This window comes from Thunnus albacares, chromosome 10 (assembly GCF_914725855.1).
Source record: "Thunnus albacares chromosome 10, fThuAlb1.1, whole genome shotgun sequence".
In the NCBI taxonomy this organism is placed as follows: domain Eukaryota; kingdom Metazoa; phylum Chordata; class Actinopteri; order Scombriformes; family Scombridae; genus Thunnus; species Thunnus albacares.
In genome coordinates this window covers 30,555,723-30,627,811 of record NC_058115.1, presented here as the reverse complement: position 1 = coordinate 30,627,811, position 72,089 = coordinate 30,555,723, and the positions used below count along the sequence as shown (strand labels likewise).

Sequence of the window (72,089 nt, the reverse complement as noted above, 5' to 3'; positions counted from 1 at the left end):
ATGCTGCTGGACGGATTTGTTGATGTATTTTGATTGTAATGCTGTGCTGGTTATACTTTATGTATGTTGGATAAAAGGATAGTCATCATTATTATTGGTCTTATTGATGTTCCAATGATTATGCTTGTTCATTAATGTGTTACTCTTACTAATGTGATGTAATGTAATGTGTTTGTTTTATGTGGGACAAATAAAGTTGAACTTTAACTTTAATTTGATCATCCTGTTCTTTCTCTTCTGTAGTTTGCTTTGTCGATCAATTCATATTAATGATTAAACATATTATGGTCACTCTGCTTTGCTTCCTATTTCATGTTTGATATGTAACTGCTAAGTTTTACTTTTTTATTTCACAGAAGTTGCTACAAGAATTTATGCCAACCAATCAGACTTGAGTTGAAGATCCACCCACTTCAAATGAATTTATGATCCCAGGGTGAATAGTGGCACACAATCAGTTACAGCTTCATTGAACTGCCAAAGCATCAAAACAACTACGACACAACACAGCTCAACAGGTACATCTTTGTGTTAAAACTTGCAGATAAATTGTGAGGTAAGATAAAAACGGTTCTGTTATGTGCTTGCTTACTTTGAAGAATGATATTTGGAAAATATCTGTCGGCTTGTTGATGTTATCAAGCAATTACTTCTTACCTTTCAGTGAATCTTAGACAGGTGAAAATCTTTAACAGGAAAATAATATAATGAGCATTTGATGACAAAAACAGGCCAGTTTAAATTCATATTAATTTACTTTGGCTACACTGAAAAGAAATAAATGAATATTAGCTTATTATCTACTTGCCGATCTTGCCAACACACACTACTACTTATTGTATATCTGTATCTGTGTATGATGATGTCAAATATCTACAAACTTTTCTTGTGTAATATCTGTTAATGTTTTGTTCCTTCAAGTACTGAGTCTCTTGGAAAGTGAAACAAGGCCAAGATGCTAAGAACATGCGCAATGGTAAGTAAATCCCATGACTACTTGAATCACAGTAAACAGTCAGAGTACACAAACCTCTCCTAAGTCTGAACATTGAAACATTCAAGGTGCTCTGTGGAGTTTTCTTGTAAAGAAACAAGTGTTTACATTCACTGTTACTCACCAAAACTCATTGTGTGTATCCTTGTGATCAGTGGTGGACTTTACCATTGAACAAGACAGGCAACTGCCTGGTGCCCCCAACAAAAGGCCTAAAAGATTTATTATGATGTTTAGATATCAAACATATAAAATGATATTACTATTCTAACTCATTTAACCTTATATCCTTATGTACTGCTGAGTAGTTTAATCTATATTGATGCAGTTATGGATATAATCAACCTTCTTGATACCATATGGTGAAAAGTAACTATATACTTGAGTACATTTACTCAAATATTATGCTTACAGTTATGACGTACATGTACTTTACTTTAATATTTCCATTTTATGCAACTGTATAGGCTACCACTACTCCAGCAGAAGTAGGGAAAGACTGTACTTGTCTTTTTACTACATTTATCTGACAGCTTGTTACTGGTTACTTTACAGATTAAGATTTTACACACAAAATATATGATGAACAAATAAAATATGAAGTGTTATCATAGATTAAACTATCCAGCAGAATATAAAACAGATAAAATGAGCTCCACCTTGAACAGAAGATAAGTAAATATAAGTAGATTGTACTAATAATACACCTACACTTTTACCAAAGCACATCTTTAAATGCAGGACTTTTGCTTTTAACAGAGTATTGTTAGTGCGGTAATAGAATCAGAATCAGAAATACTTTATTGATCCCCGAGGCATAATTGGGTCATGTTACAGCGTAGAGAAATTTTAAGAAAAATAAGAAATATGTAAAAATATGTGCATCATACTACAATATACAACAGTGTAAATAATAATACTGAGAAATGTGATCTATAAATGTGTTAAATTGCAAAATTAGTATAAATAAATATTAGTTGAAATATACAGCATAAATGCAGTATAAATATACATAACAGTATTGCACAGTTGAAAAAAATATACATTATCAATAAATTATGGGGTTATGAAGCTGCTGACAGGTGAAATAAGTCTAAAGGGCCAGTTGATTCTGACTGTCTGACACTCTGAGGGAGGAGCTGAAAAGTTTGATGACCACAGGCAGGAATGACTTCCTGTGTCGCTCTATGGTGCATCTCAGTGGAGTGAGTCTTGCAGTGAATGTTTTCCTGTACTCAACCAGCACGTCATGGAGTGGGTGGGAGACACAGTCCAAGATGACACGTAACTTGGACGGCAAGTTACGTGTCATTTTGGATTAATGTGTAGTGCTTTCTGTACCTTTCTCTATAGGTATCGCCCAGAAATCACAAAACAACTATGTCCCTACAAATGAACTCAAAATTTATGAACTAAAGAGGAAAATTATAATATCAAGAAAAATAAAAGGTTCACACTAAAATAAATACAGTAACAGTGACCTTTCACAAAAATCAAAAAATTTGTATTAACACAAATTAATCTTATCTGTGTCCGTTTAACCTTCTTGTGTTACAATATTTTATATTTTAGTGTATTTTTTTGCTTACTCCTAAATACCATAAAGCAATGCCAAAGAATAAAAACATAATTCTTATAAAATTCAAAATAAATCTGTTTTTAACATCCTGCATTGTGTACACCCATCTTTACTGGCCTGCAGTCTTCTTCTTCACTGCGTTTGTCAGAATCAGAATCAGAATCAGTTTTATTAGCCAAGTGTGCAGCATACAAAGAATGAGTCTTAGTGTTTGCTCCCACAAACGCAACGTAGAAGAATAAAAATAGAACAAAAGTAAGGTAATAATAATAACAAATTAAAGCTGCAAGCAGCGTTGGTCAGGACCTCACACTCTGGCCTGTCGTGATCAGATAATTTTGCTTGCTAAAAATAAGGGATATTTCTTACAAGTGTGGTGTGCTTTTATTTTGAAAGTTTGATTGACAGGATGAGAATTTTCTGCAAGGTGAGACATGTTTGTCTTGCCCACATCTGTGTCATCAAAATGATGCAAGTTTTGGGTCCATTCACTTGAATTTCAATTAGTAAATTGAAAGCTCTTGGTGAGTTTGTGTGTAAAACAAATTAATTACCTAATTTTCATTAAGTCTATTTTTAGGAAAGTAAAAACTTTTAACCCACATGATCTGGTCAAAGTTTGTTTGACATGTGTACTGTCAGGTGTGTAGAGACAATAAGTAACTGCAGCTGGACACTGAAAAATACTCATATATTTGAATGGAGAGTGTGAGTGAACCCACACCTTTTTGAACATGCTTCCACATAGTTTTAGATACAAACTTCATTTGAACTTTAAATGAGTCATGAGACTTTGACCTACAAATCTTGAATTTACATGTTTTTTCTATCTTTTATTGTTTTTGAGAAATTAGAGTGTGAGTTTTAAAGTCTTTTCTTGCTCCTCCTGTGATTTTATAATGAGTGTGTATTGCGGAATGTTTCACAGCACTGAGGGAGTGACATCACCAGGAGCAGTTGGAGAGGAGGATTTCAGAGAACACTTCTTGTGAAATATCCTCATAAATCCCATGACTTTGGCCAAATCTTACATTAAAAATCATATTTTTTAGTAGGAAATTTCGTTGTGAATCCATTGATACAGGTTTGAAAGTGGTCAGACTCACAGTTTAGACATCAGAAGCCTCTGTTTGACACAAAGGTCATGCCTCCCTATTGCTTTACATTGTAAGGGTGATGTGGCACTGCAACTTTCAGGGCTTATAAAATCCAAACCATTCGAGTTATTACAAAGTTTTTAACAATTTTTTTTCAGCAAAGTGTCATAAGTCATGTATTAAAGTTTGAAGCCGATATCATTAACGCCCTCGGAAGAGATAGGGTTTGTTTGGGAGCCAAAATTGAGAAAAAGTCTTATTTTGAAAGGCTAATTGTGGACTTTCTGTTGGATGTAGGTCAGGGGTTTCAGCATATGGTGCTCAGGCCCTAATTATGACAATGGATGTTGCTTGTAATGTACAATGTTAAATCCAGCTTGATGAAATGTATGAAAGTTACAAGTGTAGGGATTAAAAGAGGGATGTGAAATGTAAAGTCCAGTTTACAGTTCAGCTATTTAGTAGGGCAACAGCTTCTGGAAAGATGTTTTCATGGATCTGGTTTGTACATTTCTGTGTTGTACAGAGGATTACAGCCACCTGTAGATCCGGGGAATACTGTGAAACGATTTGTAGGACTGTGTATGGCATCAACCAAAAAACAGGGACCCACTCATAAAAAAAAACTGATCCATAGCTCTACTAGAGTTCAAAAACTCCACAAGGGAAGCTTTAAGAATGCAGGACAAAATAACTGATCAATTGCCCAAATGGAGCTGAATATGTAAATTAGACGCTCAGTGCAAACAAGCTTGAAAGCTACAGAGTAAATGTCTTCTTCATGTTTGGATGTCTGAAAACAGGTACGGTATCTCTCTCTCTACTAGAGTCTAGCAATGTCAAATCTGATCTAATTTGTATCTAAATGTACTAATTCCTTGATCTTCAAATCCAAGGGTCTCAAGGGGCCAGAACCAAAACATGGTGACTTGATAGAAATCCTCTGTGATGGCTATCAGCACTGGGCTGTGTACGTTGGTGATTGGTACATTGTTCACTTGGTTGCCGGTGAGTCATTTCTTTACACTGCAGTGCCAGTACTGCTACTCCCAAACACTGATCAGTCCCAATAAAGACCATCATATAGCAGCCAAGATGCATTGTTCTGCAGACCTGAGGGCAGGCTTTGATTATTCACTTGGTTAAACTAACCAACATTTTCTTCAACTTTCATAAACTTAAATAATAAATTGAACAGTATACATACAAAACTCATCATAAAACTTGTTACAATCTTCAGCACATTTACCTTGTATAACTTGTGTGCCTTTTGTCATGCTCACAGACTCGGGAATAGGCAGCTCAGAGTCTTCATCAACTGTGTCAGGAGGCCGAGTAATGAAAGAAAAACTCCAGGATGTGGTCAAAAACAACAAATGGAAAATAAATAACATACACGACGACAAGTGTAAATCCAGGCCAACCCAGGAAATTGTGAAAAAAGCCCTTTTGAAGGTGGGTGAGGATGTGAAGTACAGTGTCTCCAATTGGAACTGTGAGCACTTCGCCACCTGGTGCCGTTACGGCAAAGCCCTGTCTGTTCAGGTATGTAGGTGGATCCACAATTTGGAATTTGCCTCTTATACTATTATAAAGAAACCAGGAAATTAAGTAAATTAAAATAGACTTTGTTCATTTTTTCCCCATTAATATATACATATACTGTGTCATAATCAAATTAGATTTTAAAAGGATAATTATATTTATTTAATAACTGAATGTATTGTTTTTGATTGTGATGTGACTTAGTCACGCCATGAAATCTCAACAAATGCTAAAAATAGTTTCACATATTTTCACTTCATGACTGAATCTGAAGACTGAAGCCCTGTCGTCTTATTGCTGCTTGCAGCTCTAATTCTACGTTCATTTATTTGAGTTTTCAACAGTTGTGGAGGGAGTTCTGGATGAGAAAAGTGTAGTATTTTCTAGTCTGAAAAAAGCCAGAATATAATTGCAAGCAGTAAATAGAGACTTGAGAAACAACAGCATTAGTCTTTGGGTCATAAGCTTAAAACAACCTACATTTACATTTACTGACAAATGACCTCTTGCGGTTATGGAAATAATATTTTCTGTCAGTGGTTAAGGTGGAAGTAGCAGGATGTTTTACCACTAGAAAACCTCAGAAGTTACAGTCACATTATAAGTGATGAATACTGCAAAATATTTCTATTGTCTTTAAAATCGTAAAAATAGATTCTTCATACAAGAACAATTGCCAGCAAGGGAAAGAATTGAAGGATTATATTATGATTTATATTAAAATTACTATCTGCCAGTCAATACAGTATTTCATGTGTTCATATGTGAGGAAGGATTTTAAATCAGATTTACAATAAAAGTGAGTTCCAGAGTTATGGATTATTTTAATAGAGATTTTAATATTAGTATACTAACTTTCTTGCAATGAAATTCATGTTTTCTGTATCTGTGTGTTATCTTTAGGTAAATAAGATGAAGGTTGCAGGGGTTTTGGCTACAATACTTACAGTGGGAATTGGTCTTACTGCAGGAGCTCCCGTCGCCACTGCTGCATGGAGATTTCAATATCAGTATACTAACTTTCTTGCAACTAAATTCATATTTTTTTTGTCTGTGTGTTATCTTCAGGTAAGGACGATGATGACTAAAGCCGCTTCAATTATAATGGGAGTTGGTTTCACTGCAGGAGCTCCCGACGCCGTCACCGCTGCTGCATGCCTGTCCTTCGCATATTTTTTAGAGGGAAAATCTTCAACTTCATTCTCTCACTCTAACTGAACTTATTCCTCTGTCAGTACTGAGCAGTATTAATTAATTCATTTAAAACATGTTTGGATCCCAAATGTACCTCTAAGTATACTTTCATATGTATTCTGATTTAATGCACTTAAAGTGTGTTATTTGGACTTACTAACATTGAATATATGTAAACAATACATAAGTGTAGAATATATATAACTGCGTGTGATTACTGTCAGCCAGTGCGGGGCTGCAAAAAGATTTACAGCAAGATGTTTCATTTTTACAAAATGCAAATGGTTGCAGCACCTCCCAGTGGCCAAACACTTTATAGTATTTCAAGATCCACAGTTCAAAATTTACAGGACTGTTGTATGTACAAACCACTAATATGCAATTCAACCATGTGATCAACAGTTACACCAGTGCTTTATAACTGGCCACATGATGGTGCTATTTGCTCCATCTTTGAATATGTTAAGCACATCCCCAGGGGGAATCTGGGTTTGAGGATTTTTGTTAAATAAGGTGCATCTGAAGTCCCTTGAATTGCATTTCCCTTACTTGCTTCTTTTCCTTGCGTCTTAGTCCCTCCCACTGAGGATGCAGGAGAGACGCAAGGATACCAAGCAAAGAGAGAGGAAACGAGGAGATATGATTTTAGATACATGAGACGTCCTTTCCTCCAATGACAGCAGCAGCTGATCAATCGCATTTAACAACTGTAGGGACTTTTGATGAAGTTTGTGTCTGTACACATGTGCACTGTGATAATACTAATAAAGGCTCACAGTTACCACTGCCAGAGCAGCTGTTTTCTCTCTGTAGCCTTTTACTTGTTTAACAAACACCAGCACATGAATAAAAACCTGCATTCTGTATTTAGGTTCTGTATTGATATTCTGATTGTGAATTAATTATTTAATAACCCAGAATGTGATCAGGGTGTCTTTTGAACACCGGAAATTATTTATTAGATCAAATGTTTTGGGGGAAATTGAAATTATATATCATATCATATCAAACCCGACACTCAGGGATTTTCAGCCTCACATGTGACTGAATGGAAATGACGATAAATTATGTAAAATATAAATGTGTTTAAAATGTATTTCTTGCTGACAGACAGACCTACCTGGCTTACAGATGGGGGAAAAACAGATCATGAAAAGAAAAATCTTTCTACTAAATGTAGAAAGTTGTTTGTAGTTCTTTTGTTGATCAGATCTACAATTAACAGATTTTTAACTAGATGGTGAATCAGAAAACACAAAATATAAACTTGGGAGTGATACAATTGAGTTTAATTAGTGGTGGAAAGTAACTAAGTACATTTACTCAAGTACTGTATTTCAGTACATTTTTTTCAAATATTGTACTTTCTACTCTACTACATTCATTTGACAGCTTTAGTTACTTTTCAGTTGAAGATTTGACACAATGGATAATATAACAAGCTTTTAAAATACAACACATTGTTAAAGATGAAACCAGTGGTTTCCAACCTTTTTGGCTATTGACGTCTTACAAAAAGCAGTGTGTAGTCGGTGTCACATTTCACATGTCTGAGTTGTTAACAACTCCACCAAATAGTGATTTTTCCCTCTAAACTTCTCACATGCTTTCATTTCAATAAATGTTCAAATCCAATATTTCAGCAAAAATCAAAGATTAGAGAAAAAGTCCAAAAACTGAAAACAGATTTGTGTATCAGAACTTTGTTTTTTCTTCTTTCCTCTCTCATTAATCATCTCCTGACCCCTCAGATTTATCTGGTGACCCTTTGGAGGGACCCGACCCCTAGTTTGGGAACCACAGGACTAAACTAAACATACATCTTACACACTGCTGCTTCAGTATTAATAATCTAATGTTGTCATAACTGACATTTCACCAACTTTACAGGAGGACCGAAACAAACAAACAAAAAAAGACCACAGTTTGATCTGACTTTGTGTACTGATTTCTTACTGTAATAATACAATTTTAAACACACATGGATGACAGTATACTTTATGAACAATAATTTATAATTTATTCAAAAGAATATTTTTTTCTACATTTTTAAATTTGAAAAAAGTCACATGCACCTTTTTGGCACCAATGCTTGATTAAATTTTGAATATAAAACAAGGATACATCTGATGACAATATGAATAAAGCATTACATTAATGAGTTTAAAAGAAACAACAATCCATTGTGATAAAATAAAATATCACATAATGTATGTATCACACAAATATCACATGGCCTCTTCCCTGTTTACAGTCAGCTCTGTGCGTTGTAAACAAACCAACTAGTTAACAGTTTGCAAGGCTGTTTTAGAGATGCATGTCAAAAAGAAAAGCTCACATTTATTGTCACGTCCTGCCTGAACTTTGTCTGTTATTTTCTGACTTTTTGTGTATTTTGTTCTCTTGAGTTTTCAGTGTTGCATTTATGTTGCCTGATTTTCTTTTTTTCTGTTTCCCTTGTGTATTCCTTTATTCCTCCTGTGTTTATGTGCACCTCTTCTCACCTGCCCTGCATCACCCTTGTTAGCCCAGCCCTGCTCCTAGTGTCTTCCCCAGTTTATCAGCTCCCAGTCTGCCCGTGTGTTGTGTCACCTGTATGATTAATTTAGTTCTTGTTTTATATTGAAATGTTTTCTCCTTGTGTCTTGTCACCTTTACTTCCTCATGTGTTTCACCTGTGTCTCGTTTCCCTCACCTGTGTTTAGTTTGCAATCATACCCTGTGTATTCATAGTCCAGTTTTCAGTTCGGTCTTTGTCGAGTCGTCTGTGTTTATGTCCTGCATTTATGTCCTGCATTTGTGCCTGTGGTCATGGTCATGGTCATGGTCATGGTCGATGTTCCTGTGTCTCGGTGTCGCCTGTGACTCTTTGAATCATCAAATATTCTGCATCGTTTGGGTTTGGGTCCACCTGCTCCACTCACCTACCTAACAATTTATGGCCGGAAAGAGAAATACACCTACTATGAAATAGTTTGAAAGACTTGGATATCAACAGGTTTTTGGATATGTGCAAATAATAATGATAATAATAATAATTTTATTTGTATAACACTTTTCAAGCCAGAAGCACAAAGTGCTTTTCATAAAGAAACAATCACAAATATATAGAAAAAAACACAAGAACCAAGAACAGCAAAATACAAGCACATAATTAAAAGACCATATAAAATATTTTCATAAATAAATCATCCAAAAGGTAAGACACCTGAAACTATTAAAATAAACTTAAAATCAGGTGGCTGCAATACAAAAATATAGCAACACCGACCTTTTCAAGAAGGTGGTTAATCTATATATTAGTGGAATATTCATTTTCATTAGCCATGTACATACACATGCAGAAAATGCAGAAAATGCTTCACATCCCCCCGCCCCTTCCCTCCCGACAAAAAAATAAAAGTCAGCTCCAGCGCCATGGCATAGTTCTGACCTTGACTGTGCTATCGAGGCAAAAAAAAAAAAAAAAAGTAATAAAAAAACTTTAATTTACATAAAGCCTCATGAATGGGTTTTACTCTTAATATGTGTGAAATGTTGAAAAAAAAACAACAACAATTTAGTCATGGCCCCACGTTGCTGTCAACCCTATTACTTTAAATTTCTGAATGTTCCAGAAGTTGCATCACTGGAAGGGGAAGGGGAAGGATCATTCGCCAAGAAGTTGAATCGACAAGTGAGTGCTCTCTTCTTTTATGAATTTTATTTGAGTAATATATATATATATATATATATATACACATATATATATATATATATATATAATGTCAATGCCTCTTAGAATAGATATTTCTGCTAGAAATGCCAGCGTGTGAGGACAGTATGTAAATGTTCGGACGAATCTTCCTCTTGTTAGAAGACAACATGGCACGTAGAAATATGGAAAAATGTCTTGTCAAAACTTGTTGGGTAGGCAGAAAGGAATGTTACATTAAGTGTTTGTTAGGGTTTACACTCCAGACATAGGAGCAAAATAGAAATATCGAGTTACAAAGTTCTTAAAATCCCATATTCACTTGCGATTTTTTTCCGGGTTGTCGAACGCTGTGATATGGGTTGCATTCCAAGCTAAACTTTGTCAGATTGTTGAATCATCGTTCCGCTACTGTTCATTGCCAAGATTGGTAACCAGGATGGGGTGTATATGTGTTTTATGGGGGTGAGGGCATGTATTCTATTGCTGTTTGTCACTGCCTTTCAGTACCGTTCATTTCCGAGATTGCTGACGAGGAGGTTGTTCCAATGTCAGCAATGACAGCAGATACGATATGAGGCTTTTGTTTATTCTGTTAAAGCTAAACATGTTCAATAGATAAGCAGTATAACCAATATGGTTACCGTTGTCAACAATTTTACTGAGAAATCAACCCTGTTAATTGTATAATGTTCTGATATAATTAAAAAAAATGAAAAGACAAATGTACAATCAACTCACATTATGTTCAGTAAAAGAGACTAGTAAGAGGAGATGCTGTGAAAGTGTCAATTGTAAATGAGCATATTTATCCATGGAAAAAGTAACTCAGTATTCTCACTACACCTACTTACAGAACTAGTTAGAAACTACTTCTCAAATTCACTGTTTGTACGTGGTACTTTGAACATTACCCAATCACTTGAACGAATTGAATAGCGAGAACAACCAATTTAATAAAAAAGTAATATATCGTGGCAAGTTGTCATTTAGGGCTTCATAAATAAAAAGAAAGCAATGTCTGTTAGAAATGCCCATCCAAGCTTTTTATTAAAGAAACAACGATTATTAGAAATAACTGTCACCAGTAATAAATCTTAGGGCTGAGTGATAAACTGAATCTAGGGGTTTAAAAACAGAAGCAGAGGGGTCCAGCCAGATACCAAGATATTTATACTCCGAGGCCTTCTCAATAATTGTGTCCAATCGCACATTACTGTCTATGAGAAAGGTAGTCCTGGAACTATTTATAGGAATTATAATCAAAACCAAAATCACAAAGCCTCTGTAGGAGCATGGCATGATCAACAGTGTCAAATACTTTTGTTAGATCGACAAAGAGGGCAGCACAATATTTTCCTTTGTGAGTAGCAGAAACAATATCATTCATAGCCAAGGTAAAAGCAGTGACAGCACTATGTTTAGCTCTGAAACCAGACTGGTGTGGATTTAACACAGAATTTTTTGAGAAGAATGATTTGAGCTGATACTTTAATTATGCCAGGACTTAAGCAAGGCAGGGTAGTCTGGATATAGCTAATAGTCATTTTGGTAATTTTTATCATCACTCATGTTGTGAAAATATTGAGTGATGGTCAGCACCTCAGTGGAGAAAGTGCACACGAGCCTTTGATGTCTTAATGCTGAGGATGTTTATTGAAACACTCGGCCAAGTGTAGAACTGAAACAGTAAACATCAAGGTGTTCTGCACAAGATGCTGTCTCTTCCCGCTCTGCCCTCTGAAGGTCTAACTCTTAGTCTTTAACTCCAACAGATCAGCCTACAATATGAATTAGTCTAATTGGTTCACTAGTTTCTAAACAAGGAACTGCACTTACCTGTGTTAATTCAGGTCATGGTACATGGAACTTCAGGTAACCGTCAGCACATTCTAGTTCGAATGTCTGATTATGCCATGGAATCTACGCATTCATCTGTGGTGTCTAGGGAATCTCCAGCCATCTCCCTGAACTTGGTTACCGGGACAACGATGGTTCATTCTTTATCAGAACATCACAGATAGCTGCATATCCAAGGAGAGGCAGTGTCTCTCTCTGTAAGACTTGCCCATGCTTGATCCAGTGTAACCCAATATGTAACCCCTAAGGATGGAAAATTCCACAACAACTCTTGCAGTGGGACTACATGTGCAGATTTCCAGACCTGAGGGACAACTCCAGTAGAGATAGAAATATTAAAAAGATATGTAATTGTTCAGCAATAAATGGTGAATGTAATAGTCAAATTAAATGTAGATGGATGTAAAAATTCGGGGTGTGATTAGTTTAAGGGTCTATTTACACTCAGGTGCAATTAACTTATAATTCAGTTCAGTCACTTTATTATCCCAGATGGGAAACTTGACTTGTTGTCAGGGGCACAAGATAAAAGCAACACAAGTACAAAAATGTTTCCTGTACATACAATATACAGAACACAATAATACGACAAAACAATCTCTAAAGTGCTCAGTCACATGTGCAGATTAAGCAGGGTTCTTGCACAACAACAAAGGAGGAAACTCAAAGTGAAGGGGGTGGTCTGTGGAGTCCAGTACAGATCTGGCCTTGCGGAGAACCTGCTGGTCAAAGATAGCCATCAGGGGGGTCTGTGGGACACCTATCACCTTACCAGCCACCTTCACAATATAGCACTGGTGGTTTTTGTCCCTGGTGTTCAGATTACAATACAAGCGATCATAGAAAAAATAAGAAGAGGTACATATAGTACAATATTACACAACACCTGGGTGTAAATAGCTACAGTGCTTAAGATAAGATGTACCTTTATTGATCCTCCGTAGGGGAAATTCAATTTGATGCAGTAGCACAAGGGAATGTAGTTATAAAATGTAAAATAGGAATAATATATACAATAAAATAGATCTGTGTGTATATACATGTGCAATATCTGTGTGTATATACTCTATGCATAAGCTCAACAAGCTGTGGCTCTAGACTCTTACAGGTTATGTTAACAAGTTTTTAAGTCCCAGTTCTGTAGCACAGCACACTGCAGCTCTGGATCGGAGTTAATATGAGTCCATTTGGTGGTCCCTCATACCTGCTACTGTGTGGCAGAGACTGTTAGAGAAACAGGATAGACTAACTGTAGACTAATTGTTTTTATTTCTGGTTGATTGATTCATTTAAATCCTTGCATTCCTTCCACTGCATATATTGTGTTGTTTTTGCTGTTTCTTTTTGTTTTTGTTTTCTAATTTTTATTTTTCTCTTTTTCCTCCCTTTTAAATCTTTAAGTTGTGGTGAGGTTTTAACATAAGTCCTAGAACAGTTTCTTACTTCACCTGCACATTCACTTTATAAAAAAAACAACAACAACAAAAAAAAAACTGTATTCACTGTATTTGTAATGTTTTATGTGTGCAATAAATCAAATCAAATCAAAATGAAATTAGACTGGAAACACCCCCTCACATTTGTCCTGTATGTGGTGCAGCACGTGCTGTTTCTAAAATATACATAGACGCACGATCTGATATTGCTGTGTTGGTGATGATCCTATTACATCATAATTAATGTTGCTCCAGGACCATCATTGCAACTGAGCAATCACATAGCTTTGCAACTCATATATCTTTATTTGACAGATATTTACCGTGTTGCTGCTCTCACACACCTTAAAACCAGTGACACAATCAAACATCAGTGACATACATAGATCAAAAATCCTTATTTCTCAACTCTAATCAAGAAGATGAGACTAAATTGTTACATTTGGCATAAAATCAAAGTACTATTGACACTTAGTGAAAGAACTTAGCAAACGATCATAAACAACAGTTCAAAACACATTTTAACTCCATTAGAAAACCAAATTGTCCAACAAAGAACAATGTCGAAACTGCAATTGTCTGCTACTATTTCAAGTCATGCTATATTAGTAGGTTATGACTAAGAGGAGTAAACTTGGAACTGTCCCCATTACATTCTCTCTCTTTTGCTCTGTGTGTGTGTGTGTGTGTAAATGTGAAGAAGAGGTGGTACGGAAGGACAGGGACATTGTTTCACCAAAAGCCAAGGTATGGCAGTGTGACACGACATCATAGAAATACTCAGTGATGATGGGATTTGAAATGAACTTACCTAAAACTTTATTCAAAAGCCAAGTCCTTTTTAAGGTATAAGGTATATCCATGTGTTTTGATAAATAAAGGCCAGTCTCAATTAGCAGCCAGGGTCTAAATTAACTATTTTTGCACGTACCACGGATGCTGTTTTGTTTTTATTTTTATCATCATTTGCAATCATAACTCAGATATGTGCAAAACTCTGAAATGCAGCAGTGAGACATGTCTCCATTATCTCTCTCTCTCTAAATCCAATTCAATTCAAAGGGCTTTATCAGCATGAAAGTTCAGAGAACAATGTTGTTGTCCTACAACGTAGGCTACACGACAGCTGCTCCCTACTGCTTCCAGTCTTTGTGCTATGCATGCACCGGGACCTCATTCTGGAGCTGTACACACAGAGATGAAACTCATAACACTTGTCTGATGGCAAATATTCCAAACATTCCAAACATCCCTGTTAAATTTTGATTCGCCCCTGCTCCCACATGTCCATTATTTTTTAGTTTCTTTTATACGGAAACATGTTCGTGATCATACTGTTTGTAGAAGAACTTAGTGTTTGATTGGGTTTTTCAAAGAACTCAGAAGGATTTCTGTTGGCTACCCTATGGAGGAGGGAATTACACTTTTTTATTTTCTTTTTTTTAAATCACAATTTTGATACAAATAGTTGTTAATCAATCATATCCAATACCCCCCCTAAAATCTCAAACCAAAAACATGGCTGATATCATAGTTAATCTGATTTTGATATTGTATCAGATGTCTCAGCATGATCATTTTTTTCCAATCCCTGGCAAGAATAGATAAACACTTCCATTGCTACATTTTTATCCAGAACGATAACAAGCAGCACAACCAGAATGAAAAATAATCTATATATATCATTTTAGAGACACTAATATCACTTGTCCTACCTAGCCTTTGTTGCTAAACCTGCTGAGGCAATTTAGCCAAGTTCTAAATTGTTGTAATACTTGTTGTATAGCTATATCTAGATGAGATTATATAAATTATACTTGGCTTCATGCTATGTATAATTATTAAGTAGGCATATTATTTAACATCTGCTTATGGTTGTACTATCTGCTGCCAGTAAGCAAACCTCTAAAATATAAACATTTATTCATTTATTTAGTTTATTACCTGGAGTGAATAAAGGAAAGATGAGTCAGCAGTGTTGTAACTATATTTACTGCAGTTTGTCTTGGATTTTAGTTGGATTTTGCAGTTACTGCAAGTTTTACACCCTATTTTCTCTAGAACAGAACAAGATTGAACCAGAAACATTTTGTCACAAATAAAACAAGTATCCAAAAGTTCATCTTCAGTGATAACTCAGTTTTGACCAAAATTGGTCGGTTAGCCTTTGTAGGACAGTATGAAGCTATAAAGGAAGAATTTAGGGTTTAATCTAGATATACAATTTAGAGAAAATATATCTGTCTCCATGACGTTTTCTTATGAGTACTGGTCTAGATTTCCATTGCAGTGAGAATAAAAGTGTTTATGTTAAAACTTTTGTGTGGTACAAGCTGTTATCTTAGGCTAATCATAAAGGCTTCCCTTACACTTGTGTTTTTCCTGTCATGACAAGTCAAAATGTCTGCTGTGAATAAGGTCTATATCACAAACATTCATATGCTAAGGCCACACGTTAATGTTTTTTTAGCCACACTTAGAATTCACATTGTTCCTTTTCCCCAGGTAATGTATTGCCCACATTGTGGAAACAAATTGGTTGGATGTATTGGACGTTCATGTGGCTCCTGTGGTGGGGACATTCAGCTTTTGGCACCTGCTCTAGTAGATGGTAAGCTCCTCCTTAAAAGAAGTGCTTGAGTTTAAATGTCTTATTTGTGCACAAATGAATGATGTGCACTATTGTCAGTCATGCCAACTTTAACATATATCGTAGAACTACTGATTTAAAAAAATGCCAACAAGTAAAAATTGGGTGAAATGCTCTTGAAGAGTCAATTTGACGGGTTTGCTTATTGTTGACATCAACTGCTAGAGTGCTTGGTCTGGTGAGTTACCTTTTCCTAACTTTTTGAATTGCAAACCATCTGCTAGAAATTTCGGTGTTGATATCAAAACCAGAATTTTGTCCATCAAGACATCAAGAAACTGGTTCAGTCTTCTTGCTTTTTACAACCCACAAATATTGCCAAAATCTGCTCAGCACTGCCTAAGAACATCGTAGAACAAATCATCCATGTTTTTATTTCTTCCCACCTGGATTACTCCATATTTTCTTATTTAAGTGTGTCTGTAATTGTTCAACTTCACCTGGTTCAGAATGCGCCAGGCTTTTGACATACACTAAATGAAGAGAACATATTACCCCCCATTCTGGCCAATTTACTTTACATTGGCTTCCTGTACGCTTTAGAATTCAGTTGAAGATGCTCCTGATCACATTCACAGGTCTCCATGGCATGGCAGCCTCTTATATTTCTGAATTTATAACCCAATACTCTGTACCAAGATTACTCAGACATTCTGACCAGCCTGACATAGACCTCTTTTGCTGCCTGAGTGTTAAAGTGGGAATCTTAAATGCCAGTCCAAGATTTACTTACTGTTTTTCTTCGTCACTAATGATACATTTTTATGTTTGTTTGTTTTGTTTTTTTTAATTCCATGTCTCTGTGGATTCTTGCATTCCTAATGACCTTGTTCTCTTTTCCCTTCAGGTGCAGGACCATTATCAGATGAAATGAGAGAGGCAGCCCTCTTCCATAAATATCGCTCAGAGGGCCAAACATTGGAGGTGATTCTTGATTTTCTTGGAAAAAGCACATTCTTGTTGTCATTGTAGTCTGTAATATGTTGTGTTGTCTGTAATGTGTTGTGTTAAGAACTGGCCACCTGATCCAAACAAATAAAGGGCAGCATAAAGAAGATGTTTTTATGGATCTGGTTTGTATGTTGCTGTGTAGATCTGTGGAATAGTGTGAAACGATTGGTAGGACTATGTACCCATGTGCATGACACCAAAAAACTGATCTATAGCTCTACTAGAGGTCAAAAGCTCCACAGGGAACCTTTAAGAATGCAGGACAAAATTGATCAATTGCCCAAATGGAGCTGAATATGTAAATTAGATGCTCAGTCTAATGCAGTCTCCAAACATGCTTGAAAACTACAGATTAAATGTATATTCATTCATTTAATGTTTGGATGTGTGAACACAAGTACAGTAACTGTGCTCTGCTGGAGTCCAGCAATGTCAAATCTGATCTGATTTGTGTCCAAATGTACTAATTTCTTGATCTTCAAATTCAAGGGTGCCAAGGAGGAAGAACGAAAACCAAAAAGTGGAGACTTGATAGAAATCTCCCGTGGTGGCTATCAGCACTGGGCTGTGTACATTGGTGATGACGACGTTGTTCACAAGACAACCCCCGGTGAGTCTTTTCTTTACACTGCAGTGCCAGTACTGCTACGCACAAACACTGATCAGTCCCAGTAAAGACCATCATATAGCAGCCAAGATGCATTGTTCTGCAGACCTGAGTGCAGGCTTTGATTATTTACTTGGTTAAACTAACCAACATTTTATTCACCTTTCATGAACTTAAATGATAAAATCAACAGTATACATTCAAAACTCATAAAACATGTTACAACCTTCAGCACATTTACCTTGTATAACTTGTGTGCCTCTTTGTCATGCCCTCATCCTCAGAGAGTTCTGTGTCATCAGCTATACCAGGTTGGCATGGGATGTGCCAAGTAAAAAAAGAAAAACTCAAGGATGTGATCAAGAAAGACGAATGGAGGATAAATAACGGCCAGGACAATATGTACAGACCCAGGCCACACCAGGAAATTGTGAAAGATGCCCTTTGGTGGGTGGGCAAGGAAGTGTGGTACAATCTCTTCACTTGTAACTGTGAGCACTTCGCCACCCTGTGCCGTTATGGCAAACCCAAATCTCATCAGGTACGTGGACCAACAATTTGCATCCTGCCTCTGGATGGTTTATATTGATGATTTAAAATGCCTAATTATAAAGAAATTATATAATTATAAAGTGAAATACAATACACATTGTTATATTTATTTGCCTTTGATATATGCATATACTATATCATAATCAAACGAAATGCTAAAATGATTATTAATCTTTTGTACTGTATGTAACAACTTAATGTATTGTTTTTGATTATTTTGTTATGTGACTTCCTCATTCCATCAAATCTGTACAAATGCTAAAAGTTGTGTTTCATATTTTTTCACTTCATGAACAAATTGCAAGATTGTAACACTGTCTCCTCATTGCTGCTTGTTGAGTTTTCAGCAGTTCAGTTCACAACATTTCTCGTTACTAAATTCATGTTTTTTTGTGTGTGTCTGTGTTATGCTATCTCCCAGCACAGGTGGACAAGGTTGTGGGGATTACAGCTGTTGCTACTGCTCTAATAGTTGTAGCAGCTGTAGGAGAGAGATGCATTGGAGGTGTTTATGCAGCTAGCGGTGCTAAAGAAGAACTTGTTGACTCTTGGTCAACAAGAGTGGGAGAATAACTTCCCTTTGTGCCTGACTAATCACACGTCATACAAACTGATGGAGCCCTGTCTCTAAAATACTGGAAAAAATATTCTATTCAAGATTAGACGACTTCATCACAAAACATAATATACTGTGTGATCAACAATATGGATTTAGAAACAATAGGACTACTTCATTCAAAATATCAAAGTCAACTGCATTATTATATTAAGTCAAAGATCTCCTAAATCAACTATCACTATACACCTTGTGCTGTTCCTTCATACTCCCATACACTACCTACTGTGTGGAAGTGTGGGGGAACACAGATCCAATCTTCATCCTCCAAAAAACAGTCATAAGAATCGTAAATAAAACCACTTACAGAGAACCAAGAAACCCACCCTTCATCAAACTAAATGCATTAGAAATTAAGGACCCGGTTGACTTCAAAACTATTCAAATCATGTGCAGAGTAAAAAATTACCAAATAGTATCCAAAGGTTTTTTCAAATGGGGGAAAGTAAATATGATTTCAGAAGAGTATATATGTACAAAAAACTAATGCAAAACTTCATTGCATCACAGTAAAGGGAGTTAATCTATGGAACAACTGTGGTGATGAAATGAAAACATGTAGAACATTAAGTTAGTTCAAACAAATCTTTAAAAATAATATACTGAACAGAGGGATTATAGAACGGATGAACAAAGAGGTGGACAGGAATAATATGATTTGGTACAGTGTGTCTTTTTGACTTTTGTTGTTTCTGTTTGTTGTCTGTTTGTTGTTATTGTTTCTATTTTATTTTATCTATCTTTATTCTTTTGTGTTGTTTTGAATGTTTTTGGCTTTGATTTGATTGATAAAGTATAACTAACTGAAAGTTTGCTGTTATTTTGTATGATGTGTTCTGTGTGTTTTTTGCTTTGTACTGTTTGTTGTTGTGCTGTTGTATGTTTTGATTGTGGGGGACTGCGAATGTCAATTGGCTTTGAGCTATCTCCGGTGCAGTAATCTACCACTGCACATTCTGGAGGCAAGCTCTATTGATACTCTCAAATCCAAAACACATCTTTTTTCCATTTTCTATGACCATTCCTAATTTCACTGGTTGGGAACCCACATCACTAATTGTTTTTCTCTTTAACATAAAACTACTCCAACCCTATTAAAGCTATATGATCTCTTTTTTAAAATCAATAACCTAAACCTTGTGTCGTAATATTAACATTACTACCGGTATATATGTGTGTGTCAGTGCATGTGTATGTGTGTGTACTTTTACTTGTATTATCATGTGCCTCTTTTTTCTTCTTTCTGTTATCATTCTTATTGACTTGTAAAGTGTACAGAGACTCTGTGGCTGATGTGCACTCTAAATAAACTGAAGTTGAAGTTGAAATGAAATATTGACTGTACAAAGGAAATATTAAACTGTGCTATAGACAAAACTGAAGTGTATGAAATATATGAAGATGACAAGAGCAAAAATTGAATGTGCAATAAAGAAATTATGTAACAGTGGATGTTGAATGTAATGTACAATGTTAAGTCCAGTTTGATGAAATACATGAAAGTGACAAGTGCAGGGATTAAAAGAGGGATATGAAATGTAAAGTCAAGTTTACAGTTCAGCTATTTAGTAGGGCAACAGCTTCTGGAAAGATGTTTTCATGGATCTGCTTTGTACAGAGGATTACAGCCACCTGTAGATCCAGGAAATACTGTGAAATGATTTGTAGGACTGTGAATGGCATCAACCAAAAAACAGGGACCCACTCATAAAAAACGGATCCATAGCTCTACTAATGGTCAAAAACAGGCAGGACAAAACAACTGATCAATTGCCCAAATGGAGCTGAATATGTAAATTAGACGCTCAGTGCAAACAAGCTTGAAAGCTACAGATTAATAATAATAATATCAATAACAATAAACTGTATTTATAAAGCACCTGTTATACAACAAGTGCTGTATAAGAGGTTTAAAATAACAGCATGATTGTTTTTTAAACTGGTGCAAAATCTGATTCCTCCAACTCGATATATCAAAGACAAAAGATGTGCATAGACTTCAGACGCCATCCTCTTCCCACTCAGAGCACCATCACTGAGGGTCAAGAGGTGGAATCTAAATACTTCAGTTCAGTCATTGATAACAAACTCACTTTTGAATTGTTGGGACTACATGTGAACCACAGTTTACCACATGTTTCAAGACTCTAAGAAACCTGAGCCCTGGGGGTTCGCACCCAAAGTGTGAAGCTCCACCCATGGATCCAGGTTATCAAAACTAGAGATTCCCCTCTTATCTCTCTCTTTTCTCCCTGAGCTGCAGCAGGAGCAGCTTCTTGCTCTCTTTCTCCTTCAGCTGCAGGAGCAGCTGCTTGGTCTTTCACACCTCCAGCAGCTGCTGGAGCAGCTCTCTGATCTCTTGTGTGGCCTGCTCACAGCAGACACACACAGTCTTCTTTACAGCAGAAGATGTGAGAGCCTGCCTAAGACTCAGAAACTAAGTTTCCTTGTGCCAGCAGCTAACACACAAGTCTGCTGGTCAGTACAGGAGCCGCGAAATGGAGTTAGATTGCCGCTAACTCTACACAAAGGAGTGACCTGGGCCCTCTGCACGACTGGAGTGCTCTCTCCCCAGCAACACCTGCATCTTTCAGCTGCACAAAGCAGAACGCCACAAAGCATCTCTTCCTTCATGGACTGGTAACAACTGAGCATAGCCGAGCAACACAGTGAATCATAGTACGGCTAAGCAAGAATGTTTAACTCAAAGAATGTACTGTACGTGTATTGATTTGGTTAAGGTTATACATTGAACTGTTGTTGTGATGTCCTTGTTGCTTACAGTCAGGTTACTGCATAGCCACACCGCTAGGTTAATGTTTCCAGGCTTAACACATGTTACATCCAGTAACTAGGCCTTGCATGCAACTAACCTCATTTTAACCTTAGACCTTTAGCATACACCAATTAGCCTTGAATAGAGAACCACACAGTTAGGAGGTTAAAACCTAGTTTGGCAAACTTTGGTTCAGGCAGACCATGTGGTTCAAGACACCACATGGTCTGGTCTTTTATCTCTGTAGTTCCCTTTAACAGCCAAATTGTCGGCATGCCATGTGCTCAGTCACCAGGTGACTGCAGCCATCTTGCTATTGTCTTCCCTACACACACACACACACACACACACACACACACACACACACACACACACACACACTTGTATATAGGTGCACTTAGCTAGATTAGTATTGTGTGTTGCTTTTACCTTTTGTTAAATAAATGCTTTTGGATATACCTGTTGTCTGTTTTAATGTTGCACAAAAATGAGTCTTGCCAACCTCTGCTCTGTAAAGAACTCCAAATCCTTCAACCTTAACTAGCTATTGATATGGTGATTTTGTTTATAGCTATTAAATGAATTATTAATCAAAGTCCAAAATTCATAGATTAGTACACTTTGAGACTGAATTGGCTATCTTTTTCCCTGAGCCCAGGGTGGTGCCCTGTTATTATTCATTCTTAATAATTTTATTGATTTTAATAATTAACGATTATCTTTGATAATCGTTAATCATTATTGCTGATAGCCAAACTTGTAGCCACGGCCCAACAGAATGTAATACTGAAATGGTCTGTAGGAGAGGTCAACTGGTCTGCCTTCTGAAACTTTCCGAGTTTCATGTTGACAGGTCTCTGTTGACTCCTTTACACATCCTACATAGAATCAATTTTATCATTTTCCCTCATCTGTTGGTATGATAATATAAATATCAAATCCAAGAATGCATTAGTTAAACTAAGCAAAATTACAGGTGTCCAGCAGAGTAGCCTGTCTGTTCTGTATAACAGTCAGGTGGTGAAGACGGCACCCATCCTCTTCATCAGGAGTTTCACTCTCTACCCTCTGGCACTACCTTCAGATTCCCCTCAGTCAAGACAGACAGATACAAACACTCATTCATCCCCTCAGCCATCACCCTCCTCAACTCAGGGAAAAGGAGGTAGCTTGCCCATCATAAGTATGAACTTGTAGGATGATGTTTATGTTAATTTATGATTATGTTGATGCTGCTGGACGGATTTGTTGATGTATTTTGATTGTAATGCTGTGCTGGTCATACTTTATGTATGTAGGATAACAGAATAGTCATCATTATTATTGGTCTTATTGATGTTCCAATGATTATGCTTGTTCATTGATGTGTTACTCTTACTAATGTGATGTAATGTAATGTGTTTGTTTTATGTGGGACAAATAAAGTTGAACTTTAACTTTTATTATATCATCCTTTTTCCCCCTTCTGTAATTTGCTTTGTTGATTGATTCATATTAATGATTAAACATATTGCGGTCACTCTGCTTTGCTTCCTATTTCATGGTTGAGATGTTACTGTTAAACTTTTACTTTTTATTTCATAGGATGTACTACAAGAATATGTACCAGCCAATCAGATCTGAGTTGAAGATCCACCCACTTCAAATGAATTTAAATATCCAGGATGCATAGTTACATACATTCAGTTAAAGCTTCATTGAGCTGCTCCCCAATGAGAATTTGATGACAAAAACACAGGCCAGTTTAAACTTATATGAATTTACTTTTGGTTACTGAAAAGAAAAAAAAAAAAGATTACCTTATTAGCTACTCACCAATCTTACCAACAGACACTACTACTTATTATTCTCTCTGTATATGATGATGTCTGCAAACTTTTCTTGGGTAATATCTATTAACGTTTTGTTCCTACAGGTGCTGAGTCTCTTGGAAAGTCAAACCAGGCCAAAACTCTAAGAACTCACACAATGGTGAGTAAATCCCATGACTAGTTGATTCATAGTAAATAGTCAGAGTACACATACCTCTCCCAAGTCTGAAGTAGTAAACTAAAAGTATTTTAAATCCTGCGTTGTTCATACTCATCTTTACTGACCTACAGTTTTCTTCTTCACTGCGTTTGTCAGAATCAGAATAAGAATTTGTTTTATTAGTTTATTAAGTATTCAGCATACAAAGAATGAGTCTTACTGTTTGCTCCCACAAATGCAACATAGAAGAATAAAAATAGAACAAAAGTATATACCATATAACAATAATGATGATAATAATAATAGAATAAAAAAGTACTATTACAATTAAATTCAATTTGAATCTATTTACAGAATGGAATAATAATAGTTTTGAAATAGGACATACAACTTGAAATGAAATACTGACTGTACAATGGAAATATTAAACTGTGATATGGACAAAGAAATGAAGTGTATGAAATATATGAAGGGGACAAGTGCAAAAATTAAATATATGTACAATGAATGATTAAATTATGTAACAGGGGATGTTGAATGTAATGTATAATATAAATACAATTAGATGAAATTTATGAAAATGACAAAAGCAAGGATTAAAAGAGGGATGTGAAATGTAAAAAACAATTTGATAACAGTACAGTTCAGCTATTTAGTAGGGTAACAGTTTCTGTATCTGCTGGTGGAAGTTTTTATGGATCTCATGTGTACGTTGCTGTGTTAGGCAGCAGATTACAGCCACCTATAGATCCGTGGAAGAGTGTGAAACGATTTGTAGGACTGTGTATCGTGTCACCTGTGTGCACAACGCCAAAAACCCGCTCATAAAAAACTGATCTATAGCTCTACTAGAGTTCAAAAACTCCACAAGGGAAGCTTTAAGAATGCAGGACAAAACAACTGATCAATTGCCCAAATGGAGCTGAATATGTAAATTAGATGTTCAGCACAAACAAGCTTGAAAGCTACAGATTAATAATAATAATAACAATAACAATAAACTGTATTTATACAGCACCTGTTATACAACAAGTGCTGTATAAGAGGTTTAAAATAACTAAATAAATAATTAAAATAACTATCTGCCAGTCAATACAGTATTTCATGTATTCATATGTGAAGGGGGATTTGAATTCAGATTTACAATCAAAGTGAGTTCCAGAGTTATGAATTAATTTCATTGGGATTTTAATGTTAGTAAACTAACTTTCTTACAACTAAATTCATGTTTTCTGTGTCTCTTTATCTTCAACCACAGGAGCTGAAGCCTTTAGTTTTGGCTCTATTAGTTACAGCGGCAGCTGGTTGGATTGCAGGAATTCCCACTGGTGCTGTTGTAGGAGGCATGTTCCTCATACTTCATATAATTAAAACAATATTTACTGCAGTGTGAACATAAACATCATTCTCAGTGTCTCTCTCCTCCTGAACTTACTCCTCTGTCAGTGGAATACATGAATTAATTTGAAACATGTTTTGATCCCAAATGTTCCCACCCTACCCTTGTGAAAATAAAAGTAAACAAGTATACTTACATATCTACTGTGATTTAATGCATTTAATTTGTGTTCTTTGGACTTACTAACATTGAATATATAAACAATATATAACTAACTGCATGTGATTACTGCCAGCTACTGCTGGGGCTACAGAAAGATTTACAGCAAGATGTTCCATTTTTACAAAATTCAAATGGTTGCAGCAACCCCCAGTGGCCAAAAAGAGTATTTCAAGATCAACAGCTGCACATACTGACAAAAAATTCTGTGGTGATAGAGAATTGCTTACCTAGTCATTTAAAGTTTTATCTGTACTGTAACGCCACCTACAGGTGAAATGCCACCAAATTTGTGGGACTGTTGTGTGAACATACCACTAGTATGATATTCAACAGTGGCCCTGTGGTTGATTGTTTTTTAACCTGGTGCAAAAACTGATTCCTCCAACTCAATGTATCAAAGACAAAAGATATGCATAGACGCCATCCTCTTCCCACTCAGAGCACCATCACTGAGGGTCAAGAGGTGGAATCTAAATACTTCAGTTCAATCACTGATAACAATCTCACTTTTGAATGTAATACTGAAATGGTTTGTAGGAGAGATCAACTGGTCTGCCCTCTGAAACTCCAGGACCATGGAGGCAGACAGAGACCTGTAGCTCCAAGAATGCATGAAAACAAAACAAAACAAAAAACTCAATGTGGGAATATAACTATCAAAAGCCTCTTTTCACAGTTTGTCAAAAGTAACATTGAACTGTAGATGACAAGGATGGAAAGCGTGGCATTCCATGCAAAATTACAGGTGTCCAGCAGAGTAGCCTGTCTGTTCTGTATAACAGTCAGGTGGTGAAGACGGCACCCATCCTCTTCATCAGGAGTTTCACTCTCTACCCTCTGGCACTACCTTCAGATTCCCCTCAGTCAAGACAGACAGATACAAACACTCATTCATCCCCTCAGCCATCACCCTCCTCAACTCAGGGAAAAGGAGGTAGCTTGCCCATCATGAGTATGAACTTGTAGGATGATGTTTATGTTAATTTATGATTATGTTGATGCTGCTGGACGGATTTGTTGATGTATTTTGATTGTAATGCTGTGCTGGTCATACTTTATGTATGTAGGATAACAGGATAGTCATCATTATTATTGGTCTTATTGATGTTCCAACAATTATGCTTGTTCATTGATGTGTTAGTCGTACTAATGTGATATAATGTTTTTTTATGTTGGACAAATAAAGTGGAACTTTAACTTTTATTATTTATTATTATTTTTTATTATATCATCCTTTTTTCCCCCCTTCTGTAATTTGCTTTGTCGATCGAATCATATTAATGATTAAACATATTGCGGACATTCTGCTTTGCTTCCTATTTCATGTTTGATATGTAACTGCTGAGTTTTACTTTTTATTTCAAAGGACTTGCTACAAGAATTTATGCCAACCAATCAGACCTGAGTTGAAGATCCACAAACTTCAAATGAATTTATGATCCCAGGGTGTATAGTGACACACATTCAGTTACAGCTTCATTGAGCTGCCAAAGCATCAAGACAACTACAACACAACACAGCACAACAGATACATCTTTGTGTTAAAACTTGCAGATACATTTTAAGGTAAGATAAAAGCAGTTCTGTTATGTGCTTGCTTACTTTGAGGAATGATAGTCAGTCAATCTTAGGCAGGCAAGTAAAAAATCTCCCCAATGAACATTTGATGACAAAAACACAGGCCAGTTTAAATTCATATTAATTTATTTTTGGCTACACAGAAAAGAAAAAAAAAAGAATATTAACTCATTAGCTACTTGCTAATCTTGCCAACACTCACCACTATTTCTAATTCTCTCTGTGTACGATGATGTCTGCAAATTTTTCATGTGTAAAATCTGTTAATGTTTTGTTCCTTCAGGTGCTGAGTTTCTTGGAAGGTCAAACCAGCCAAAATGCTAAGAACACACACAATGGTGAGTAAATCTCATGACTACTTGAGTCAGTGATAGATAATCATGAGATACATGTGCCTGTACAATAGTTCATGAGGAAAACTGTAAAGAGATATCATCACACTGTGACTTCATGACTTCATATTATTAATCTAACTACGTCCTTTCAATAAAATGACAGTTGTATCATACACAATTCAATGTTTTTAGAGAACAAACAATCATTACTAATGCACTATAATAAATTCAGTCAAATGACGACAAAAAATAGTGATAAAATAAAAGTTTTCTAAACTAGAAAACAACATTAGCTACCACCCATTGTGTGATGTTGTTGAACCAGGGAATTCGTGTGTCCACCATGACAAAGGATCTTAATTGACTTTACATTGGCATTGTTTGCGTGGTACCGGCACGTAATTTTAACCCATTACGTGCCGCCACCACGGAATGTGGTGTTAAGAGGTCGTGGTCATTTCACGTATTTTTGTGAGATCAGGTTGGATCACATCTGATGGCAAATCCCTCTCCCCAAAAAGAATAAAAGCATTTCAAAACCAATTACAAAGAAACAAGTTGTGTCTTTTTTAGGAATGTGTCCTTACTGCAGATCGTTCATTCCGAACTATGCTGTCCTTGAGGCACCCCTGAGTGCAATCGCACATGGGCATGGCCTGCAGGCACACAGTGAGGTGACATGGACTGCTGAAGCAGAAAAAGCATTTGCTGACTTGAAACTTGCTCTCCAAATGACTTTGACTTTTGGATTACCCAATCCAAGTCGACCTTTCACTCAGATTGTTGACAAAAAGGGAGGATGCATGACTTCAGTGCTGCTCCAGGACCATGGAGGCAGACAGAGACCTGTAGCTTACTTTTTAACTAAACTTGACCCTGAAGCTGCAGGATGTCCTACATGTCTGAGAGCTGTTGCAGCTGCAGAAAAAGCTGTGATGGCTTCCATAGACATAGGGAGGTATTCTGACCTAACTTTGCTCATTCCACATGCTGTTTCACTGACTTTGCTCGAACAGAAAACATCTCATCTTTCTGCAGCAAGATGGCTAAGTTACAACGCTGTGTTGCTTGTGTTGGACCTTGGCTACAAGTTTGGCTATCAGCAGTAATGAATGATTATCAAAGATAATTATTAATTATTAAAATCAATAAAATTATTAATAAGAATGAATAATAACGGGGCACCACCCTGGAGTCAGGGAGAAAGATAGCCAATTCAGTCTCAAAGTGTACAAATCTATCAATTTGGAACTTTGATTAATAATTAACTTAATAACTATAAACAAAATCACCATATCAATAGCTAGTTATGGTTGAAGGATTTGGAGTTCTTTACAGAGCAGAGGTTGGCAAAACTCATTCTTGTGCAACATTAAAACAGACAACAGGTATATCCAAAAGCATTTATTTAACAAAAGGTAAAAGAGTAAAACACACAATATTAATTTAGCTAAGTGTACTTATATACAAGTGTATGTGTTGTGTGTGTGTGTGTATGTGTGTGTGTGGGGGGGGAGAAAGCAGAGAGACTGCATATTGCTCTGCAATTTTGCTTTACTGATCTATTCATATTGCAGTTAATGATTAAACATATTGCAGTCTCTCTGTTTTCTCTCTACTTCATGGCTGAGATGTTAGTTAAACTTTTACTTTTTATTTCGTAGGATGTACTACAAGAATATGTACCAGCTAATCAGATCTGAGTTGAAAATCCACCCACTTCAAATAAATTTATGATAAATTTTGAACAAGTAAAAAATCTCCCCAATGAGAATTTGATGACAAAAACACAGGCCAGTTTAAACTTATATGAATTTACTTTTGGCTACTGAAAAGAAAAGAAAAAGATTACCTTATTAGCTACTCGCTAATTTTTCCAACACTCACTACTACTTATTCTCTCTGTATATGATGATGTCTGCAAACTTTTCTTGAGTAATATCTGTTAATGATTTGTTCCTTCAGGTGCTGAGTCTCATGGAAAGTCAAACCAGGCTAAAACTCTAAGAACACACACAATGGTGAGTAAATCTCATGACTACTTGAGTCAGTGAGAAACAATCATGAGATACATGTGCCTGTACAGTAGTTCATGAGAAAAACTGTAAAGAAAACTTTATAGTGGTCAAGAATATGTACCAGCTAATCAGATCTGAGTTGAAAATCCACTCACTTCAAATAAATTTATGATAAATTTTGAAAAAGTAAAAAATCTCCCCAATGAGAATTTGATGACAAAAACACAGGCCAGTTTAAACTTATATGAATTTACTTTTGGCTACTGAAATGAAAAAAAAAAAGATTACCTTATTAGCTACTCGCTAATTTTGTCCACCCCTCGAAATTGGATTTTCAATGAGCTCTGAGAAACTTTCCAATTTCAGCAGATGAATGTGAAAACAGTCTTCTGGTGTCAAACTCCAAACACACATAATTGAAACTCAAACATCCAACTGTAGGAATAAGAAGAAAAACACAATTTTGAGACGAGGGAGACTTTAATATTTACACACTCAAGTTTTCCACTGACACCAAAACACTCACACTGATGAGTCCTACTGGTCCCCACAGCACCAGATAGCAGCAAGCATTGACTGAACAGAGCTTTAAATTAACATCCCAGCTATGTTTGGATATACATCCATGTAAACAGTAGTTTTCTGGAAATAAGTCCAGTTCTATGAGTATGTGCTGAGCCCTCTAATGGACTTTGCTACTGGTTTATCCCTGTCATTTAATATTACCTTGCCATGTGAAACCCATTAGACTAGAATAAGGCTTATACATTGAGCAACAAATGAAACAATGAAAGGTTAAGTTAGCAGTGATGCACTTACCCGCTGTCATATTACTGTATCATTGATGCAGGTTGATCATGAAACTATATAAAATTAGTTACTTTTTAAAGTTTGCACAAGCCAATGGATTGATTTGTCATCTGACAACTTTAGCAGTGCTAACATTGACGTTAATGTTAACTGCAGACTTCACATTAGGTAGCCTAATATCACAGGGTTTCCAGTGCAGGTCGGACAGGTCGGTAATATAAACTTCAATCCAGTTGCTGTATCCTTTTATTAAAATCCTTTTGGGGATCTTGGCAAATTCATCCACCCATTTATCAATTTGGTCAAATAAAAGTGATGGTAAACAAGTCAAGTTTTTCAACCATCTCACCATTCTCACATGGGCTTTACTTGACAGTGTTCAAGCTTCCCACCTTGAGCATGGCGTAAGAGGAAAATGGCCACCGTGCGAATATGGTGCATAGAACTCTGTCATAAATTCGGCGTTAAGGGAACATTGTTTGTGCACTTGAGTGGGTCTAAATTTTTGTTCTTGTGAGAAAGTGAAAGATAAGCTTTGCTTTCAACAATAATACCTGAAACTAAAGCAGTGTGTTTGTGCAGTATGGGTGCCTTTATATTTGCCTTGTAATCATGTGATGTGAGTTTTCCACTCTGTGTATGTGGAGCCTCTCCTCTTTCCAGGTCTCCATGGTGAGAGGTCATGTGGCTCAGGTTCTGTCTGTCACCAGGAAGTTGTTCTCCTGATCACATTCTTCATATATGTTATCAATTTATCTGTCATTTTTTCATCCTGTTTGTCCATACTGTAATTGTGCTTTACTGATCTATTCATATTGCAGTTAATGATTAAACATAGTGCAGTCTCTCTTTTTTTGTTCTTTTGTATTTCATGGTTGAGATGTAACTGCAAAGTTTTACTTTCTATTTCATAAGACATGCTATCTGTGCACCTGTAATTAAATATGCCAACCAATCAGACCTGAGTTGAAGATCCTCCCACTTCAAATAAATTTAAACTCCCAGGGTGCATAGTTACACACATTCAGTTACAGCTTTATTGAGCTGCCAAAGCATCAAAACAACTACAACACAACACAGGTCAACAGATACATCTTTGTGTTAAAACTTGCAGATACATTTTAAGATAAAATAAAAACAGTTTTGTAATGTGCTTGCTTACATTGAGGAATGATATTTCGAAGATACGCCGTATGGATATCTTTATCTCCCATATAGATGTCTTTCATGTAGTTATATAGTGGATGTGCACTGTATTTCTGTATTTATGTGAGGCTCTGTACAGACTGTGGCAACAAATTTCCTTAAAAGACAATAAAGAATCTATCTATGAACTGGTTTTCTATCCATATATGGGCCACCATGCCTCCTTCCACTTCAATCACTCTGTTCTCCTTTTCCTCAGGAACACTGGTACTGATCGCTCTCCTCCTTTTCCTGACTCTTTCCCACAGACAGCAGCAGTTAAAATGGTAAGTAGCTTTCACAGAGAAATCAATTGTATTGAGTTGTACTTTCAATTGACTTTTGTTTCAGATATCATTGTAATTCAGAGGCTTCAGTGTTGTGTCTTTTATTTGGAGTGTAATTTGGACACTACAGTTTTTTAAAAAATTAACATTTTGGGAAATACACTTATTTGTCATGTTCCCAGAGTCAGATGAGAAGATTGATATAAATTTAATCTCTGTGCATCAGTTTTAGAGTTGTTGGAAGTTGTATTTCTTTACTTTTGATGGGGCTAGGATAGCTGCTCCCTACTCCTTCCAGTCCTCATGCTAAGCTACGCCAGCATGTAACGGGACCGCTCTGGGGCTGATCAAACATATATGAAACTGATAACATTCTTCTTGTCTGACTGTGGGGAAGATGGCAAATAGGTGTATTTCTCAAAATGCTGAAGTGTTCCTTAAGTCCTATAGACTCCTAGATCTACGTTCCTGTCAAATTAGAAGAACTTAGTGTTTGATTGGGTTTCTTGTTCAAGTTGTGGCTTCCTGTTCTTCTTCTTCTTCTTGCTTTTGCAAACTGGTTTTCTACAATGGCTGGAATGTGACAGAGGCAAGGCCCTACACACTCACAAGGAAGCTGCATCAATGAAATGTCACTGTCAAAAAACAAAAAAGGATTTCTGTGGGCTACCCCATGTGGCCTGATGGAGGCCGCATAGGCCACACACTTTTTTTTTAAATCACAATTTTGATACAAATAGTTGTTAATCAATCATATCCAATACCCCCAATAAAATCTCAAACCAAAAACATGGCTGATATCATAGTTAATCTGATTTTGATATTGTATCAGATGTCTCAGCATCATCACTTTTTTCCAGTCCCCGGCAAGAATAGATAAACACTTCCATTGCTACATTTTTATCCAGAACGATAACAAGCAGCACAACCTGAACGAAAAATAATCAATATACATCATTTTAGAGACACTAATATCACTTGTCCTACCTAGCCTTTGTTGCTAAACCTGCTGAGGCAATTTAGCCAAGTTCTAAATTGTTGTAATACTTGTTGTATAGCTATATCGAGATGAGATTATATAAATTATACTTGGCTTCATGCTGTGCCATGTAGGATTATTAAGTAGGTGTATAATTTAACATCTGCCTATGCTTATACTATCTGCTTTCAGTAAGCAAACCTCTAAAATATAGACATTTATTAATTTATTTAGTTTATTTCCTGGAGTGAATTAAGGAAAGATGAGTCAGCCAGAGGTAGAGAGAGAGAGGTAGATAGAGAGAGAGAGAGCCCTACTACTGTGACTGCAACTACACTCACTGTGGTTTGTCTTGTCCAGATACAATTCCGCAGCTTTACTATAACTATAACTTAGACTATAACTATATTTACTGCAGTTTGTCTTGGATTTTGGTTACATTTGTAGTTAATGCAATTTTTACACCCTATTTTCTCTAGAACAGAGCAAGATTGGACCAGAAACATTTTGTCACAAATAAAACAGACATCCAAAAGTTCAATTTCAGTCATAACTCAGTTTTGACCAAAATTGTAGTTAGTCGGTTAGCTTTTGTAGGACAGTATGGAGTTATAAAGGAAGAATTTGGGATTTAATCTAGACACACAATTAAGAGAAAATTTATCTGTCCCCATGACTTTTTCTTATGAGTGCTGGACTAGATTTCCATTGCAGTGAGAATAAAAGTGTTTAGGTTAAAACGTTTGTGTACAAGCTGTTATCTTACGTTAATCATAAAGCTTCCCTTACACTTCTTTTTCTGCCACGACAAGTCAAAATGTCTGCTGTGAACAAGGTCTATATCATAAGCATTCATATGCTAAGGCCACATGTTAATATAGCCTCACTCAGCATTCACATTGTTCCTTTTCCCCAGGTAATGTATTGTCCATATTGTGGAAACGAATTGACTGAACCTATTGGACGTTCTTGTGGCTCCTGTGACAAAGACATTCGATTTTTGGCACCTGCTCTAGATGGTAAGCTCTTGCCTAGAAGTCAAGTATTTCATTAGTGCTTGAGCTTAAATGTCTTATTTGTGCATGATGTGGTACAGTGTTAATGAATGTTGTACACTTACTATTGTCAGTCATGCCAATTTAACATATATTGTAGAACTACTGATTTAAAAAAATGCCAACAAGTAAAATCAGGGGAAATGCTCTAGAAGAGTTGGCCAATTGTGTGCTCCCTCACCTGCTGAGGGATTTGCTTATTGTTGATATTAACTGCTAGAGTGCTTGGTTCAGTGAGTTACCTTCTCCTAACTTTTTGAATCGCATCTGCTAGAAATGTTGGTGTTTGATCAAAATCAGAATTTTGTCTTGTTTTTTTTACATGGCATGGCAGCCTCTTATATTTCTGAATTTATAACCCAATACTCTGTACCAAGATTACTAAGATATTCTGACCAGCCTGGTTGTGAGGGAATCATCAGGTCATTTCCTCCCTTTTGCCTTTTTTTTTAGAGTCACATCAACACAGACCTCTTGATGCTGCCTGAGTGTTAAAGTTGGAATCTTAAATAACAGTCCAAGATTTTCTTTTTGTTTTTCCTGCCTGGAGTTGTGTACACATTGAAATAGTTACACTTTTATGCAGTTGATCAACATAATTTTTTTCCTTTATAACTACTGATATATTTTGTTTGTCCTCTGTGGATTTCTACATTCCTAATGACCTTGCTCTCTTTTCCCTTCAGGCGCAGAACAATTATCAGATGAAATGACAGAGGCAGCCGCCTTCCATAAATATCACTCGGAGGACCAAACATCTGAGGTGATCCTTGATTCCTTGGAAAAAAGCACAACATTCTTGTTGTCATTGTTGTCTGTAATGTGTTGTGTTATTTATGTTGTCTGTAATATGTTGTGTTAAGAATTGGCCACCTGATCCAAACAAAAAGGGGGTAGCATATCCCCGCCCACACGTAAACACTGTAAACAGTGTTTACAGTGAATCTGTGCGCTGGTGTCAAGATATGAAAATGTCACAGAGACATTAGAGACAGCTGTAAATTACAAAAGAGTTGCACAGATCAGAAAGCAGTTGCATCACAGAGGTAAGTCACAACAAAACTCTAAGTAACAATTAAATAGTTACACACATGCCCCGAGGGTAGGTTTAAATCATAAAATGTCACAGAACTCACTAATGGTAAAGCAAGCGCCACACAGCATTTTTTCATTAATTGCTGCCATTTTACAACACAGTAATCCAGTAGAAACCTAATTTATTGATATGATATTTCATTATCGATCCAGCTTACTAAAATGTGCTGCAATGCCAAATGGCTCATGTCAGCTTACACTTTGCTTCTGCAACCCAGTGCAGTTCATTGGATCATGCAGCCGAAATGATCAGCTGATGTCTCAGCTGGCGAGTGTCTGTAGCAGCAGCCGGTCACTCTGACAACATCGATGCGACTTTCCAAATAGGCATTATTTGGATAAACTGACCACAATTTGGGAATCTACATGGTTACTTTCTGAAAAATATTTAAACTTAATGAAGTGACATATTGACAGTCGTACAGCGAAAAGTACAGCAGCTTTCAACCTGGCTCATCTCTGCCATTGCTGCTCTGGCTACTTCTTCTTCCTCTCATGTTGGACTGAGGACAGACTGGATGCTACAGTGACTCACTATCGCCCCTCAGATACAAAGTGGTATTACGAGACAGTATGGGCCAGAGCTAGCTGGTTAGCATGCTAACTTCAATAGATATCTCTGCAACACAATACATAGACGTCTTTGACATAACGTCAAAACTGTTATTTCTTAAATTTTGATTTCTGGCCAAATCTTACACATTGTACCTTTTTAAAAGAGGTATGTGAAATGTAAAGTCCAGGTTTATAACAGTACAGTTCAGTTATTTAGTAGGGCAACAGCTCCTGTGTCTGCTGGTGGAGGTTTAAATGGATCTGGTTTGTATATTGTTGTTGCACAGCAGATTACAGCCACCTGTAGATCCGTGGAATAGTGCAAAACGATTTGTAGGACTATGTATCACGTCACCCGTGTGCACCACCCCAAAAAAACTAAAAACCAATCTCTAGCTCTACTAGAGGTCAAAAGCGCCACAAGGAACCATCAGGAATGCAGCACAAAACAACTGAACAATTGCCCAAAGGTAGTGAATATGTAAATTAGGTGCTGAGTGCAATCATGCTTGAAAACTACAGACTTAATGTCGTCTTCTTCATGTTTGGATGTTTGAACTCAGGTACAGTAACTCTCTCTGCTAGAGTCTAGTAATGTCAAATCTGATCTAATTTGTATCTAAATGTATTTATTTCTTGATCTTCAAATCCAAGGATGTCAAGGACCTAGAACCTGGTGACTTGATAGAAATCTTCCGTGGTGTCTTTCAGCACTGGGCTGTGTACATTGGTGGTGGCCACGTTGTTCACATGGTTACCCCCGGTGAGTCATTGCTTTACACTGCAGTGCCAGTACTGCTACTCCCAAACACTGATCAGTCCCAGTAAAGACCATCATATAGCAGCCAATATGCATTGTTCTGCAGACCCGAGTGCAGGCTTTGATTATTTATTTGGTTAAACTAACCAACATTTAATTCAACTTTCATGAACTTAAATGATAAACTCAACAGTATACATACAAAACTCATCATAAAATATGTTACAGTCTTCAGTGCATTTACCTTGTATAACTTGTGTGCCTCTTTGTCATGCTCTCATACTTAGGCAGAGGCAGTTCAGGGGCTTCAGCAGCTGCGTTGGGTCTTGTGGGGGGCCAAATCAGGAAAGACAAACTCAGAGATGTGGTCAAAACAGACAAGTGGAAAAAAAATAACATACAACACACAACATATGAGTTGAAACCCAGGCCAAAGATGGACATTGTGAAAGAAGCTCTTTCGATGGTGGGTAAGGATATGGAGTACAATATCGCTCGTTGGAACTGTGAGCACTTCGCCACCATGTGCCGTTATGGCAAAGCCCTGTCTCTTCAGGTATGTAGGTGGATCCACAATTTGGAATTTGCCTCTGGATGAGTTATATGAATGATTTAAAATGTCTGAAAGAAGCCAGTAAACTGAGTCAGAAAAGACTTGAGAAACAACAGCATTAGTCTGTTGTTCATAAGCTTAAAACAACCTACATTTACATTTTCCTGACAAATGACCTCTTGTTTGTGGTCATGGAAATAATATTTTCTGTCAGTGGTTAAGGTGGAAGTAGCAGGATGTTTTACCACCGTAAAACCCCAGAAGTTACAGTCACATTACAAGTGATGAATACAGCAAAATATTTCTATTGTCTTTAAAGTCATAAAAACATATTCTTCATACAAGAACAATTGCTAGTGTGGTATTATATTATGATTTACATTTAAATTACTATCTGCCAGTCAATACAGTATTTCATGTATTCATAATCAGGGGGGATTTCAATATCAGTATACTCCATTTCTTGCAAATAAACTCATATTTTGTGTTTCTGTGTGTTATCTTCTCAGGTGCGGCAGGCTACAGTTGACATGGGATGTAAAATTTTTGCTTCATCATCGCATTCCTCCAAAAAGTAATCCTCTGTCAGTACTTAATGGATACATGAATGAATTTGAAACATTTGTGTTTTAAAAAACTTCTCAGTTGTATTTGTTCAGTCAAAGTGGATGTTGTCATAATCCTGTTCTATGCCCTTTCCTCCTGCTGCATTCCCATGTCCCCAGGTCCCTTAGTTACCATTCTCCACCAGTCCACTAGATACCCTCTGACTTTTCTCTCTGTATGTGAAGACTGGGCTGAGTGGGATTAGTCAGATAGGAGCCAATCAGCTTCTTTCCCTTTCTCCTGCTTCATCACTTCCCTCCCTTCACTCCACCAATCTCCCCACCTGCACTGCATCTCCTCGTTAGTTCAGTTAGTATTTTACTCCTGTGTTTCAGTTCTGTGTTGTTGGATCATTTGTTCTGTTTGATTTTGCCTGCTTGCACTTGTATATCCTGCTCCTGAGTCTGGAATAAAGATATATTCTCAAGTTCCTGTTGGCTTCTGTGTCCTGCATTTGGGTCCAGCTGCTCCCATCATACACTGCAAAAAGATTTACAGCAAGGTGTTTAATTTTTTTAAATAATTCAAATGGTCACAGCACCTCCCAGTGGCCACCCAGAGGAAAAATTTGCTGCTCACAAAGAAAACTTTGTCTTATCAGATATAAATTATCATCTTATTTGGAGTTTACTGAATTCAAATGAGGTTAGGAGTTTGTGTCTGAAAAGCTTATTATTTCAGACAAATAAAGATCAGTGCAGTGAGAGAAAAAAATAAATTTTAAAATCTTAAATGAGGAGACAAGAGGAAGACTATGGGTGCATCCCAAGTCTCTTAAATTGCATCCATATTTCCCTAACTGGCGTCTTTTCCTTGCATCTTAGTCTCTCCTGCTGAGGATGCAGGAGAGACACAAGGAAACATGCGAGGAGAGAGGAGACGAGGAGATATGTTTTTAGAGACATGAGACCTCTGATGACGGCGGCAGCTGATCAGTCACCTTTAACAGTTGTGGAGTTTGTGTCTGAACACATGTGTACTGTGATAATACTCAGTTATCACTGCCAGAGCAGTTATTTTCTCTCTGTAGCCTCTTATCTGTTTAACAAACACATGCACATGAATAAGAACCTGCATTCTGTATTCATACTATGTTCTGTGTCCTGCTCAGAGGCCTGCTTTTAAAACAGAGCTTCTAACAAACAGAGAGATCGTTAATGACACTAAACACATAATGATGATTTTGGCTGCATTTCAATTGTTCAAAGTTGATTTTATCCCTGAGGTAAAGCTCACAGTGTGGATGATTTTACACTCTGATTCCATCAATGCAACTCAGAATAACATGAGACAACTGTGTGATGATAACTGGAAATAAAAATGAAAGATTATCTTTTATTAGAAAAATAATCCACATACTGTTAATTGGCTCCCATGATTATGAATCCAACATTTGGGTCAGACAGACCTCATCAGTCATCAACTACTTTTCCAGTCTTTGCTTCAGTAACACAAACAGTCTGGCATTACTTAAGTTTTTTTATGTTACATGTTCAGAATGGTTTCTTCATCATCCAACCAAATAGCAAAAAATACTCACTCCATAGTTGAGTCATATATAATAATTCCTACATGTATTTTAAGTCTTAGCCAATTTTTACTATGTGGAAATTATTGCTAGTGTTTCTACATCTTCTTATTCTGTTGTATGATTACTGGCTCGTTTACATTTCACTTAGTTGAATATGACTTTTTTCTAAAACAGAAGTTTTCTGAAAGTATTTGGTGTCACCGTTTCATCTCATATCATATGAAGTACTTCATTCATGGTTGTGTCGATGTCGCTCATGATTAACAATTCTGCCTCTTTCACATGAATGTGCTCAGAGATGACTGAGCAGGTTGATAGCCAGCTTGGTAGTACTGGTTATGTGGACGGCCAACACTAGGCTCAGTGAAGCCCGTTAACCAAAAAATGAAGAGAACACACATGGATGGGGGACTGCCAGAGTATTAGTCAGTATACAGGATAAGGCAGAGTTTGCACAGAATGAAGATACAACATAGCATCAGAGCTGCAACCAAATATTGCCAAATTACAGTCTGGTTGAATGTTAATTTCATATTGTTTGGAAAAACCAATTAAATATGTCACACCAGGAATGAGTTACTTAGTACTGAACACAGCCAGAATAAGTGTTAGTAGTGATCCTCCAGTAGTATCACATCTATTACACATGGGAGAAACTGATTCAAATGTCTTACTAAGTTTAGTTTTGGAGTAATGCAGTCTGTGTCTGACTTTAAACTGAAGTAATCTATATCTAGAATTGATAGAGCAGCTCTGTATACTGCACAGGCCTTCCTCCCACACTTCCTCTGACACTGGAAGTACTTCATTCATGGTTCTGATGATGTCGCTTTCACATGAACACGCTCGTAGCTGGACAGGAAAACCAAGAGTTGTCTGAGCAGGTTGATAACCAGCTTCGTAGTAGGGGAAGAAGAGAAGACTTTAAGGGTTCATTTTAGAATCTGGTGGAGAACAACACTGGGGCAACCACGGACACACAGCAACTGGTATGTTGACAAATAATTTAATACAAACTGCAATGAATGCAATGCGGTTTTAAAACTGTTGGACTACTAAACATTAAAATGATAAAATATACTACTTGAACCAATAAGTATTTAAATAAAAGTACACCACTAAATTATAAAATATTAAACTGTAGAATACAAAAACTATAAAATGTTGAAATTAAAAATATTAAAACTAATAAACGTTGACCCCAATAGTGTTTTTGCTGCACAATGACGCAGGGAGACGCAGGGTCTTCTTCGTCAGGGGGTTCATTCAGTAGTCTGCTCGCTTTGTCTTTTTCTTTTTTAATTAACTCTCACACCACCAGCTGCCTGCTTGTGCCCAAGAATAGCCTACTTCATTCTCTTTTACTCACGCAATGAGCACAGTACACACATGCACTGTGATAATACTAATCAAGGCTCACAGTTATCACTGCTAGAGCAGCTGTTTTCTCTCTTATACTGTGTACTGTGTCCTGCTCAGAGGCACATCAACCATTTCTACTGGCAGAGTGTGCTTATATTATTTATTAATTATTTGAGTCTCTATGTATTGATATTCTGTTTGTGAAATTGTTATTTAAAAACCCAGAATATGATAAGGGTGTCTTTTGAACACTGGAAATTATGTATTTGGCTAAATGTTACAGGGAAGATATTTCTGCTCCTCGGAGCAGAAATAAGAGCATAGACTGTAAAAAAAAATATGTTACGTAGTCTCCGTGACATCATCCATTGGTTTCTGAACTGCCATTTTGAAGCCTTCAGTTTAGCATTTTGACGATCACCATCTTTGATTTGACTGTCGCCATTTTTGATTTTTGGAGCCAAAAGTGACCATATTTGGACAAGAGGATGGAGCTTACTATAGCGCTAGCTGCTAGCTTGGTTAGCACAGTGCATTCATAATCTATGGTTAACAGTGACAGTGATAATGCTAAGGCTAATGCTAATTTCCACTAGCGAAAAACAGGCCTAAAACCATTAAAACAAAACATACTCACTGAAAAAACTGAACATCCGACTCCTTACACGGTCTTTTATCACAATCAAATGCTGAACAAGACTTTTTCTGGTGACAAAAATGTTATAATTAACTTTCATGAACTGAAATACACTGTGAAATAGCAACACCTACGCTTATACTCTGTGAATCTGGAGTTACGCCACAGTTATGTTACATTACCAACGTTGTCGCTGTGGTGGCGACTTGTCAATCACAAAGTAGCCACATCCTAAAGCATACCTTGCTTTATCGTCTATTTTACTCTAAATGGGGCTATAATTTAGAAAATAAATATCATGATGTATTGAAGAAGACTAGCGAATGAGACCATTAGGAAAGTGTTTACTGAGGTAATGAAGTGAGAAGTAGGGTCATTTTCTCATAGACTTCTATACAATTGGACTTCTTTTTGCAGCCAGTGGAGTTGCCCCCTGCTGGCCATGAGAAAGATGTAGGTTTAAGGCACTTCCACATTGGCTTCACTTTTCAGACTGGAAGCTACCATGGATGTATTATAAGAGCTGGATGCTGGACCCCCATATGGACGGGTGACAAATTAAAGGAAAAACCAGTACAGGTCTGAATGCTTGACCCCTACAGTGAGGGGATCTGGTGGTGTCATGTTGTGGGGGGCATTTTGCTGGCATGGTTTGGGTCCACTTGGGTCACTGCAAATCAATACAAAGTTGTTCTGAGTCATCACCTTTATCCTGTGATGAAACATTTCTATCCCGATGAGAGTGGTCTCTTCCAGGATGACAATGCCCCAATTCACAGGGTACGAGGGGTCACTGACTGGTTTGATGAGTATGAAAATGATGTGAATCATATGCTATAGCATTCACAGTCACCAGATCTCAACCCAATTGAACACCTACCACTTCCACCTCCCCTTGGCTCCAGCCACCAGGGCCACCATGGCTTCCTCCAACTTCACTCTCTGTTCTCCTTGTCCTCAGGAACACTGGTACTGATCACTCTCCTCCTTTTCCTGCCTGTTTCCCACACACAGCAGCTGTCAAAATGGTAAGTAGCTTTCACAGAGAAATCAATTGTATTAAGTTAAACTTTCAATTGACTTTTGTTTTGGATATTGTCTGTAATTTGTTGGCGTCAGTTTTGTGTCTTTTATTTTGAGTGTAATTTTGGACACTGCAGTTTATTTTAACATTTTGGAAAATACATTTATTTGCCATGTTTCCCAGAGACAAGAAGACTGATACCAACTTAATTTCTGTGTGTCAGTTCTGAAGTTGTTGGAACTGTATTTCTTCATGTTTGATGGAGCTAGGATAGCTCATACATCTACATTCCTGTCAAACTGTGATCTGTCCCTGCGCCCACATGTCCATTAATTTATGCCTTTTTCAGTTTCCTTTTTATAACAACGTTTTGGTGATCATACTGATTGAGTATTTCTGTTGGCTACCCTATGTGGCCTAATGGAGGAGAGAATTACACTTTTTTTATTTTCTTTTTTTCAAATCACAATTCTGTTTTTAGCCACACTTAGAATTCACATTGTTCCTTTTCCCCAGGTAATGTATTGCCCACATTGTGGAAACAAATTGGCCGGACTTATTGGACGTTCATGTGGCTCCTGTGGTGGGGACATTCAGCTTTTGGCACCTGCTCTAGTAGATGGTAAGCTCCTCCATAAAGTGGTGCTTGAGTTGAAATGTCTTATTTGTCCACAATGTGGTACAGTGTTAATGAATGATGTGGACTATTGTCAGTCATGCCAGTTTTAACATATATTGTAGAACTACTGTTTCAAAAAAATGCCAACAAGTAAAAATTGGGTGAAATGCTCTTGAAGAGTTGGCCAATTGTGTGCTCCCTCACGTGCTGACGGGTTTGCCTATTGTTGACATCAACTGCTAGAGTGCTTGGTGCTTTTCCTAACTTTTTGAATTGCAAACCATCTGCTAGAAATCTTGGTGTTGATATCAAAACCAGAATTTTGTCCAGGACATCAAGAAACTGGTTCAGTCTTGCTTTTTACAACCCACAAATATTGCCAAAATCAGCTCAGCACTGCCTAAGAACATCGTAGAACAAATCATCCATGTTTTTATTTCTTCCCACCTGGATTACTCCATATTTTCTTATTTAAGTGTGTCTGTAATTGTTCAACTTCAGCTGGTTCCGAATGCGCCAGGCTTTTGACAAACACTAAATGAAGAGAACATATTACCCCCCATTCTGGCCAATTTACTTTACATTGGCTCCCTGTACACTTTAGAATTCAGTTGAAGATGCTCCTGATCACATTCACAGGTCTCCATGGCATGGCAGCCTCTTATATTTCTGAATTTATAACCCAATACTCTGTACCAAGATTACTCAGATATTCTGACTAGCCTGGTTGTGAGGGAATCATCATGTCATTTCCTCCCTTTTGCCTTTTCACATCAACATAGACCTCTTGATGCTGCCTGAGTGTTAAAGTGGGAATCTTAAATGCCAGTCCAAGATTTTCTCACTGTTTTTCTATGTCACAACTGATACATTTTTAGGTTTTTTTTTAAATCCATGTCTTTGTGGATTCCTGCATTCCTAATGACCTTGTTCTCTTTTCCCTTCAGGCGCAGAACAATTATCAGATGAAATGACAGAGGCAGCCCTCTTCCATAAATATCGCTCAGAGGACCAAACATTTGAGGTGATTCTTGATTTTCTTGGAAAAAGCACAACATTCTTGTTGTAATTGTTGTCTGTAATATGTTGTGTTGTCTGTAACGTGTTGTGTTAAGAATTGTCCACCTGATCCAAACAAATAAAGGGCAGTATAGAGAAGATGTTTTTATGAATATGGTTTGTATATTGCTGTGTAGTTCGGTGGAATAGTGTGAAACGATTGGTAGGACTATGTACTCGTGTGCATGACGCCAAAAAAACAAAAAACTGATCTATAGCTTTACAAGAGGTCAAAAGCTCCACAGGGAACCTTTAAGAACAACTGACCAAATGAAGCTTTATATGTAAATGAGATGCTCAGTGCAAACATGCTTGAAAACTACATATTAAATGTCTTCTTGCTGATCTAATTTGTACTTCCTGATCTTCAAATGCAAGGGTGCCAAGGACCTAGAACCTGGAGACTTGATAGAAATCTTCCGTGGTATCTATCAGCACTGGGCTGTGTACAGTGGTGATTTGTACATTGTTCACTTTGTTGCCGGTGAGTCATTTCTTTACACTGCAGTGCCAGTACTGCTACTCCCAAACACTGACCAGTCCCAGTAAAGACCATCATATAGCAGCCAAGATGCATTGTTCTGCAGACCTGAGTGCAGGCTTTGATTATTTACTTGGTTAAACTAACCAACATTTTATTTAACTTCCATAAACTTAAATGATAAACTCAACAGTATACATACAAAACTCATCATAAAACATGTTACAACCTTCAGCACATTTACCTTGTATAACTTGTGTGCCTCTTTTTCTATGCCCTCATACTTAGGAATAAACAGTCCAGGAGCTTTACCAGTTGTGTTGGGAGGTTTTGTGGATGGCGAAGTCAGGAAAGACAAACTCCAGGATGTGATCAACAAAGACAAGTGGAAAAAAAATAACACATCACATACAACATACGACAAGAAGTTGAAATCCAGGTCAAAGGCGGAAATTGTGAAAGATGCCCTTTCGATGGTGGGTAAGGTTGTGAAGTACAGTGTCTCTGATTCAAACTGTGAGCACTTCGCCACCATGTGCCGTTATGGCAAAGCCCTGTCTCTTCAGGTATGTAGGTGTATCCATAATTTGGAATTTGTCTTTAAAATGCCTTACCATAAAGAGATCAGAAAATTAAGTGAAATAAAATTTCCATTTAACATATGCATATACTATTTTATTTAATTTTTGTGTATAATTTTATTTGATAGGGAAGATGCAGTTTAACATAGTTCCAATACAGAGCATGAAACCGATGTGCTGCACAGAGAGTTTATAGCTATTGCTAAATTTCAACACTTGTCCATAGTTGGGCTTTCCATATACAGTGTAATGTGTCATAACAAAATGAAATTTTAAAAGGATAATTTTATTTCTTTAATAACTGAGTGTATTGTTTTTGATTGTGATGTGTCTTAGTCATGCCATGAAATCTCAACAAATGCTAAAAATAGTTTTTCACATTTTTGAATGAATCTGAAGACTGAAGCACTGTCACCTTATTGCTGCTTGCAGCTCTAATTCTACATTAATTTATTTGAGTTTTCAACAGTTGTGGAGGAGGGAGTTCTGGATGAGAAAAGTGTAGTATGTTCTGGTCTGAAAGAAGCCAGAATACAGTCTGAGGCAGTCAGAAGAGACTTGAGAAACAACAGCATTAGTCTTCTGTTCATAGGCTTAAAACAACCTACATCTACATTTTCCTGAAAAGCGAATTCTTGTGGTCATGGAAATAATATTTTCTGTCAGTGGTTAAGGTGGAAGTAGCAGGATGTTTTATCACCGGAAAACCTAAGAAGTTACAGTCACATTACAAGTGATGAATACTGCAAAATATTTCTATTGTTTTTAAAATCGTAAAAAATGTATTTTTCATACAAGTGTAGGATTATATTATGATTTAAATTAAAATAACTATCTGCCAGTCAATACAGTATTTCATGTATACGTATGTGAGGGGGGATTCCAATATCAGTGTATTACATTTCTTGCAACTAAACTCATGTTTTGTGTGTCTGCGTGTTATCTTCACAGGTGCGGCAGGCTACAGCTGCAACTGTAGTGGGATCTGCTGCTTTAGGTTCCTTTAGCGCAATGTCTTTCTCCTCCTGAACTTATTCCTCTGTCAGTACTTAATGGAACACATGAATGAATTTGAAACACTTGTGTTTTAAAAGACTTCTTGGTTGTAGTTTTTCAGTCAGAGTGCATGTTGTCATAATCTAGTTCTATGCTCCTTCCTCCTGCTGCATTCCCACATCCCCAGTGTCCTTCAGGTCACATTTACACTGCATGTCTTGATGCCAGTTCTGATTTTCTGCCTATACCCGATTTTTCTGACTGCCTGTTTACATCTACAAGTTAATGATATCCGATACCTGTGTTTACACTTGCTTAACACTTGAAACATGCGTAATCAAGGGTTTGGTTACTGAAACGGAAGTAAACTATTTCTTTTTTCTTTTTTCAGTTAAAAAGTTATTTGTTTGAGAATTTAAATGTACTACTAGCTGCTACACTGAGTGCATAGGTAGAAGGTCCTGAAGAAGGTCTATCTGCCCAAATTTCAAGAATGCAGCAGATTTCATTACACAATCCAGGTCGGATTTCAACTCACTCTCCAGTTAGCTGCTAGCTACTGATGATTTTACTTGGATTAAATGGTGGTCGGATCACATTCGCAAAACAAATGAACCGCCCCAGAATTCGTTTGGGACCAGATAAAGACTCTCCAGGTCTCCATGGTGAGAGGTCATGTGGTTCAGGTCCTGTCTGTCACCCGGAAGTCACCCTCCTGATCACATTCTTCATATGTTATTAGTTTATCTGCAATTTTTTCATCCTGTTTTTCCATGCTGTAATTTTGCTTTATTGATCTATTCATATTGCGATTAATGACTTAATAACATTGACCTGTACTTCATATTAGGTGGGGTGGATCAGGTGAACCCAAATGCAGACACAGGTGAGGAGACAGGGATATGGTAGGAACAAGGTATTTATTTTAAGGCGAGGAAAAGGAAATTCAGGCTCTGGGGAAGCTTGGACTGGTAGCTGGGAACCAGGAACTGAGGCAAGCTGGGGCAAGGGGAGCAGGTCTGGAGCAGAATCTGTGGGGGGCTTCTTCATCATCCAACTACATAGCAAAAATACTCCCTCTATACTTAAGCCATATATAATATTTGCTACATGTATTTTAAGCCTTAGCCAACTTTTAATATGTAGAAATTATTTCTAGTGTTTCTACATCTTATTCTGTTGTATGATTACAGGCTCGTTTACATTTCACTTCGTTGAATATGACTTTTTTCTGTTCCTTAAACAGAAGTTTTCCGCAAGTATTTGGTTTCACTGTTTCATCTCATATCATGTGAAGTACTTCATTCATGGTTCTGATGATGTCACTCATAATTAACAACCTCACTTCTTTCACATGAACGCGCAGGTAGCTGGATTGGGTTGAAGAAGGGAGGACTTAAGGGTTCTTTACAGAATCTGGTGGAGAACAACACTGGGGCAACCGAGAAACACACAGAAACTGCTGTGTCTACAAATTAGTACAAACTGCAATAAATACAATTGGCTTTAAAGCTGTTGGACAACTAAACATTAAAATTATAAAACTAATAAGTGTACTACTAAACTGATAAGTAAAAGTACACCACTAAACTATGAAATATTAAAATGTAGAATATTAAAACTATAAAATGTTGAAATTAAAAATCTTAAAAGTAATAAACTTTGACCCTAATAGCTTCCTTTGCTGCACAGTGTACAGTCTTTTCCTTTTAGGGAGAGAGGAGAAACTTTCCCCTTGCTCAACGTGTCGCGGGGGAATCTGGCCTGACGTTACCGCGCAGTGACGCAGGGAGACGCAGGGTCTTCTTCGTCGCGAGACTCGTTCGGTCTGCTCGCTCGTCCTTTCGGGAGCCGCTATACTCTGTGGGCCGCCAATCTCCGCTGCTTACTGGTAAAAAGAGGGAAAAAACGGCAGTAACTAGTCTTCACCGCTTGTGTCCAAGAGCACTTTGCTCTCTTTAACTCAAATAATCGTTGTATGTGTTGCGCTGTAGTACTCTGGGAGACTTCTTATATTCGCGCTGGGGAGCCTGTGGTTACTTTTCTCTCAATCTCCAGACAAAATGAAATATACTGGCAACGAAACAAACAAAACAAAACAAACAAACAAACAACAACAACAACAACAACAACAACAACAAAACCCAGCAAACTTTCAGTAAGCCACACAAATAATATTCTTCCAATGTTCGAAAAAGGCGTAGGATGAAGTAGAGAACTTTTCTAGTCCTACCCCTTTTTTTTAAAAAAATTTTTTTTAGTTTACTTTATTGATCCAATGTCTGTGAAGTACAATAGATCAATCAGGTGCAGGCATGAATGTATTATTATAAATATGTTTATACGTCCATGGGCGCAGGTATTCAGTAATTATCACGCAAAAATCATGCAATATAAAATAACCACAGCAAACCATAAGAAATACATGTGACATATGCAACGATTTCAGATCTCTGCAGACTTTTCGTGGGTAATATCTGTTTAAATTCATATTAATTTACTACACTGAAAAGAAATAAATTAATATTAGCTTATTATCTACTTGCCAACACACACTACTACTTATTATCGTCTGTATGCGATGTTTTGTTCCTTCAGGTGCTGAGTGATAGTGACAGTGAAAGTGAAATCAGGCCAAAACTCTAAGAACACACACAATGGTGAGTAAATCCCACGGATAGTTGAATCATAGTAAATAGTCAGAGTACACATACCTCTCCCAAACCTGAACACTTATTTTGTTTAATAGAAAATGGTTAGAATTTTTACCTCTTCCTCTGAATCAGTGTCTGCATGACAGATGAGTCAGTGATAGATAATCATGAGATACATGTGCCTGTACAGTAGTTCATGAGAAAATTGTGAAGAAAACTTTATAGTGGCCAAGAGTGATTATAACACTGTGATTTGACATTTCACAAGCAAATAGAAAAACAACGTTTAACACCTGTTCAGTTCATTGAAGATGATTCTCATTAAATGGTCATTTTTGAAGATTCACAACAATCCAGGAGCTGACCGTTAGATATTTCAGTATCAAACAATAAGTTCTCATATGATCATCTGCTACATAGAGTCATTCTGCAGCCACTATATTAACAGTTAGTCCCTGATTTGTTCTTTACTTGTTTTATGGTAAATGCTGTTTGTGTAGGAATTGTGTGAATCTTATTGTATAGTGTTGGCGCCCTGCACACAGGAGCAACAATAGTGCCCAAACATTAAAGGTGCTCTGTGGAGTTTTCTTGTAAACAAACAGTATTTTAAATTTTAAAAATTTATTTACATCCATCTTTACTGGCCTACAGTCTTCTTCTTCACTGCATTTGTCAGAATCAGAATCTGTTTTATTTGCCAAGTATGCAGCATTCAAAGAATGAGTCTTCAACATAGAAGAATAAAAATAAAACAAAAGTAAGGTAATAATACTAAAATACTAAAAGAAAAACAAAGTAATATTACAATTAATTTCAATTAATCTATTTACAGAATGTAATAATAATAGTTTTGAAATAGGATATAAAACTAGAAATGAAATATTGACTGTACAGAGGAAATATTAAACTGTGTTATGGAAAGAAGTGTATGAAATATATGAAGTTGACAAGAGAAAAAAAAATAAATGTGGCATGTACAATAAATAATTAAATTACAGTGGATGTCAAAGGCAATGTACAATGTTGAATCCAGTTTGATGAAATATGTGAAAGTGACAAGAGCAGGGATGAAAAGAGGGATGTGAAATGTAAATTCCACTTTACAGTTCAGCTATTCTGGAAAGACGTTTTTATGGATCTCATTTGTACATTTCTGCATTGTGCTGCAGATTACAGCCACCTGTAGATCCGGGGAAATGATAATATTGTGAAATGATTTGTAGGACTTGTATCGTGTCACCCGTGTGCACAACTCCAAAAATGGGGACCCACCTGCTCATAAAAAATTCTTCCATAGCCCTATTAGAGGTCAAAAACTCCACAAAAAAGCTCCACAAGGAACCTTTAAGAATGCAGGACAAAAAAAACTGACAAATTGCACAAATGGAGCTGAATATATAAATTAGACGCTCAGTGCAAACAAGCTTGAAAGCTACAGATGAAATGTTTTCCTCTTCATGTTTGTATGTTTGAACACAGGTACGGTAACTCTCTCTCTGCTAAAGTCCAGCGATGTCAAATCTGATCTGATTTGTATCCAAATGTACTAATTTCTTGATCTTCAAATCCAAGGGTGCCTCAGCAGCCAAGGAGGAAGAACCAGATCCTGGTGACTTGATAGAAATCTTCCGTGGTCTCTATCGGCACTGGGCTGTGTACATTGGTGATGGGTACGTTGTTCACTTGTTAGCTCCCGGTGAGTCATTTATTTATATTTCAGTGCCAGTACTGTCAAATCAATTTTATTTATATAATGCCAAATCATAACAGAAGTTATCTCAGACCACTTTTCACATAGAGCAGGTTTAGTCAGTACTCTTAAATTTACATAGACCCAACATTTTGAGCAAACACTTTGTGACAGTGGCAAGGAAAAACTCTCCTTTATCAAGAGGAAACCTCAAACAGAACCAGACGCTGGGTGGGCAGCTAGAAAGACAGAGAGAGAGAGAGAGAGAGAAGGAGAGAGAGAGAGAGAGAGAGAGAGAGAGAGAGAGAGAGAGAGAACAATAATAGTAATAATAATAATGATAGAAATATGACCAATAATAATAATAGTAAAGCACAAAACTCCAGGGAAGAAGCCAAGTTAGCAACATGCATTAATGGGACTTGAATGTGTAGAGGGAGAAGAGCAGACAGTGTCATGGGAAGTCCCCTGGCAGTCTAGGCCTATAGTAGCATAACAAGGGGATGGACCAAGGAAAGCCGTGCCAGCCCTAACTATAAGCTTTATCAAAAAGAAAAGTTTTAAGCCTACTCTTAAACGTAGAGAGGGTGTCTGCCTCCTGGACTGAATCTGGAAGATGGTTCCACAGGAGAGGAGCCTGATAGTTGAAGGCTCTGCTTCTCATTCTACTTTTGGAGACTCTAGGAACCACGAGTAAACCTGCATCTGGGAGCGCAGTGTTCTAGTGGAGTAACAGGGTAATATGAGCTCTTCAAGATATGATGTTGACTGACCATTAAGGGCTTTGTAGGTGAGGAGAACCATTTTAAATTCTATCCTGGATTTTACAGGGGGCCAATGCAGAGAAGCTAAAATGGGAGAAATATGATCTAGTATTTGTCAGTATATGTACAGCTGAATTGTGGACCAGCTGGAGAGTCTTTAGAGACTTGTTAGGGCAGCCTGATAATAAGGAATTGGAATAATCCAGCCAAGAAATAACAAATGTATAGACTAGTTTTCCTGCATCTTTTTGTGACAGGATGTGCGTGGTTTTTTAAAATATTAGGTAGGTGAAAAGTCCCTGAAATGTGCTTTATGTGGGAGTTAAAGGACATATCCTGATCAAAGGTAACCTGAGACCAGGGTGATGCCGTCTAGAGAAGCTATATCATTAGAAAATATGTTTCTAAGCTGTTTAGGGTAAAGCACAATAACTTCAGTTTTGTCTGAGTTTAGTAGCGGAAAATTGCAGGTCATCAAGTTATTTATGTCCTTCAGACATTCTTGAAGTTTAGTTAACTGATTGGTTTCATCTGGCTTTCAGAAGGTTTCTTGAATGCCCGAGTAAAGAAAGAAAAACTCCAGGATGTGGTCAACAACAACAAGTGGGGAATAAATAACCTTCTCGACGGCATATACAGACCAAGGCCAATCAGGAAAATTGTTGAAGTAGCCCTTTCGTGGGTGGGTAAGGATGTGGAGTACAGTATCTCTGACTGGAACTGTGAACACTTTGCCACCAAGTGCCGTTACGGCAAAGCCGAGTCTTTTCAGGTATGTAGGTGGATCCACAATATGGAATTTGCTTCTGGATGGTTTATATGGATTTAAAATGTCAAAATAAATAAAGAAACCAGGAAATTAAGTGAATTAAAATACACAGTTTATTTTTCCCCATTAATATATGCATATACTGTGTCATAATCAAATGAGATTTTAAAAGGATAATTATATTTATTTAATAACTGAATGTATTGTTATTGATTGTGATGTGACTTTAGAGGGGAAATAAGTGTCGGATAATATTATGATTTACATTAAAATAACTAATCTACCAGTCAATACGGTATTTCATGTGTTCATATGTGAGTGGGGGTTTTAAATCAGATTTACAATAAAAGTGAGTTCCAGAGTTATGGATTATTTTAATATATCAGTATTCTAACTTTCTTACAACTAAATTCATGTTTTGTGTGTCTGTGTGTTATCTGTTGGCACAGGTGATAATGACACAGTCGATGGTGCCAGGGGCTACAGCAGTTGCAGATGGTGTAATGAAAGCTTGTAGATTTCTAGGAAATCCCCTCATTGGAACATCAACTTCAAACTCTCACTCTGCTGAACTTATTCCTGTGTCAAAGGGCCCAAATGTTCCCACCCTACCCTTGCGAAAATAAACATATACGAGTATACTTCCATATCTACTCTGATTTAATGCATTTAAATTGTGTTATTTGGACTTACTAACATTGTACTTAATGTATAAACAGTATAGAATATATATATATAACTGTGTGTGATTGCTGTCAGCCAGTGCCGGGGTTGCAAAAAGATTTACAGCAAGATGTTTCATTTCTACAAAATTCAAATGGTCACAGCACCTCCCAGTGGCCACCCAGAGGAAAAATTTGCTGCTCACAATAGTCTTTTCTTTGTCTCATCAGAAATAAATTATCATCTTATTTAGAGATAACTGAATTCTGACTTGTCTCTCCTAACACAATTATTGTCTACATTTGGTATCAAATACATCTTATGTGTACCTGATGTATGCATTTTATTCATTTATTAATATAGGGGCAGTGGAGAGATGACAGGAATTGAAGGGAGAGAGTGATGGAGGGGGTGACATGCAACAAAGGTCTGCAGCCGGAATCAAACTGCTGATTTTGCGGTTATATGGCATGTGTCTTAACCAGTAGGCTACTGGGGCGAAGATCAGCTGTCATAATGCACAAAATATTTATTGGAAATTTAAACACAATAGGGATAAAACATGTAAACAATCCATCCAAACCTGATGTGCATTGAAAAAGAAAACTAAAATAATGATCACTAGAGACATTTCTGATATTGTGCAAGCTCATTTATAAGCCAATCATGTTTTCTTTTCATGTTTCTTACTGTTATTTTGAATTTTAACTTCCTCTGGGCAAACACTTCTAAATATTACAGAGTGTTTCAAGATTCACAGTTCCACATACTGACAAAAAAAATCTATGCTGATAGAGAATTACTTATTGAGTCATTTAAAGACATATCTGTACTGGTTTCGAGGTGGTGCTCTCTGCTGATTTCCAACTTTCTTCCAACTTTCTTCCAACAAACTAAAGCATTACCCCCTTTTTTTTATAATCATTGGCTGTGATGCGAGCTACACAAGGTTCGCTGGCTGCGCAATGAAGAAAACTGACATAAACCAATAGACCTCCGTCATAAATCCAGTGTTAAGGGAACATTGTTTATGCACTTGAGTGGGTCTAAATTTTTGTTCTTGTGAGAAAGTGAAAGATAAGCTTTGCGTTCAACAATAATACCTGAAACTAAAAGCAGTGTGTTTGTGCCTTTATATTTGCCCTTTTAATGTATGTGGAGCCTCTCCTCTTTTCAGGTCTCCATGGTGAGAGGTCATGTGGCTCAGGTCCTGTCTGTCACGTGGAAGTCACCCTCCTGATCACATTCTTCATGTTGTTAGTTTTCTGTAATTTTTTCATCCTGTTTTTCCATGCTGTAATTTTGCTTTATTGATCTATTCATATTGGGATTAATGATGTTTTGCTTTCTATTTTATGGTTGAGGTGTTACTGCAAAGTTTTACTTTCTATTTCATAAGATGTGCTACAATAACTTTGACCTTTACTTAATGTTAGGTGGGGTGGAGCAGGTGAACCCAAGTGCAGATACGGGCAAGGACACAGGGATATGGTAGGAACAAGGTATTTATTTAAAAGTGAGAAAAAGGGAATTCAGGCTCTGGGGAAGCTTGGACTGGTAGCTGGGAACCTGGGGCTGGGGCTGAGGCTGGTAGCCAGGAACCAGGAACTGAAACAAGCTGGGACAAGGGGAGCAGGTCTGGAGAGGAGTCTGTGGGGGCAAAGCTGAATAGAGCAAGAGTGCAGAATAGGGAAGCAGGGCTGACAAGACGACAGGAGACAGGGACTGGAGACAGGGACTGGAGACAGGGACTGGAGACAGGGACTGGAGACAGAGCAGAAGGGATGGCGCAGAGGTGACAATTTGGCAGTGTAAATCTGGCAGGGCTAAGTTTAAGTAGAGGTCTTGATTATGGAACGGGTTGCAGCTGGTGGGGCTCTGCTCTGACTCCAGCACACCTGTCTCCTCTCATACAATCACTCACTACAACACAACACAGGTCTGCAAATACGTCTTTGTGTTAAAATTTGCAGAGAAATTTTAAATGCAATTCAACCATGTGTTCATTTACACAAGTGCTTCATAACTGGCCACATGATGGTGCTATTTGTTCCATGTTTGAATATGTTAAGCACATCCCCAAGTGGGAATCTGGGTTTCAAGATTTTTGTTACATTAGGTGCCTCACTTGCAAGGAAACATGTGAGGAGAGAGGAATCAAGGAAATATGTTTTTAGAGACATGAGACGTCCTTTCCTCTGATGATGGCAGCAGCTTATCAGTCGGCTTTAATTGTATCTTACATAACTCATGGGGAAAACATGGTTAAATACAGTAGACTGTCTTGTTTTCGAGGTATTAGACAGTATGGCTCCTCCCCCACTCTGTACTTACATAACATGAAATACAAGCCAAACTACTAGAGCAACAACTACAGGAGATTGTTTTATTCCAAGAAGACAAAGTAGTTTTAGCCAATCTGCTTTTTCTGTCAGAGCCTCTCAGGATTGGAACGATTTACCGCAACACATAAGAAACTGAAACTGTGCCAACTGCCATTCATTTGCTACAATATTAAGAGCCTGGTTCATTAGAAATCAAACCTGTGAACACTAGAACAGTGAGGTGTTTTTGATGTTGTTTGTTGTGTTACTTGTCATTATTATGCTTAGTGTAAGAGCTGCTCTTGTTTATCATAGGCTTTGTATGTAATATCCACACTTCACCAGTCCTGACATTATGTTGTCATCCTATGTGTTGATTGTTGATTTGTGTGTCTCAAGAGCTGTCTTTCTTGTCTTCATGCAGGGCAGGCTTGTCTGTATCGGCATATTCTCATCGCTTTTATTGTTGATTGTATTTCAGTGCTTTTATTTGTAACATTTGTGCTTCCAACTTTTTGTCTCTCCAGGGACTACAGATGAAAATTAGCCTTTCTGGCTAACTCTGACATCTTTTCAGATATATTATTAATATGCACTGTCCCTTTCAAATACAGAAATGAAATTTAAAAAATAGAATAAAATAAAATAAATATCAAACCCGACAGTTTTCAGCCTTACATGTGACTGAATGGAAATGATGATAAATTTGGTAAAATATAAATGTATTTAAAATGTTTCTTGTTGACAGACAGACTCTCCCTGAGTTTAATTGTATCCATAATAACAGTGAATGGGGGAAATAACAGATCATGAAAAGAAAATAAACTTTCTAATAAATGAAGAAAGTTGTTGATTTTTAACTAGATGGTGAATCAGAAAACAAATAAAATATAAAATTTGGGAGTGATACACTTGAGTTTTATTAGTGGTGGAAAGTAACTAAGTGCATTTACTCAAGTACTGTACCTAAGTACAATATTGAGATACTTGTACTTACTTGATGTTACTTTATACTTCCACTCCACTACATTTCAGAGGGATATATTGTATTTTCTACTCCACTACATTTATTTGACAGCTTTAGTTACTTTTTTAGATGAAGATTTGACACAATGGATAATATAACAAGCTTTCAAAATACAACACATTGTTAAAGATGAAACCAGTGGTTTACAACCTTTTTGGCTTTTGACGTCTTAGTAATAGTTATGATTGGGCGACACTATTTAAGCCATAACTCTAATGTAGCCTATTTCACCTTGTATATGGTCACATAGTTAAATGTACTATCAAAAAAAGTTAGTCCAATGGCACAACTTACCCCAAGATAGGGGTAAAATGAGCATGGGGATGGAGTAAATTGAGCATGTTCATGCACGTACATCCCTCTAGAAGAGTTCAGAGACGTTTAGGCCAAGGTGTATTGATACTGTTCTGGTGGCACATGGTGGTCCAACACCGCACTAAGACACTTTATGTTGGCTTTTTAATTTGTCACCTGTCTGTATGTACAGCATGTTTGTGTGTGGCTTAAACTTAATTTAATATAATATTATAAATTGAGCCATTGGCTCAACTTGCCCCAACATCACTGGCACGTTTTACCCCACAACCTCCATTTAGACAAAGGAAGTAGGGGGTGGAGAAGAGAAGACTTTAAGGGTTCATTTTGGAATTGGGTGGAGAGCAACACTGGGGCAACCACGGACACACAGCAACTGCTATGTTGACAAATAATTTAATACAAACTGCAATGAATGCAATGTGGTTTTAAAACTGTTGGACTACTAAACATTAAAATGATAAAATATACTACTTGAACCAATAAGTACTGAAAGAAAAGTACACCACTAAATTATAAAATATTAAACTGTAGAATACAAAAACTATAAAATGTTGAAATTAAAAATATTAAAACTAATAAACGTTGACCCCAATAGTGTTTTTGCTGCACGATGACGCAGGGAGACGCAGGGTCTTCTTCGCCAGGGCGTTCATTCAGTAGTCTGCTCGCTTTGTCTTTTTCTTTTTTAATTAGCTCTCACACCACCAGCTGCCTGCTTGTGCCCAAGAGTAGCCTACTACTCTTTTACTCACGCAACGAGCACAGTACACACATGCACTGTGATAATACTAATCAAGGCTCACAGTTATCACTGCCAGAGCAGCTGTTTTCTCTCTTATATTGTGTACTGTGTCCTGCCCAGAGGCACATCAACCATTTCTACTGGCAGAGTGTGCTTAAGTTATTTATTAATTATTTGAGTCTCTATGTGTTGATATTCTGTTTGTGAAATTGTTGTTTAAAAACCCAGAATATGATAAGGGTGTCTTTTGAACACTGGAAAATATGTATTTGGCTAAATGTTACAGGGAAGATATTTCTGCTCCTCGCTCCTCAGAGCATTGGTTTCTGAGCTGCCATTTTGAAGCCTTCAGTTTAGCATTTTGACGATCACCATCTTTGATTTGACTGTCACCATTTTTGATTTTTGGAGCCAAAAGTGACCATATTTGGACAAGAGGATGGAGCTGACTATAGCGCTAGCTGCTAGCTTGGTTAGCACAGTGCATTTATAATCTATGGTTAATAGTGACAGTGATAATGCTAAGGCTAATGCTAATTTCCATTAGCGAAAAACAGGCCTAAAACCATTAAAACAAAACATACTCACCGAAAAAACTGAACATCCGACTCCTTACATGGTCTTTTATCACAATCAAATGCTGAACAAGACTTTTTTTGGTGACAAAAATGTTAAAATTAACTTCCATGAACTGAAATACACTGTGAAATAGCAGCATCTATGCTTATACTCTGTGAATCTCAAGTTAAGCCACAGTTATGTTCACTTCACTTTTCAGACTGGAAGCTACCATGGATGTATTATAAGAGCTGGATGCTGGACCCCCATATGGACGGGTGAAAAATTAAAGGAAAAACCAGTACAGGTCTGAATGCTTGACCCCTACAGTGAGGGGATTGGGTGGCTCTGTCATGTTGTGGGGGGCATTTTGCTGGAATGGTTTGGGTCCATTTGGATCACTGCAAATCAATACAAAGTTGTTCTGAGTCATCACCTTTATCCTGTGATGAAACATTTCTATTCCGACCGGAGTGGTCTCTTCCAGGATGACAATGCCCCAATTCACAGGGTACGAGGGGTCACTGACTGGTTTGATGAGTATGAAAATGATGTGAATCATATGCTATAGCCTTCACAGTCACCAGATCTCAACCCAATTGAACACCTACCACTTCCACCTCCCCTTGGCTTCAGCCACCAGGGCCACCATGGCTTCCTCCAACTTCATTCTCTTTTCTCCTTTTCCTCAGGATCACTCTCCTCCTTTTCCTGCCTGTTTCCCACACACAGCAGCTGTCAAAATGGTAAGTAGCTTTCACAGAGAAATCAATTGTATTAAGTTAAACTTTCAATTGACTTTTGTTTTGGATATTGTCTGTAATTTGTTGGCGTCAGTTTTGTGTCTTTTATTTTGGGTGTAATTTGGACACTACAGTTTATTTTAACATTTTGGAAAATAAATTTATTTGCCATGTTTCCCAGAGACAAGAAGACTGATACCAACTTAATTTCTGTGTGTCAGTTCTGAAGTTGTTGGAACTGTATTTCTTCATGTTTGATGGAGCTAGGATAGCTCATACATCTACATTCTTGTCAAACTGTGATCTGTCCCTGCGCCCACATGTCCATTAATTTATGCCTTTTTCAGTTTCCTTTTTATAACAACGTTTTGGTGATCATACTGATTGAGTATTTCTGTTGGCTACCCTATGTGGCCTAATGGAGGAGAGAATTACACTTTTTTTATTTTCTTTTTTTCAAATCACAATTCTGTTTTTAGCCACACTTAGAATTCACATTGTTCCTTTTCCCCAGGTAATGTATTGCCCACATTGTGGAAACAAATTGGTTGGACGTATTCGACGTTCATGTGGCTCCTGTGGTGGGGACATTCAGCTTTTGGCACCTGCTCTAGTAGATGGTAAGCTCCTCCTTAAAAGTGGTGCTTGAGTTTAAATGTCTTATTTGTGCACAAAGTGGTACAGTGTTAATGAATGATGTGCACTATTGTCAGTCATGCCAGTTTTAACATATATTGTAGAACTACTGTTTCAAAAAAATGCCAACAAGTAAAAATTGGGTGAAATGCTCTTGAAGAGTTGGCCAATTGTGTGCTCCCTCACGTGCTGACGGGTTTGCTTATTGTTGACATCAACTGCTAGAGTGCTTGGTCTGGTGAGTTACCTTTTCCTAACTTTTTGAATTGCAAACCATCTGCTAGAAATCTTGGTGTTGATATCAAAACCAGAATTTTGTCCAGGACATCAAGAAACAGGTTCAGTCTTGCTTTTTACAACCCACAAATATTGCCAAAATCAGCTCAGCACTGCCTAAGAACATCGTAGAACAAATCATCCATGTTTTTATATCTTCCCACCTGGATTACTCCATATTTTCTTATTTAAGTGTGTCTGTAATTGTTCAACTTCAGCTGGTTCCGAATGCGCCAGGCTTTTGACAAACACTAAATGAAGAGAACATATTACCCCCCATTCTGGCCAATTTACTTTACATTGGCCTCCTGTACACTTTAGAATTCAGTTGAAGATGCTCCTGATCACATTCACAGGTCTCCATGGCATGGCAGCCTCTTATGTTTCTGAATTTATAACCCAATACTCTGTACCAAGATTACTCAGATATTCTGACCAGCCTGACATAGACCTCTTGTTGCTGCCTGAGTGTTAAAGTGGGAATCTTAAATGCCAGTCCAAGATTTTCTTACTGTTTTTCTGTCACTACTGATACATTTTTATGTTTTTTTTTTAATTCCATGTCTTTGTGGATTCCTGCATTCCTAACGACCTTGTTCTCAGGACCATTATCAGATGAAATGACAGAGGCAGCCCTCTTCCATAAATATCGCTCAGAGGGCCAAACATTTGAGGTGATTCTTGATTTTCTTGGAAAAAGCACAGCATTCTTGTTGTCATTGTTGTCTGTAATATGTTGTGTTGTCGGTAATGTGTTGTGTTAAGAATTGGCCACCTGATCCAAACAAATAGGGGGCAGCATAGAGAAGATGTTTTTATGGATCTGGTTTGTATATTGCTGTGTAGATCGGTGGACTAGCGTGAAACGATTGGTAGGACTATGTACTCGTGTGCATGACGCCAAAAAAACAAAAACTCCACAGGGAACCTTTAAGAACAACTGACCAAATGGAGCTTTATATGTAAATGATATGCTCAGTGCAAACATGCTTGAAAACTACAGATTAAATGTCTTCTTGCTGATCTAATTTGTACTTCCTGATCTTCAAATCCAAGGGTGCCAAGGACCTAGAACCTGGAGACTTGATAGAAATCTTCCGTGGTATCTATCAGCACTGGGCTGTGTACATTGGTGATTTGTACGTTGTTCACTTTGTTGCCGGTGAGTCATTTCTTTACAATGCAGTGCCAGTACTGCTACTCCCAAACACTGACCAGTCCCAGTAAAGACCATCATATAGCAGCCAAGATGCATTGTTCTGCAGACCTGAGTGCAGGCTTTGATTATTTACTTGGTTAAACTAACCAACATTTTATTTAACTTCCATAAACTTAAATGATAAACTCAACAGTATACATACAAAACTCATCATAAAACATGTTACAACCTTCAGCACATTTACCTTGTATAACTTGTGTGCCTCTTTTTCTATGCCCTCATACTTAGGAATAAACAGTCCAGGAGCTTTACCAGTTGTGTTGGGAGGTTTTGTGGATGGCGAAGTCAGGAAAGACAAACTCCAGGATGTGATCAACAAAGACAAGTGGAAAAAAAATAACACATCACATACAACATACGACAAGAAGTTGAAATCCAGGTCAAAGGCGGAAATTGTGAAAGAAGCCCTTTCGATGGTGGGTAAGGCTGTGAAGTACAGTGTCTCTGATTCAAACTGTGAGCACTTCGCCACCATGTGCCGTTATGGCAAAGCCCTGTCTCTTCAGGTATGTAGGTGGATCCATAATTTGGAGTTTGTCTTTAAAATGCCTTACCATAAAGAGATCAGAAAATTAAGTGAAATAAAATACAGCTTGTTTGTTTTTTCCATTTAACATATGCATATACTATTTTATTTAATTTTGTGTATAATTTTATTTGATAGGGAAGATGCAGTTTAACATAGTTCCAATACAGAGCCTGAAACCGATGTGCTGCACAGAGAGTTTATAGCTATTGCTAAATTTCAACACTTGTCCATAGTTGGGCTTTACATATACAGTGTAATGTGTCATAACAAAATGAAATTTTAAAAGGATAATTTTATTTCTTTAATAACTGAGTGTATTGTTTTTGATTGTGATGTGTCTTAGTCATGCCATGAAATCTCAACAAATGCTAAAAATAGTTTTTCACATTTTTGAATGAATCTGAAGACTGAAGCACTGTCACCTTATTGCTGCTTGCAGCTCTAATTCTACATTAATTTATTTGAGTTTTCAACAGTTGTGGAGGAGGGAGTTCTGGATGAGAAAAGTGTAGTATGTTCTGGTCTGAAAGAAGCCAGAATACAGTCTGAGGCAGTCAGAAGAGACTTGAGAAACAACAGCATTTAGTCTTCTGTTCATAGGCTTAAAACAACCTACATCTACAACTCATGTTTTGTGTGTCTGTGTGTTATCTTCACAGGTGCAGCAGGCTGCAGCTGCAACTGTGGGATCTGGCATTTTAGGTGCCTTTAGCGTAATGTCTTTCTCCACCTGAACTTATTCCTCTGTCAGTACTTAATGGAACACATGAATGAATTTGAAGCACTTGTGTTTTAAAAGACTTCTTGGTTGTAGTTTTTCAGTCAAAGTGCATGTTGTCATAATCTGGTTCTATGCTCCTTCCTCCTGCTGCATTCCCACATCCCCAGTGTCCCTTTGGTCGCATTTACACTGCATGTCTTGATGTCCAGTTCCGATTTTCTGCCTATACCTGATTTTTCTGACCACCTGTTTACATCTCCTTTTACAAGTGAACGATATCCAATACCTGTGTTTACACTTGCTTAACACTTGAAACAACCCACATGCATAAATGAGGGTTTGGTTACCGAAACAGAAGTAAATAATTTGTTTTTGTTTTTTTCAGTGGACAGTAGTTGTGCCAGCTGTGCATATGAAAATAATGTTATACGTCCTTAAAATGTGAAAAAAATATGAATGTGAATCGCAATGACAGGAAGTATCCGATCTGTCCATTTAGATGCGAGTTGCATTGGTAGATATCCAATTACTATCAGATTTATTTCCACATATGAAGGCCCGAAAACAGATCTGAGAATATCAAATTCCATGTGCTTTTTTCTTGTTTACATATTCACAATACATATCCGATCTGTGCCGCATGTGAGCAAAAAATCAGAACTGGGTCTCTTGTACCAAGCAGTGTAAATGTGGCCATAGTTACCATTCTCCACCAGTCTACTAGACGCTCTCTGACTTTTCTCTTTGCATGTGAAAACTGGACTGAGTGGGATTAGTCACATAGAAGAATTTGCAGGTTTTAGTGTGACTTGTTTGCTTAAGTTATATTCATGGATATTCTGAGACTGTTTGATGTATGTTGATTAATTTTGAAGAGGATTGTGTTTTCTGGGTTTTTGTTTCCTGTGCTCCTCCCAGCCTGCTTTTCCCTCCACACCTGCCCTGTATCAGCCTTGTAAGCCCTGCCCTGTTCCCAGTGTTTTCTCCAGCCAATCAGCTTCTTCTCCTTTCTCCTGTTTCATCACCTCACTCCCCTCACCTGAGCTTCTCAGCCCATCTCCCCACCTGCACCGCATCTCCTTGTTAGTTCAGTTAGTATTTTAGTCCTGTGTTTCAGTTCTGTCTTGTTGGATCATTTGTTTGGTTTGGTTTTGCCTGCACTTCTGTATCCTGTTCCTGAGTCTTGAATGAAGATATATTCTCAAGTTCCTGCCGGCTTCTGTATCCTGTGTTTGGGTCCAGCTGCTCCCATCCTACACTTGAAAATAAACATATACAAGCATGCTATCACATCTACTCTATTAGACTCTATTAAATCTCTACTCTGATTTAATGTATTTAAATTGTGTTAATTGGATGTGCAAACATTGTCCTTAATGCATAAACCGCATATAACTATAGAATATATAACTATAGAATATATATATATATATATATATATATATATATATAGTGTGTGTGTGATTGCTGTCAGCTAGTGCTGGGGCTGCAAAAAGATTTACAGCAAGATGTTTCATTTTTACAAAATTCAAATGGTTGCAGCACCTCCCAGTGGCCACCCAGAGGAACAATTTGCTGCTCATAGTGGTCTCTTCTTTGCCTCATCAGAAATAAATTACCTTCTTATTTAGAGTTTACTAGGAGAAATAAGGGGCAAAGGAATAAATAAATCTGGACAAATGATCCTGTCCATTTATCATATCAGTTGCATTGAGAATAACAGAAGAAACACAAGAAAAGCAGGAGTTCTTTTGCTGTGCTCATAGGTTTCTCATAGTTTTCTACTTAACAACGTCATGAAGCAATAAATAGACTAATAAGACAAAAAGGCTTGTATGATTCTCAATATTGTCGACATCTTATGTATGTCTGATAAATGGTTTGGGGGCAATAATTTAAGAAACACATGAGAAAATGTGTGGAGATATAAATTAAATGTGAAGGAGAAGCTATCAGATATATTTTTTATTTGGGGAAGTGAGGGCTGGGGGAGCATTTTATTCATTTATTAATATAGGGGCAGTGGAGAGATGACAGGAATTGCAGGGAGAGAGTGATGGGGCGGTGACATGCAGAATGTTGACTTTGTGGTTATATGGCATGTGTCCTAACCAGTGGGCTACAAGGGAGCGCCTGGGATCAGCTGTCATAATGCTTAAAATATTTATTAAACATTTAAATGCTATATGAATAAAACAAGTACAACAGTCCATCCAAACCAGATGTGCATGAAAAGGAAAATAAAAAAATCACTACACAAATTTCTGATATTGTGCAAGCTCATTTATAAGCCAATCATGTTTTCTTTTGCATCTCACTGTTATCTCAACAGCTGATTATTTCAGACAAATAAAGATCAGTGCAGTGAGAGGAAAAAAAGAGGCATTTTAAGATCTTAAATGAGGAGACAAGATGAAGACTATTTACCAGTAGCTGAATTTAAGAAGCAGGAGCAAATGGTCAAAATCTCATATTGATGTTAAATTGAGCTCAGTTATGTCTAAGAGAAATATGCTGGACAAAGAAGAGATCATATCTTGAATTCTACTTTCCTCTGGGCAAACACTTCTAAATATTACAGAGTGTTTCAAGATTCATTTTTCCACATACTGACAAATCTGTGCTGATAGAGAAATACTTATGGAGTCATTTAAAGTTTTATTTGTACTGTAGCACAACCTACAGGTGAAATGCCATCAAAATGTGCAGGATTACTGTGTGAACATACCACTGATATGCAATTCAACCATGTGTTCAACAGTTACACCAGTGCTTTATAACTGGCCACATGATGGTGCTATTTGTTCCATGTTTGAATATGTTAAGCATATCCCCAGAGGGAATCTGTGTTTCAAGATTGTTGTTACTATGCCTAATGGTTCACAAGTTATTAACTATAATGCAAAGAGCTTCATAACAATCCACATGGTGGTGCTATTGGTACTATTATGTTGATCACAAGCACAGGTGGAATGTGTGTCCCAGGATTTTTTTTTATCTGTGCTTCACAGTTCATTAGTTCATTAAAACACAAAACATAAAGTGGTGACGTTATGTTTGTTGAGCACATGGCCAGGAGGAGCATTTGCACCAAGTATGATTTCTGTAGCATGTGTAGTGAGATAACAGTCCCATAGTACATCATGGAAAAATAAATGTCCAAATCATGTCAGAATCCTATGTTTGTGTTGTACAAGGACAACTGGTTAACTGTGTCCCTTTGCTGTTTAGTGCTGAGCAGGTAGTGTGCAGTGTGTTTTTTAGAGCTTTTTCTCTGAAAACAGCTGCCTCCTGTGGCCAAAATTGATGAAATTGTGATAATAATTTGTTGGTTCGTCACTACAAGTGACGCCTCTCACATTACACACTGTCAGCTCAAACGTTATAATTATAAAAAATATTGATTAAAGCAGCTTTAAACACTTTTTAGCTGTTTTCCTGTTTAAAATCGTTCCCTGTTTGTTCTGCCTCTCTCTGGCTGAGCACACTGTACAAGGGCATATCAGAGCATCCAAACTCACTGAACCACATAGCCATCTGGCTCCATCTGATCCACATCAGAACTGACCAATCATGATGCCATTTACACAGATGTATAATGGTCCAAATCAGACAAGGAACCCAAACAACATGTTAGGTCATTTCACAGGGAAACACAGCAGGCAGCAGTGGCCTCGAGGGCACAGATGCCAGTTTGTGACATGAAGGTCATGACTTAAATCCCCAGATCCACTGGGAAAAATAAAAAATATGGACCATGGAAAGTTGATGAAGGAAGTCCCCCCTTCCCTGAGAATCTGGCATGGTTCCCTTAAGTGAAGACATACAGTTTAGGAATGACAATCTAATTCCGCAGGAGAGAACTGCAGACTGTCAGCTTTACTCGTTAGAAATGAGACTAATGAGGATGCCCTGACAGAAAAAATAAGGCTACTGTTGGTTGACAAAAATCTGAAATTTTGAGAAGAGATATGCCATTATATTTTGAGAAAAAGTAATTTTGAAAAAGTCATAACTTCATGAGTACAAAGTCACTTTAAAGTTTTTTGGGGTTTTTTTTGGAAATAAAGTTGCAAATTACCAAAAAATGTTGTAATATAAGCCCCATGAAACAGAAGTTAGAGTGTCTTTAGCTTCTGTACTGTGATGTATTTCCCAGTAAAACGGAGTATTTGAGCGGTGTACAGTTACAAGAGGATTTAAATCAAATCCTTTGCATTTGATTGTAACACTGGCACATGTAGAAAGAGTTGCATTACAGGGAGTTTGTAGAATTTATATTATTATGCTAGCAAGTGTATTCAGATCAGGTCTTTTTGTCAGCCCTAAAACTGTTTTCTTAGCTCTGTTTAACCTGCAGGAGTCACAGTGAAAATAAATATGACAGCTTCCAAGAGTCTGACAGGAGAGAGTGTGACTGATAGACAGTGGTGGAAAGTAACTACTTCACTCAAGTACTGTACTTAACTGCAATTTCTGAAATATTGTACTTTCTACTCCACTATATTTATTTGACAGCTTTAGTTACTTTTCAGATGAAGATTTGACACAATGGATAATATAACAAGCTTTTAAAATACAACACATTGTTAAAGATGAAACCAGTTTTTTCCAACCTTTTTGGCTTTTGATATCTTACAAAAAGCAGTGTGTAGTTGAGTTCACATTTCAGATGTCTATGAGTTGTTAACAGCTCCACCAAATAGTGATTTTTCCCTCTAAACTTCTCAAATGGTTTCATATCAATTTCAATTCAAAGATTAGAGAAAAAGTCCAAAAACTGAAAACAGATTTGTGTATCAGAACTTTGTTTTTTCTTCTTTCCTCTCCCATTAATCATCTCACGACCCCTAAGATTTATCTGCTGACCCTTTGGAGGGGCCCGACCCCTAGGTTGGGAACCACTGGACTAAACTAGCTAACTGTATATAAAGTAGTTGAAACTAGCTCCACCTCCAGCCGCTACAACAGTAACATGCTGCTCTAACACTGATGCTTCACTATTAATAATCTAATGATGTCATATATAATAATATATCAGTCAGAGGGACCAAACCACTACTTTTACTGCAATACTTTAACTACATCAAGCTCATAATACTTATGTACTTTTACTGCAATACTTTAACTACATCAAGCTCATAATACTTATGTACTTTTACTGTAGTAGGATTTTTTTTCATGCAGGACTTTTACTTGTAATGGAGTATTGCCACATTGCTGTATTGGTACTTTTACTTAAATAAAGGATCTGAATACTTCTCCCACCACTGCTATAAATAGACAACATACACGAATGTGGAATTTAGGTTCTGCCTTAATGGAAATATTCACTTCTTTATGAGAGAAAAGGCTTCAAGGCTTCTTTTATCTTTGGATTATCATTTATCTCAGGGAAACTTTCGCAATAGGACAAGTGTGAAAGTGTGTTGTATCTTCGAAAAGTCTTTTGGAAAAGGGGGGGGCAGTCTTATATTCAGGCCAATATGGTAATTCAAACACAAGTTAAAACAGATTGGACTATTTTAGGTAGCACACCAGAGGATTTTCAGGTCACTGCATCGTCCAAGGTGACGTGTATGATGAAAGATGAAGGTGAAGTAATAAAGCAGCTACCCTGCTGCTGTCTGGAGAAGTGATACCGATTGATGCCAGCGTCCCTGAGAGGTTATACGTCTGAGGCCAAGTGACGTTCATTCAACACCTTGCACATACAGTAATGTGAAGCTTCAGCTTTAGACTCAAGGTCTTATCCAGGCTCTTCGGATGCAGCTGCAGGAATCGCCAACCCACCCAGAATCCCACGTGGGCGAGACGGTTTCTATTAAATCATTCAACATACTGCAATTGTTTGTGGAGTGGATGCGGTTTTGTGACCTTGCAAACATTGTTAAAATGTTGAAAACAATATTATACAATATCAAAACTTCATGGTTTATTGGCAGAAAAATGCTTCATCTACAGCTACACATCACAGCAGTTTAAAAAAAAAAAACAAATCTACCTTGTGAGGACTCTTGTCTGCAATGTTGTGTGCTCAAATTTAAGTAAAATCATTAAAGTATGATTTTTGGCCTGCACAGACAATGACGCCATAACTAAATAAATAAAAACGCAAGTAAAATTTGGAGAAACTGAAAAAGAAAAAATGATGTTTTAAGAAGGGATTTCAGCTAACCTGATTTCCTCTGGGTGTAGGGGCTGCTATCAAGGCAGGTAAATGAATAAAATAAATGTATTCCTTTCGGTAATTATGGTAAGAGTTTAACCAAATAAGTTAAAAAAAAAAGTACACTGCATATAAATCTTGTTTTTGGTCCCCTTCAGTAGTTTAACTTGCTGCAATGATGTGCAAATGTACAAGTTTGGTCAGAGATGAAACAGACTTAAAACGTGCTAAAACACTGCTTTTCAGCCAGGTGTTAAGTTGCTCTTTAAAGGGGACGTATCATACACATTTCCAGGTCTATATTTATATTCTGTGGCTCAACTGGAATATCTTTGCATGATTTACAGTACAAAAGACTCCTTATTTCTCTTATATTGACCGTTTATGCAGCCCCTCAGTTGGACAGCTTCAGAAAGCTGCCCCTCTGCAGACTTTCACTGGCTCTGGCAGCTAAAATACATCCAAGCATGTTTGAGCTGAAATATGATCCAAAATATGCGAGTGAACAACATGAACAACCCATGAAATGACCATAGCAACAAATGTTTGTGGGCATGTGAGAACAATCTGACATCAGCTCGAGGAGGAAGTAGAGGTAACATTGCAAACGGAGCATTTAGAGTAGGATGAAGCTCTGGTTTTTGATTTGCAGGGAGCTTTTTATGCACGTTCACCTCAAGTTTTGTAACTTTGACCATGTTTAAAATAGACATTTGACATTATAACAGTATATAAATGACAGAAAATCACAAAAAGCATGATATATCACCTGTAAATGAAAAGATGGCACAAGATTTCTTTCCCCCTCACAAACTGAAGTGCTGCCACTATTGGCTAGAACTTACATTTACCACAGTAATGCTCCTAACATCAGTATTGCGACTCTCTTCCCTCTAGTGAGTTTGTATTTTCTTCCCATAGTGAACTGAGTGACTGAGATGTTTGGTTTTTTTTAAAGAGCTATCAGTGCTAGTATCAAGGCTAGTCATTAACCCTTTTAACCTAAACTAAGATTAGATCAGTATAACAAAGACATCTCACCTAGTGCAGCTTTACATTCAACTTAAACTAGTTCAGTGCTCATTTCTATCCCACCTCTCTCTTTGTTCTTCTTTGTCCCATTCAGTCTGTAATGGAGGTATACATGATAACCATTTAAGCGGACAGATCAATGCGGTCATGTCAGTGTATTCTCTGAACCCCGAAGGCCATCACACTGCCATGGAAAGTCTCCTCAGGCCTAATCAATACGCTGAACTATCAGTGGTGAATATTGATCAGAACCCAGAGGAATTAGAGAATTGGTATATATTTGATGGGTCCACAGGCTGAAAATAGTGTTATTTGCTTGTCTACTCATCTGTCTACTCTCATGCATGAATCCATGCATGATGAAATCCGATCAATATAGACAGATGATTGATCAAAAGCAGTGCTGTTATGTCCAGTATACACAATGTTTAGTTGACCTTAGCTGAGTTCATTTATGTAATGTTACATACATGTACTTTTATTCTCAGACTTCCCTACAGGATGTTACATCATACTGTGATGTTAGTTGTTTAATTTTATGTTGTCAGTCATGTTATAAAAGCAGATGACCCCTTTTTGTCACAGTTGTTATTTTAGAGCAAATCTCTGCGTGCGTAATGAGAAACCAGTGTTTTATAATTACAGCGGATTTGAAGCTCATTTAAACACCTACTGTTACCTGCATTAACTGTTGGGGTCAGCAGATAGAGCACGTCTGAGTCACACTGACAATAATTGCAAAGCCTACGTGTGTGTCTACACAGACTTACAGTGAGAAAAACATAACGCCTATTCTCTCCTCTGTGTGTTTTTGTGAGTGAGTATACCGGGACCTATTAAATCCGGGTTTTTGGTAAAGATAAGTAGCCTCTGTAAAGAGATGAGAAAGTTACATCCACCATAGTGACAGTAACCGTGATTGGCTGAGACACCCGTTATTCAATCAATCATGCCATGGATTTGGATAATGAGGAGTAACAGAGGAGGGATCCCTCTTCCACGACGGACAGACATGTGACAGATGATGTGTGCACTGGATGGACTGAAATAAAAATAGAAAAAAATTAAATGTGGAAAATCAGCATGACAATATTAGATAGTTAGCAAACATATTATATCGGCCTGATTATAAGACGTCCCTCTCTTTTCCAACACCTGTTTTTGGAAAAAGATTTTCTGAAGATACAACAGAATTTCACACTTGTCCTGTTGGGAAAGTTTCCCTGAGATGCTGATAATCCAAGAAGAAGAGAGTCTTCATACTTGAAGCTTTTTCTTTTGTAAAAAAGTGAAATATGTCCATTAAAGCAGAACGTAAATCCCACACTTGTGTAGCTTGTCTATCAACACTCACACTTTCACACTGTTGGAAATGTTGAATTTTTTTTTTTTTTTTGACAATTACATGTCCGTGACAGCAGTAATTCTTGGCTGCTTGACAGATGATTCGGACTCCGGTCTGTTTCTGCAGTAAAGACGCTGGAATTCATCATGAATTTATTTTCCTCTGCAACAGAAAAACAAGTTACACGCGCTGTCAGACACTCCTGTTAAACTGAGCTCTCAAAGACCTGCTATAGGCAGACTTGGAGACGCTCACTAGCCTGGCAACAAACAATCCTTAACACAACACACTCTATAGGAGCTGGTGTTACACTGGTATGCTCTCCATTCAAAAAGGATGTCTGATCTTGTAAACATGTTGTTGCATCTTCCAATATAAGACGACCCCCACTTTTTCCTCTTATATTTGGGCCAATACGGTGCATGAACAATATGGATACAGGAGGATGTTGAGCATCTACATAGTGCTGCCAAACAGATAAGACCTGAGACATATGACCTCCTTTCACCATAGAGACGAGGAAAGAGGACAGAATACACAAACTCAAGCACACCATTAACACAGAAGGGAGAGAGAGAGAGAGAGAAAGACAAGAGGTGAGGTTGAAATTCCTGGAGGACGAAGATCCAGATCCAAAATGCGTCACCGAGAGGCAAAGGAGAGAGAGAGCGGTCCCAGGACGGCCAGCGGTCCAGTGCTGAGAAGTCTGAATGAAAAGAGAAGACAAAGAGGAGAAAACAGAGAGACAGAGAGAGACATACACACAACTTGGAAGTTTAGAAAGTGTTTCTTTAGAAAGTTTATAGTATTCTCATAGCCAACACTTGACTACCAGTCGTCTTCCTCCACAGCAGAGCGACCAGCATAAATGGTAATTGAATGAATTAATATTAATTTTGTGACACCGACAGATTTTTGTAATTACCCACAATTCCAGAAGGGGGAGACAAAAGTCCTGCACTCAAACTTTAAAGATCCACATTATCTTAAAGATCTTATTTTTTAACAATGCAGTAAAGTTGCATGTATATTTTGATTTTATTTTGGCCAGCACTTGAAAAAATTGCATGAAAAAGTTAAAGGTAAAACCATCAAGAGTCATAATTCTGTAGTTTCTATATTTTGGTATCTGTAAACAGTAAATTCAGCTCGGTGCATGCTGTCATAGAAGTTTGACAACTGATGACATTAAATAAAGAAGGCAACAAGTCTTTATTTAATTAAAGAAATGATTTCTAATAACACACATGTAATACTATAACTCAAGTGCTTAACATGCCTGCGTTTTTTCTTTAAATACACCACAGTTGATATCCAGACGTTTCAGAGACTTATCTACTCATTGCACTGGATTTAATATTCTATTCACACTAATCTCTGCTTTCAGAATACAAGAGAAGCACAACTCCCTGAATTTAATGAAAACTTAACCAGATTCAATCCCCTTTGAGTACTAAACACCTTATTAACTATGCAGAAAAAAAAGGAAAATCTCCCCTGCTAATCCCTTAACAAACAGCCCATATTTTGCATTTAAAAAAAAAAATCATCTTTTGAAGCAAATTAAGTCTGCGTGAGAATTGGAAATGTCTGCAGCGTGCTGTGATTACCAAGTGAGATGTTAAATATCTAATCATGACGAAGGCAATAGCTGTTAAATTAGGCTGATGGTCTAATTTCACCCGTGGTGAGCCCGTTGGGGATGTACTGCCTCCAGAGTTTGAGCTGAGGAAAGATATTAACGTCAGATTTAATTAAAAAACAAAACTTGGATGGAAGCGTCTGGAAAATGTTCCTCCGGAGCTGCCATTACAGGCAACTGGAGGATTGATTAGTTGTAAATCAACGATTGGGGATAGTTGGGTAACTCGGTGTGAGGTAGCCATACAACAATGTAAAAATAATCCTTTTCCAGTAAATGTTCAACATTCAAATTTTTTTATTTAGAGTTACATGTTTTTCCAGTAAAATGTACTTAAACATATCAAAAGTAAAAGTCAACAATCTTGCCGTTGCTCTCCAGTGAAAAATCATGCATCAACATTTTCAAGGATCTTCTTACTTTCAGATCAGTTGAAGGATTATCGAATGTTTTAGAAAAGTCAAAAATGCACTGAGCTGAAACAAAACTGTTTTGCAAAGTTCCTGAAATGTTGACAAGAATATAATTTTATTTCAGTCGAATGAAAAAAAGGCAGAGTAACGCAGGAGCATAACAGGCTGTATACTTTTACAAAAGTCTTGTCCCTAAATGACCTAAATACATAAATGTAATGGAAATGGAGGACAGTGCAGCGCAGAGCAGAGTGTCTCTGTTTCCTCTCAGCTTTGGGGCTGAATGTTAGTGAAGTTGGCTAAACTACTTTTAAAGGAGGCAGGAGAGACGCTCCGTGGTGTGTTTGGACTTTATAACTGAACTAATACCAGGACGCACACTTTTTATTTCTCTGATTCTGTAGAAATCTGATGTTTTTAGGCATTAAAATGTGAGTCTTACAGGTAAAACATGAGACTCAGGTAGGGTCAGTGGGACAGCTGCTCTGCAGGAGTACTGGATTGTACAGTAACTGGGTGGAGGCATGAATAGTGCATGACAAATTAAAATATTAAAATACCCCACCTTCTGAGTCGGTGCATCGTGCAGACTCTGAGTCAACTGTGAATATCCTCGGGGACAGCTCTAATTATTTCCTGCAGTGATACTAAATGTTGGCTTCC

The 72,089-nt window shown here is 37.3% G+C and overlaps 3 protein-coding genes across 6 annotated transcripts; all 3 read left to right on the top strand.

Annotated features, from left to right (window-relative positions):
* Nucleotides 1-30,994: 30,994 nt before the first annotated feature.
* Nucleotides 30,995-45,771, top strand: LOC122991042. Its single transcript, XM_044364635.1, has 6 exons — nt 30,995-31,296; nt 33,192-33,294; nt 43,026-43,096; nt 43,510-43,615; nt 43,901-44,178; nt 45,145-45,771. Exons 1-6 carry the CDS (start codon nt 31,069-31,071, stop codon nt 45,220-45,222), a joined length of 864 nt encoding a protein of 287 aa, XP_044220570.1. The 5' UTR covers nt 30,995-31,068; the 3' UTR covers nt 45,223-45,771.
* Nucleotides 45,772-46,983: 1,212 nt separating this feature from the next.
* Nucleotides 46,984-52,322, top strand: LOC122991044 (phospholipase A and acyltransferase 4-like). 4 transcript variants are annotated; one of them, XM_044364636.1, is made up of 5 exons: nt 46,984-47,080; nt 47,788-47,849; nt 49,419-49,542; nt 50,843-51,072; nt 51,519-52,322. In XM_044364636.1, exons 2-5 carry the CDS (start codon nt 47,847-47,849, stop codon nt 51,693-51,695), a joined length of 534 nt encoding a protein of 177 aa, XP_044220571.1. In that variant the 5' UTR covers nt 46,984-47,080; nt 47,788-47,846; the 3' UTR covers nt 51,696-52,322. The 4 variants fall into 4 exon arrangements, with proteins under 4 accessions (XP_044220571.1, XP_044220572.1, XP_044220573.1 ...); XM_044364637.1 differs by lacking the exon at nt 46,984-47,080 and adding an exon at nt 47,087-47,347; XM_044364638.1 differs by lacking the exon at nt 46,984-47,080 and adding an exon at nt 47,378-47,659.
* A 5,029-nt stretch (nt 52,323-57,351) lies between these two features.
* On the top strand, nt 57,352-60,838 carry LOC122990123 (phospholipase A and acyltransferase 3-like). The gene is made up of 4 exons (XM_044363244.1): nt 57,352-57,447; nt 59,413-59,518; nt 59,804-60,081; nt 60,764-60,838. The coding sequence occupies exons 1-4, from the start codon at nt 57,352-57,354 to the stop codon at nt 60,836-60,838; spliced, it is 555 nt and encodes a 184-aa protein (XP_044219179.1).
* The last annotated feature ends 11,251 nt before the right edge of the window (nt 60,839-72,089 follow it).

What these genes read in the sequence shown, in the direction of transcription:
- LOC122991042 (XM_044364635.1), top strand. Translation starts at nt 31,069, where the DNA reads ATGTGCACTGTATTTCTGTATTTATGTGAGGCTCTGTACAGACTGTGG. An exon ending in AGACAGCAGCAGTTAAAATG is followed by an intron (nt 31,297 to 33,191) that starts GTAAGTAGCTTT and finishes CCTTTTCCCCAG; the next exon opens with GTAATGTATTGTCCATATTG. An exon ending in CAGAGGACCAAACATTTGAG is followed by an intron (nt 43,097 to 43,509) that starts GTGATTCTTGAT and finishes TTCAAATGCAAG; the next exon opens with GGTGCCAAGGACCTAGAACC.
- LOC122991044 (XM_044364636.1), top strand. An exon ending in TGTTCACTTGTTAGCTCCCG is followed by an intron (nt 49,543 to 50,842) that starts GTGAGTCATTTA and finishes TCTGGCTTTCAG; the next exon opens with AAGGTTTCTTGAATGCCCGA. An exon ending in GCAAAGCCGAGTCTTTTCAG is followed by an intron (nt 51,073 to 51,518) that starts GTATGTAGGTGG and finishes CTGTTGGCACAG; the next exon opens with GTGATAATGACACAGTCGAT.
- LOC122990123 (XM_044363244.1), top strand. Translation starts at nt 57,352, where the DNA reads ATGGCTTCCTCCAACTTCATTCTCTTTTCTCCTTTTCCTCAGGATCAC. An exon ending in CGTTGTTCACTTTGTTGCCG is followed by an intron (nt 59,519 to 59,803) that starts GTGAGTCATTTC and finishes CCTCATACTTAG; the next exon opens with GAATAAACAGTCCAGGAGCT. An exon ending in GCAAAGCCCTGTCTCTTCAG is followed by an intron (nt 60,082 to 60,763) that starts GTATGTAGGTGG and finishes TTATCTTCACAG; the next exon opens with GTGCAGCAGGCTGCAGCTGC.